Source organism: Oryctolagus cuniculus, chromosome 10, assembly GCF_964237555.1.
Source record: "Oryctolagus cuniculus chromosome 10, mOryCun1.1, whole genome shotgun sequence".
In the NCBI taxonomy this organism is placed as follows: Eukaryota; Metazoa; Chordata; class Mammalia; order Lagomorpha; family Leporidae; genus Oryctolagus; species Oryctolagus cuniculus.
The window spans coordinates 60150050-60222138 of record NC_091441.1 but is presented as its reverse complement, the minus strand read 5'-3'; the positions used below and the strand labels follow the sequence as shown (position 1 = coordinate 60222138).

General features: G+C 43.7%; 1 protein-coding gene and 1 non-coding gene across 7 annotated transcripts; both read right to left on the bottom strand.

Annotated features, from left to right (window-relative positions):
• Positions 1-19837: 19837 nt before the first annotated feature.
• Positions 19838-19939, bottom strand: LOC127492535 (U6 spliceosomal RNA). Its single transcript, XR_007922047.2, has one exon. It is a non-coding gene; the product is annotated as a U6 spliceosomal RNA (small nuclear RNA).
• A 19331-nt stretch (positions 19940-39270) lies between these two features.
• On the bottom strand, positions 39271-68153 carry LOC100345591 (myosin regulatory light chain 12B). 6 transcript variants are annotated; one of them, XM_008261116.4, is made up of 5 exons: positions 67783-67889; positions 56929-56966; positions 53350-53548; positions 40668-40829; positions 39271-39762 (listed from the first exon to the last, which is right to left on the bottom strand). In XM_008261116.4, exons 3-5 carry the CDS (start codon positions 53531-53533, stop codon positions 39590-39592), a joined length of 519 nt encoding a protein of 172 aa, XP_008259338.1. In that variant the 5' UTR covers positions 53534-53548; positions 56929-56966; positions 67783-67889; the 3' UTR covers positions 39271-39589. The 6 variants fall into 6 exon arrangements, with proteins under 6 accessions (XP_008259338.1, XP_002713645.1, XP_069906524.1 ...); XM_002713599.5 differs by lacking the exon at positions 56929-56966 and having other exon boundaries at positions 67783-68153; XM_070050423.1 differs by lacking the exons at positions 56929-56966; positions 67783-67889 and adding an exon at positions 68011-68153.
• Between the last annotated feature and the right edge of the window lie 3936 nt (positions 68154-72089).

The window sequence follows — 72089 nt, the reverse complement described above, 5'->3', positions numbered from 1 at the left end:
CACAGGGTGATGCCTCCCACCATGCTATGGTGCAACAAGAAAGCTCCCACAAGATGCCAGGACCTTGACCTGGACTTCCCAGCCTCCAGACCTGCGGGCCAGCCAACTTCTGATCCTTGTGGATTGCTCTGGGATAACCTGGTTATAACAGCACAAAACAAGCTCAGATACCTCAGGGATTGCGAACCAGTGCAGGGAGGAAGGGCAGTGCAAGGGACTCTCTTTTTCATAATAAACCTTCTAATACATTCCATTCACCAAAGTGATATATGTATATATATATATATAAAATGAATAAAAACAATCACAGAAAATATTTGAAGAATAGAAGCAATAAAAGAAGCATTGTAATGGTATGCCATTCCCAGAACAAGAAGCCTGGGGTTCAATCCAGTTCCTCACCTATAGAATACAAAGAGCCTATGGACCCTAATTTCCTAGATTGACTGCAAGTGACAAATAAGGAAAGGTAAATGTTCTGTGAATTATTTACATATTAATTTTTTAAAGATTTATGCATTTATTTGACAGGCAGAGTTACAGAGAATCAGAGGCAGAGAGAAAGAGAGAGGTCTTCCCATCCACTGGTTCACTCCCCAGCTGGTCACAATGGCCGAAGCTGGGCCGATCTGAAGCCAGGAGCCAGGAGCTTCTTCCGGGTCTCCATGCAGGTGCAGGGGCCCAAGGACTTGGGCCATCTTCTACTGCTTTCCCAGGCCACGGCAGAGAGCTGGATTGGAAGTAGAGCAGAATTTGAACTGGTGCCCATATAGGATGCTGGCACTGCAGGCAGTGGCTTTTTACCCCCGTTCTGTGAATTTAAAACACCATAGAAATGTAAGGAATTGTACTTATTAAGTACACAGGCAAACAGCAGCATAATAAAATGAGTTTAATACAAACAAACAGTGGGCTCTTAGACATTGTTTGCAGCCCCAAGGAAACTTGAGCTGAAAATCGCTGCAATGCACAGGACATGTCCTGGGTAGCTCCTATGGAAAAGGAAACACTGTCACCATCACAGGGCACTACAGAATGTCATTGGACCTTACGGCCATGCTAAACTCTCATGCGTTCTGGGCACATGCCCAGTGTGGATAAGATGCTTCCCGGCCTAGCTCTCACACAAAAGCGGCTGCCTCTGTTCATTGAGTTGCTAGAACAAAATATCTTAGGTGGGATAATTTGCAAAATCAATTTCTCTTACAGTCCATAGGCTAAGAAGTCCAAGATCAAGACCCAACAGATTCTTTGTCTGCTGAGGGCCTGCTCCTCATGGCTGACACCATCTTGCTTCCTGGAGGTGGTGGAGGGGGTGACAAGCTCCCTTGGGCCTCTTGTGTAAGGGCACTAATCCCACCTGTGTGGTCTCCATTCTCATGGTTTGATCAATTCCTAAAGGCCCCACCTCTTAATATTGATGCATTGGAGCTAGGTTCCAGCATATGAAATCTGGGGGGAGGATACAACATTCAAACCATAATATGGCCATATCGTTTGTAGTATAGTCAGCAATATTGCACAAATTTCAAATTCCTGCGCTTGATACTATGCTCTGGTTATGTAAGATGTTATCACCGGGGGAGAGTGGGAGAAGTGTACACAGGAATTCACTGCAATAATTCTGCAACTTTTTGTGAGTCTAAGATGAATCCAAAACAAGTCCAAAAACAAGTGTTCAGATTCAAGCTATACCTTTATTTAAAGGGAATCTAAACTATCTGCACCCAAGAGGGCTCTGAACCCTCCACGAACATCTGATTGTGCCTCAGGCAGTAAAAGGCTGCACAGGACAAGTCCTGTTCTATTCACTACCCACTAGTTCACTCCTCAAATGGCTGCAACATCCAGGTTTGGTCCAGGCTGAAGCCAGGAGTCAGAAACTCCACCCAGGTCTCCCACATGGGTGAGGGTCCCAAGTACTTGAGCCATCGTCCACTCCCTTTCCAGGGACATTAGCAGGAAGCTGGATGGAAGCAGACCCGCTGGGACATGAACAGTATTCGGATATGGAATGCCAACACAGCAAGCAGAGGCTTAGCCTGTTGTGCCACAACACTGGCTCCCATTTTGCTTACTTTTAAGTAACAAAGTAGGAAATCAGAAACCCTGGATAACCTAAAAGACTCAACTTCGTTGTATTTAAGGGCTGCCAAGACTCCTTGTGCCCTTGGCACTGTGGGTGGAGGAATTTCCTGCATGCCAAATCACTAATGTAAGATGCATTAGCCCATAGCTTCAGAAGTTACAGATTTCTTGGCACCAAAGGGTTATGAATAATCCTCTCCACTCCCTTCACTGTTGGAGGCCTTTCCAAATATTTCCCAGCCCTTTCCCCTCCTGCCTGTTGATCTTGTCAGGGAGAATACAAGAGACCAAGTTTATGCCTCGACCAGCTGCAGCGCTTCTCTAATTTTAGTGTGTGCAGCAATCACCTGGCAAAGAGACAGCCTTGGGCCGCACTTCCTGAAATTCTAGAATGGGGAAGGTTATGGCCAATATTGACAAGGCTTCCAGGTGATCTGATGTGAGGTGACTTAGTGACCCTGAAAATTACTGCCAGAGGGAATCGTTTGAAAAGATTAAAAGGAGCAAGTATTTAGTCCGGCAGTTAAGATACCTGCACACACATCGGAGTGCTTGGGTTTGAATCCCAGCCCCACTCTCACATTCAGCCTCCTGCTAACGTACATCCTGGGAGATGGTAGTGGTGGCCACTCCATGGAAGATCTGGATTGAATTCTGGGCTCACAGTGTCAGCCCAACCCAACTCTAGCCATTGCAGACATTTGGGGAACGAACAAGAGGATACGAGTGCTCTCTTTTTCTCTCTCTAAATTTCACCCCCCCCACCTTTCCCCCTCTCCTTCTTAAAGAAATGGCTAAATAAATAAGACAAATATTTTTAAAAAACAGTAGCTTATTCTACACAAGTCTTAATTGAAAGAGGATATGAAAATCAAAGGGTTTGACAAGAGCAGTGGAAGTGTGATCATGGTTCATCAGTTCATGTTTTAGATTAATTTTCTCTTTAGTCAGTCATCATCAAAGGATGAAATATTATAATTATCTAGTTATTTTTACTTGTGAGATTTGATATCCATGTTGCCATAGCCATGTGTCATGAAGCAGTAGAGGCACATTCTGACAACTGAGTCATTAGGGGATTTCTTCATTGAGCAAATGGCAATGTGAGTACTCACACGAACTAAGACAGCATCAATGTCGCCACGCGGTGTGACCTCACAGGACCGCCATCTGTTGTGTGTGTGCTCAGTCACTGGCCAGCACTTCATTATGAGGTGTATAACCATATTCCTGTAAGTGTGAGTGGGAAAAGGGGAAGCAGAACTCTTTAGTGTGTTTTTCCCTAGCGGTAAGTGCTTGCATCTCAGGTGACTGAGATCTCTTTAAAGTGTTAACCAGCAGAAGAATGGAAGTAGCTTAACACACAGACTTGCTGAGTCTACATGGATTATGATCGTTCAGCAAAGTCCACGGAACAAATTGCATTGGAGAGCTGGGCAGCATGATCTTCAAATAGGATTTTTTTTTTTTTCTCTTACCATCTCAAGCCTGCTCATATTTCCCCTTCCCGAACAGCATTCCTGTTAGCATCTCATTTGCCTTCAAACTTGGCCATTTGTCAGTTTTTCAAGTAGAAGACTTTTGTCCTCATCAGGACTGTGAGTTCAGGGCAGAGCAAAATCATATACCCTCCTACAGAGATTGCATACAATAACTGTTCAACAAACATTTGTTGTATGAATCCATGAATAAATAAATTCAGATGAGCAGCCACTCAAACCTCCTTCACTACATAAATTCACTCCAAGGGGGAAGGAATGCAGGCTGGAAAGAACATTGAATTAAAGAACTAGCCTTCGTTTCCTGTTCGTAACTTGTAAAACAGAGCTATCCTGCAGAAATATAGCACAGATCACAAATGCAAGCTCCTATGTACTTTTACATTTTTTTAGTAAAAAAGTTAAACAGTCAAAATTAATTTTACAGTTGGCCCTCTGTATCCATGGGTTCCACATCTGTGGATTTAACCAGCAGCTGATGGAAAATATTCAGTGGGAGGGTTTGGGCACTTTGCATAGCAATTAAAATTAATTAAAAATTAAAATTAAATTAAATTGGGAGGCCCATATTCCATGTTAGAATGACTTTATTTGAGCCCCTAACTCCACTTTGACTCCAGCTTCTTGCTAATGCATACTCTGGGAAGTAGCAGGTGATGATTTCATTATTTAGGCCCATGCTGCCCATGTGGGAGACCAAGATTGATTCCCAGCTCATGGTTTTGGCCTGGCCCAGCAGTGGCTGTTATGAACATTTGGGGAAGTAAGCGAGTTGATGGAAGACATTATCTCTTTCTTTTTGTGTCTCTTTGCCTTTCAAGTAAATGTTTTAAATAAATGAAAACATTTTTAAAAAGATAATATTTAGGGAAAAATTTCCATCTTACTGAATAGATAAATCATCACTAATATATGATGAATACTGTTAAATTATTTTTCTGCTTCTGTGTATAGGATCACTGATTTTTCTTCTTTAGATTAATATAATATATTACATTGATTTTGTTTAACATAATGCTTGCCTTCCATCAGTAGACTAAAGCCTACTTGATCATGGCTTATAATTTTTGTATATGTTGTTGAATTTGACTTGCTAATATTTTGTTAAGGATTTTTGCACCTATATTCATGAGCACTATTGATCTATGGTTTTTTGTTTGGTTGATTGTTTGGTATTGTCTTTGGTTTTCGTATTAAAGTAATATTAGCTTCAAAAAGTGGTTGTGTAGATTTGCTGTTAATTCTTTAAATATTTGGCAGACTTCTCTGAGAACTATTTGTTTCCAGAAATGACTATGTCATGTTTTTAAATGCTCTCTGCCAATCTATCTTTTAATTGATGCATTTAGACTCTTTTTAACATGTAATGTAATAATTGGTACACTAGAGCTTAATTTTTTTGTTTTGGTCAGTTTGGTGTTTCTCAGTATTTTTTTTAAATCTGCTTCCCATTGGATTACTTGTACCTTTTCAAATTCTATTTGACTTATCTGTAGTGTTTTTAGGTGAATTTCTTTGATACATTTTTTTATTTACTAACTTACCTATTTATTTATTTGAGAGACAGAGATAGCCAGCTCCCATCTACTGGGTCACTCTCCCAAATGCCTGCAATGGCCAGGGCTGGAGTCAGGAGAGGTAATGCAATCAAGCACTTGCACATGATGGCAGGGACCCAATCAACTGAGCTGTCATCTATCACTTCCTAGGGTCTGTGCTGACAGGAATCAGAATTTTCCTTTTCTTTTCTTCTTTTTTTTAAGATTTATTTATTTATTTGAATTTTAGGGTTACAAAGAGAGGAGAGATAGGGAGGGAGATCCTCCATTCACTGGTTCACTCTCCAAATGGCTGCAACTCCCAGGGGTGGGCCAGGCTGAAGCCAGGAGCCAGGGGGCTTCATCTGGATTTCCTGAGTAGGAGGCAGGGACCCAACCACTTGGGCCATCTTCAGCTACTTTGCCCAGGCCGTTAGCGGGGGGCTGGATCAGAAGAGGAGCTGCCAGGATGCGAACTGGCGCCCATGTGGGATGCCGGCATATGCCACAATGCCAGCCCTGAGACTGTTTCTAATTACACGAACTACTGCTGCGAAGCAGTGGTGACAGTCCTGGCTCTCCAGTAGGCATTCTTTCACGCTAACCTTAGGGAATTGGAGTGCCCTATTACAGCCTAGCAAGGGGAGAAGTCTCAGCTTCTTAGTTTTCCTGTGTGGGTGGGCATAGCACCACAGACTTGTCCATTATGTTTGTCTGGACTAGAGTGGCAGTGCTTCCAGTGTACATCTTTGTAGGCTGCCCCTTACCTGGTCCTTTGACTAACAAGAACAGGTTTTTGTTGTTGTTTTTTCTCTTTGCCTGTTGCATTTTGGGGTTCTGGCTTCTTCAGTTCCAAGTGTTGGCTATGTGGGGCAAAAAGAAAGCCAAAGAACTTACCACCTTGGTTCTTGAATCTTGAGATCTATAACTGGTTTGCCTATCTGTCTCCAAGTTTTAGAAATTTCTTGTGTATGTTTTGTATTATGACTGGGATTTAGAGTTGTAACTAAAGGGAGGACTGGGGCAAGTGTATCTACTCTATACTTCCTGAACTACATATCCCTCTCCCATATATTTAGCATGTTAGATGGCCTCTGACTTATGATGACTCACCTAATAGGTTTTTTTTTTTAAGATTTTATTTATTTATTTGAGAGCTACAGACAGTGAGAGGGAGAAACAGAAAGAAAAGTCTTCCTTCCGTTGGTTCACTCCCCAGATGGCCGCAACGGCTGGAGCCGTGCCGATCCAAAGCCGGAAGCCAGGAGCTTCTTCCTGGTCTCCCACACTGGTGCAGGGGCCCAAGGACTTGGGCCATCTTCTACTGCTTTCCCAGGCCATAGCAGAGAGCTGGATCGGAAGAGGAGCAGCCAGGACTAGAACCGGTACCCATATGGGAGGCCAGTGCTGCAGGCAGAGGATTAACCTACTGTGCCACGGAACCGGCCCTGTCTCAAAATATTTTCAACACACAGTAAATTTACTGGGATATAACCCCATCATTACTCAAGGAGCATCTTTATTATCAGTATTCTCTTAATTTCTTGGTAGTACAATGAGTTCCATTTTCTAGGTCTAATACTAGTAGGTGACCAAAGAACATTTTAAAAAAATTTTATTCCTTTATTTTTCATTTTATTTGAAAAGTAGAGAAAGAGAAAGATTTCCCATTTACTAGTTCACTCCCCATTGCCTGCAACCCAAGTGCTTCAGCCATCACCACTGCCTCCCAGGGTACACATTAGCAGGAAAGTAGAATTGAAGGTGAAGCTGGGACTCAAACCAAGTACTCCAATATTGAGTGTGGGTGTCCCAAGTGGTGTCTTAATCAGCATGCCAAATGTCTGCCCCTGGAAAGAATTTTTTTAATTGACATATGTGACCTTGTGTAACAGGTGAAATAAGCTAGATTGGACAACACAAATTCAAAAATAATTCTATTCATCCCTCATTGGCCCTTAGCCATCTGTATTCTTTAGCTTGACCTTGCCACTTCCCTTCTTACCTTTCTAGTCTTCTCCATTCTTCCTTCTCTGTCTCATCTCTCCTCCTTTATCTCTTCTTGCCTAAATGGTGGCCAAATTTCCCACTTTTATAACAAAATCCCTGAGGTTTGGTTACTTATAAAGAAAACAAGTTTACTTAGCTCAGTTTTAGTGATTGAAAGTACAGATAGCAAGTGCCACCTCTTCGGAGGGATCCCTGGCTGCATCATTCATGATGGATAGCATCATGGCAGGAGTGTGTGTGTGACAGGAGGCCAGAGAAAAATTGGGGTCCCAAGAGAACTATGTTAATCCCTTCCAGAGTCATGAACTCATGAACGGTTTGGGGCTTAGTCAAACCGTGTTTAAACCATAGTACCAGACTTCATTGAACTTAAAAAAAAAAAAGATACATTTTATTTATTTGAAAAGCAGAGTGACAGAGAGAGAGGAAGAGTCAGAGAGAGGAAGAGGGGCCGGTGCCATGGGCAGTAAGTTAATCCTCTGCCTACAGTACTGGCATCCCATATGGGCGCTGGTTCTAGTCCTGGCTGCTCCTTTTCCGATCCAGCTCTCTGCTATGGCCTGGGAAAGCAGTAGAAGATGGCCCAAGTCCTTGGGGCCCTGCACCCACATGGGAGACTAGAAAGAAGCTCCTGGCTCCTGGCTTCAGATTGGCCCAGCCCCAGCCGTTGTGGCCATTTGGGGAGTGAACCAGTGGACAGAAGACCTTTCTCTCTGTCTCTGTCTCTCACTGTCTGTAACTCTACCTCTCAAATAAATAAATAAAATCTTAAAAAAAAAAAACACACACACAGAGAGAGAGAGAGAGGAAGAGATCTTCCATCTGCTGGTTCACTCCCCAAATGGCCACAATGACCAGGACTTGGTCAGGCTGAAACCAGGAACCTACAACTCCATCCTAGTCTTCCACATGAGTGGCAAGGGCCCAAGCACTTGGGTCATCTTCTGCTACATTCCCAGGCACATCAGCAAGGAGCTAAATTGAAGCAGAGTACCTTGGACTCAAACTGGCCATCCACTATGGAATGGCAGTATTGCAGATGGCAGCTTAACTCACTGTATCACAATACTGGCCCCATCAGTGGACTTGTTTTAAAAGCCAAATCTGGGGGCAGGCATTGAGACATAGCAGATTAAGCCACCACCAGCAATGCCAGCATCCCATGTGTGCACCAGTTTGAGTCAGTGGCTCCACTTCTGATCCAGCATCCCACTAATGTGCCCGGGAAAGCAGTGGAAGATATCCCAAGAACCTGGGTCCCTGCCCTCATGTGGGAGACCCAGATGAAGCTCCTGGTTTTGGTATGGCCCAGCCATGACCATTGCAGCCATTTGTGGAGTAAACCAGCAGATAGAAGATCTGTCTCTCTCTCTCTCTCTCTCACTCTGCCTCTGCTTCTTCCTCTGTCTCTCTGTAACTCTGCCTTTCAAATAAAATAAAATAAATTAAAAATCTGGGGTAAGTATTGTGTTGCAGTAGTTAAGTCACTGTTTGGGACTACCCACATCCCATATCAGAGGAATTGGGATCAAGTCCTGCTTCCAATCCAGCTTCCTTCTAATGCACCTGGGAGGCAGCACCTGATGGCCTGAGTACTTGGTTTCTGCCACACGCACATGGGGAATTTGGATGGAGTTCCTGGCTCTTAGTTTCAACCTGGCCCAGCCCTGGCTTTTGCCGGCATTTGAGGAGAGAACTAGCAAATCGCCCTCTCTCCCCCCACCCACCATTGTCTCTCCCTCTCTCTGTCACTCTTTCAAAAAACAAATAACTGAATATTTACAAAAACTTATCTGTGGCACACACACTCCCATGTACCTTTTAGAGGACTTAAGCGACAATACTTTCACATAAACTGGAAATTTATTTATGGTAGACAGAAGCTTATTTTTGCAGCTTTAAAGAAAGTTGTAAAAAGTTTTAGTAGTTATTATAATTTTCTTGTGGGAATAGCTAAAAGTTGTGCGTGATAATTAAAACACCAAAGATTTGAAAGTCTGAAACTATATTTCAGATGTGCCCCAAACCTGATGACTTTGAATTCAACACTTACCATTGCCCGGTTTCATTTTTCTTCTCTGTAATCGACACATTCCTGCCAGCTGCGATCGTGGTAGTCTGTGGAGCCAGATGCAAATCAGAACCTGCTTGGAACTTCAGCAGTGATGTTTCTGCCTGCAGCAACATCAAAAAGGGGGATTTCGCTCTTCTCCTTCTTGAGGGATTAGCAGGCAAGTGTTAGGATGAAACCTACCCCGGCAGAGAGAAAAACCCACAAGGAGTTCACTGGAGAAAACTGTGTGATCCGTAAAGTGCAATCTGCTTTTTCCTGTTAACCTAGCAGTTCTGGGAGCTGCCCAGCATAGCACAAGACACAAGGCAGCCAGTGACGTGTGCGTTGTGTTCTCCTCCGTATCAGTTCAAGGACAGAGGATGTGTACATCTGGGCACATTTTCTGAAGCAAAATGACGTACTGAAACACAATGTAAGGTAACTCTTGATATTCTTTATTCGCATAAGCAAATCTGGCTAATTGGAGTTTTTGGTACATTTTTGTGGAGTTCAGTGTGATGCTTCATTACATGTACACAATGAGCAATGATCAAAGGAGGTAACTGGCATTTCCATTTCCTTAAACATTCAAAAAGTTTCTTGATTGACACATAATAATGGCCCATGCCTCTGGAGGACAATGCTACACTTAGATACGTGCAAAAGTATACAATGTGCACTGCACTGATCAAATCAGGGCTGGTTAATTGTTAAACTTCCAAAGTTGTCAGAGAGTAAAGTTGACAGACAAATGCAGAACGCTGAATAGTTAAGGATGAAAGAATGCATTTTGTTAAGCCAAATACAAGGAAATACATTAATATTGGTCATCTTGCATCATTTAGTTCTGATCTCAAAATCTACCTCTCACCATATTTTAATCTATGGTTGATTGATAATGCCCAGCAAATGAGTCCATTTTTCATCACTTTAACAATAAGTGATTAAAAGGAGTTCATAAAGAAAAGAGGTTGATTTGTCTCTCAGTTTTGGAGGCTGAAGGTCCAAACGCAGGGTGCAGTAGCTTACAAGGTACCCCCTTAGCTGTATCATCTCATGGCATAGCTGACAGGTAACTGTCCAATCTATCCAAAAAGTTTATAAAATTCTGAAGTTCCACCCTTCTTCACACAACCATTTCCCTTTCTGCTTCTCTATCATGTTGTACTGCAGTTAAGGGGCCTTAGGCAGGGGTGGAATAGCTGGAGTTGATATATCTTTGACTTCATCCTCCAAAATTGTGAGCTAAACACACCTCTTTTCAAACAACAACAACAACAACAACAACAAATAACAACAACAACAGAAAACTTACAGCCCCATAATTTGAAAGTTGAAACTCTTTCATCTCACAGATTGGAAAACTGAGAGCCTGAGCTTTCAGGTAGTGTGAGCAAAGTGATCCAGAAAGTTAGTGATAAAGCCGGAACAATGCATCATATCCTCTGTGTCCTAGTCAAGCAACTGACTACTGTACTTCACTCTCTTGATTTTGTGGTATCTGAGAAATTGTTCCAAGTATACCCAAACTTCCAACCAATTCAAATCTCATTGTTAAATAAACATTACCTGGGCCTGGCATTTTTTTGTGCAGTGGTTTAATCTGTAGCCTGTGACACCAGCATCCTACTTGGGCACTGGTTTGAGTTGCTGGGGCTCCACTTCTGATCCAGCTCCCTGCTAATGTGCCTGGAAAAACAGCAGAAGATGGCCAAGTGCTTGAGTCCCTGTACCCACGTAGGAGACCCAGATGAAGCTCCTGGTTTCAGTCTAGCCCAGCCCTGGCCATTGCAGCCATTTGGGGACTGAGCCAGGAGATGAAAGATATCTCTCCCCACCCCCCTTTTTCTCTCTCTTTCCCTCTCTCTCCCTAACTCTGCCTTTCAAATAAGTAAAATAAATCTTAAAAATATTAAATATTAAAAATAAGTAAGTAAATAAGCATTTCCTGAAGATTACCATACATACACATACAATGGCGAAGGGAGAGGACTTCAGGAAATTCCCATGAACTTTTGGAAGACTCTTTATTAAACAACAGCCCCATAGTTATTCATTGTTTTTCATTTGATAATTGAGAAGTGGTCTAAATGCATTGAAATAACAAATCCTCCAAATTGGAGTCCCTGCTACTGGCCAGGCAGCGCCCTATTCTCTGGCCGCTGCATGTATCTGCAGAGTGCAGCATAGCCTGTTGGTTCACGACTGTGTGCACAAATCACACACACATGGGGGCTGCTGAACAGCTCAGGACGTCCCACCAGGGAAACTGGGAGTGCTCGTTGGACCTCTTAATAATTAAAATGGGTCAAATCATCACCCCAGAAAGAGGGGGAGAGACAGAGAGAGATCTTTCATCTGCTGGCTCATTTCCCAAATGGCTGCAACAGCTGGGGCTGGGCCAGACTGAAGTCAGGAGCCAGAGCTTCTTCTGGTTCTCTTACATGGGTGCAGGGGCCCAAGCACTTGGGTCATCTTCCACTTTTTTCCCAGATTCATTAGCAGGGAGCTAGATCAGAAGTGGAGCAGCTGGGTCTCAAACATCCATATAGGATGCTGGTGTCACAGGTGACAACTTTACCTACTTTGCCATGTGCTGGCCCCTTAAGTTCTTTTTCATTGAGGTATACCTTATATTCAGTAACGTTCCCAAGTTGTAAGTATTCAGCTTTTTTGAATTTGCATACACACACACACACACACACACACACTCTACCACCAGCAGCCGCCGGACAAAGCACCCAGTAGGCCTCTTTGTGCCATCTGCAGTCATAGTCACACAAAGTTAACCACTAATCTGTCCTCTAACATCAAAGGTTCGTTCTCAAGGCTTCAATGTTGAAAACAAAACAAAAACAAGCAGCTGATGATATGAGGTGGTAGGCTGGAAGGGGAAGAGGGGCCGAGAGTGTTTTAATCTACTTTGTTTACAACAGCAGCAACAACAAAACAAAAAAACTCCTCTAACTTGTCTTTGTTTCTCACTGTGTTCTTTAAAAATGTTCTTGTGTACATGATCTTAGATTTAATACATCTCTTTCAAAAGGGAATTCGGTGCTTCTCTTTTTATAATTTATTTGCTTGAACTTCTGACGTGCTCTAGGGATCAAAGAAAACTTAACGCGGAAGGAGGAAAAGAATTAGAGGACACTGATTTTTTTTCTTTTTTTTTTTACTCTTCAGTTCTATTTTTCATACTTGCTTTATTTCTCCTTGATTTCCCTTGGGATCAAAACCTAGCTTCTATATATTCACAGAAACGTGTGTATAATGTCTCAGAATATATGTATTAAAATATTTCTTATTGAACACCTAAGAATAAGTGCAGAAAGATTGTGCGGTTTGAGCACTGAGATTTCAGGAAGAAAGCAGGTCCTGAAATGGTTTTTGCTTAAAGCTTGCGGGTAATTACTCTGGAATCTCAAAACGCCAACTGAAAGGTTGCTGAAATTGAGCTCTTCAGTGGGAGTGTCTGGTATGGCACATGGATGTCCTGGCGCTGGGGGGAGCTCCTAAACCCCTGCAGCCCAGCCCTGAGACCCAGCATCTGGCCCAGAGAGGACCTCCTCCCACCCCACTTATCTGGAGCTTGTGCCCTCTGCTGGTGTCGAAGGGGATTGAGAAAAGCCCAACTTGGCTTTGGGTTGCACTGGGAAAACTGACACAGCCTTCCCAGGGCAGGAGATGGCAGTGGAGCCCTATAGACAGTGGCCCTGTTCCCCAGATACTTAAGGTCAGGTTACTAAGACTTGAACAGAAAAGCTTGTAAAAACACCAGATACAAGCTTCATGTAGTATCACAGTGAGTGGTAAAGATCTAGTGTGAAACGGCAAAAGCCATCTTCAACCTAAGTCCAAAATGTGGAAGCGAAAATGACCGCTGAAATTTATTTAAAATATTGTTTGCCCTGCCTCACCACACACTTGCCCTTGAAACTACTCTTTGACATGATATGACAATAAATACAAACATTTGAGGAACCGTAAAAGAAAACCAGGATGCTCAGAATTGAAGGCAAAAACCTCAGGTGGGCACTATGTGATAGTTCACACTAAAAGTGAGAATTAGGAATCCAGAAGTTGAACTCTGTGCCTCCGAGGATCTGACCCCGGGGAGCTCATTCGCATCAGTCACTGTGCCGTGTGCGTCATTTCCTGAGAACTGGGATTTCTGTGCATGGGGCAACGCAAAGACTACAACTCATCTCTCGTGACCCTGGGAGGCGTGTAAATGGAAACCAGAGTTGCCCATATGTCCCCCTGGACTGCACATTTTTCTGGAAAAAGAAGAAGAGAACAGAATATTGATTACAAGTTGCTAGGAATGGTGGAGGGGCAGGGGGCTGGAAGAGAGATGGATCTGGATACTAAAATACATTCAGACAGAAGGAAGAAGACCTAGTGTCCCACAGCACAGTAGGGGACTATAGTTCACAAGAACTCACTATATATTTTACCAAAGACTGGGAGAAAAGAGATGGAAATGTTAATTAGCCTTGATTTGATCATTATAATTGTGTGCATTAATTTTAACACTGTAACCCACAAATCCAAAGTTACTTCAAAAAGGTTGTGGGAAAATGGAATTAAAACATAAATCTTTTTCTGGTACATAAAACTTTGAAATCCATACATACAAGGGGTCTTCAGAAAGTTCAAAAAGCATTCTGTGACAAATCATGCATGGATTTCAAATATTTTGTGCAAAACTAAATTTACTTTTTAATTCCATTTTTCATAAACTTTTTGCATTGGTGTTATGGGAGTGATTACCTCTGCCTTCCCCAAGCTTTTTGAAGAACACTTGCATGTACAGTTCTTATGTGCCAATTAAACAGACTAATCTGTCTACCTCTATACATCCAAAAGATGGGTATAAAATGAAAGCCTATAAAAAGCCCATAAAATGAAAGCCCCTAAAAAAGAAACGTGAAGCTACTAAATAGGGTTACTGAAAAGTGACATTTCCAAGGTCATCAGTCATATTGTGTACCTCTGAGTGACCCAACAGGGTAGCAGGGGTAAGAGGAAACAAGCACACACAGGGGGCCTCAGTTTCATCTTCCTTGCCAGAAGGCGGGCAAGAAAGTGAGCAGCACAGGACAGCTTTCTGGACCCTGGGCCACTGCTATAATTGAGGGAGGAGATGTCTGCAACATAAATGTTCCATTAAAACCAAGAGGAAGACGAAGGAAGGAAATTTTCACATTGAAGTGGAATAATTTTTATTATTACTGTAATTGTACGTATGAATGGGCACATTGTAATAATTTGATACCTGTGTTCAATGTGTAATGATCAAGTCAGATTACTTGGCATTTATTTAGAGAGAAAGTATATTTTTTAAAATCAATTCCATTTTTATTTGGGTTATTATACTCCTGCACCTTAGTGTTTTGTTCCTTAAGATGTTTTTAATTCAAAGATTTAACATTTTTTTTTTTTTTGACAAGCAGAGTGGACAGTGAGAGAGAGAGACAGAGAGAAAGGTCTTCCTTTGCCATTGGTTCACCCTCCAATGGCCGCCGCAGCCGGCGCGCTGCGGCCGGCGCACCGCGCTGATCCGATGGCAGGAGCCAGGTGCTTCTCCTGGTCTCCCATGGGATGCAGGGTCCAAGCACTTGGGCCATCCTCTACAGCACTCCCTGGCCACAGCAGAGAGCTGGTCTGGAAGAAGGGCAGCCGGGACAGAATCCAGCGCCCTGCCCAGGACTAGAACCCGGTGTGCCAGTGCCGCAGGCGGAGGATTAGCCTAGTGAGCCATGGCGCCGGCCCAAAGATTTAACAATTTTTAACATTTGCCATATTCACTTTATTGGTACATAATATAAATACATGCATATGTACTATTTTTTTCTTTTTTTTTTAAAGATTTATTTTTTATTTATTTGAAAGACAGAGTTACAGAGAGAGGTAGAGACAGAGAGAGAGGTCTTCCATCCGCTGGTTCACTCCCCAGATGGCCACAACAGCTGGAGCTGAGCTGATTTGAAGCCAGGAGCCAGGAGCTTCTTCTGGGTCTCCCACGTGTGTGCAGGGGCCCAAGGACTTGGGCCATCTTCTGCTTTCCCAGGCCATAGCAGAGAGCTGGGTTGGAAGAGGAGCAGCCAAGTCTAGAACCAGCGCGCATATGGGATGCCAGCGCTTCAGGCCGGGGCTTTAATCCACTGCACCACAGCGCTGGCCCCCTATTTTTTCTTAAAAACAGGAATACTAATATCACAAAATGACTGCTTCATGACAATGAACACAGAGTGATCACAGAAGGGTATATTGCCATACAGATGGATAATTCAGGGAAAACAATTCTTATAGCTATATGTGTACATAACGATGCAACATCCATCATGTATAGACAATATGAAAATTTTGACTGGCTTATTTCATTTAGCATAATGATCTCCAATTCCATCTATTTTGTAGCAAATGTCAGGATTTCATTCTATTTTATGGCTGGATAATTCTCCATCGTGTGTGTGTGTTTGTGTGTGTGTGTGCTTGTGAGTGTGTATATGTTTTCTTTACCCAGTCTTCAGTTGAAGGACATCTAGGTTGAGTCCATATTTTGCTATTGTGAATTGGGCTGCAGTAAACATGGGAGTACATCTATCTCTCTCACATGCTGATCTAACTTCCTTGGATATATTCTCAAGGATTCCCACGCAACATAGCCGGGTCATTGATAGAGCTTTTTCAGTTTTGTTCCAGCAATCTCCATACTGTTTTCCATATGGTTATTCAAATTTGCATTCGCACCAACAGTGTATTAGTTTACCCTTTTCTCCACAACTTTACCAGAAATTGCTATTGTTTGATCCTTGGATAATAGTCATTCTAACTGGAATAGATGACACCTCATTGTTATTTTCATTTGCATTTCCTTGATGATAAGTGATCCTGAGGACTTTTTCACGTGTCTCTTGGCCCTTTGTATTTCTTCCTTTGAAAAATGTCTATTCGGGGCCAGCACTGTGGCATAGTGGGTAAAGCTGTCACCTGCAGTGTCAGCATCCCATATGGGCAGTGGTTTGAGTCCTGGCTGCTCCACTTCCAATCCAACTTCCTACTAATGTGCCTGGGAAAGCAGAGGAAGATGGACAAAGTTCTTGAGCCTCTGTGCCCACATGAGAGATCCAGAAGAAGCTCCTGGCTTCTGGATGCAGCCTGGCCCATCCCTAACCATTGTGGGCATTTGGCGAATGAACAGAGGAAGGAATATTCTCTCTCTCTCTCTCTCTCTCTCTCTCCCTCTTTCTCTCTCTCTCTCTCTCCCTACCTCGCTCTGTAACTGCCTTTCCAAGAAGCAAAATAAGTCTCTTAAGAGTGCATACGGAATGCCAATGTTATAGGTGGTGGCTTAACCTGCTGTGCCACAATGCCAGCCTATTTCTTAACTGAATTGTTTGTTTTGTTGTTGTTGAGTTTCTTGAGTTCCTTAAATATTCTGAATATTAACCCTGTATCAGATGCATAGTTTGCAAGTATTTTCTCCCATTCTGTCAATTGTCTCTTTACATTGTTAATTATTTCCTTTGCTGTGCAAAAGCATCTTCCGCTTGATATAATCCTTTTTGTTTTTGTTTTTATTGCCTGTGCTTTTGAGGTATAACCCAAAAAGTATTTGCCTAAGGCCTTGCAGGGTTTCCCCTATGCTTTCTTCTAGTACTTTGATAATTTCTGATCTTAATTTTAGATTCTTGATCCATTTTGAGTTGATTTTTGTGTAAGGTATAAGTAGGGGGTCTGGTTTCAAACTTCTACGTGTGGAAGGAAGAGTATAATTTTGAAAGGTATATCTTAATACCTATGTAGCCTTAAGCTGTGCTCAAGCAAGGATATTATCGGTAAGAGCTCCATAAATGCTAGTTATAATTATTACATTTATAATTATTATTCACACCAACAGGGCTTTTAAATGAGCCAGACTGTCATTATAGGCCAGTCTGAATTAAGAGGCAGTTGTCAAAGGAAGAGAATACAAATGATGATTATCATGCAATAAAATCCATCAGTAAGATAGTTTTCTAAGCTTCCTAGAAGATCTGTTTTGAAGTGTCGTAAATTGTCTTCATTTATTGACTAAAAATATGTTTGGATTATTATAACCACCACTTAGGAGCTAACAAATTAGTAGCACAGAGAGGAAAAATCACTAATTCTTAGCAAAATTTTACTTTTATGAATGATCCAGTAATGAATTTCCCAAGAAAAATATAAGTATATATCTTCAGACAAATCAGCATGAATTATCAGTGTTTCCATCAAAAGACATAGGTTTTGCGCTGGTGCTGTGGCAGAGTGGGTTAAAGCCCCAGCCTGCACCGCCAGCATCCCATATGGCTGCTGGTTCAAGTCCTGGCTGCTCCAGTTCTGATCCAGCTCTCTGCTATGGCCTGGAAGGGCAGCAGAAGATGGCCCAAGTGCTTGGGCCCCTGTACCCACCTGGGGGAACCCCAAGGAAGCTCCTGGCTCCTGGCTTTGGATCAACCCAGCTCTGGCTGTTGCGGCCATCTGGGGAGTGAACCAGTGGATGGAAGACCTCTCTTTCTCTGTCTGGCTCTACCTCTCTATGTAGCTCTGTCTTTCAAATAAATAAAATAGATCTTAAAAATTTTTAAAAATAAAAAAGATAGGTTTTATTTGATTCTGATAAATTTGCAGTTATATATTTTGTCTCTATTTAGGGATGTTTGAAGAGAATAAGATGAAAAACTTATGAAGCTATATTGTAGAATCTTCTCTAAAATTAAATGAAGTAAACAAAACAGAAGACACACAAAGAAAATTATATTTGAAGAACCTCCTCCTCCCATGACAAATTATCAAAAGCCACAGCTTCTCTTATCTTTCCTTTCCTCCAGTTGGAAGGGAGTGGCCTAGATGTTAGCAGAGGCATTGGTGGGTCAGACACGCATGGGGGAAGAGGAGGAAATAAATGCCTACATTTTTCCTTTGTCAGAAACAAAGACTTCATGATTCTGTCCTGAGTTGGAGAGTAGCTAGACTCTAAGAGCAAATCTATTTCAGCAATAAAGTGGGATGGATTTCATGCAGGATCTTCAATTCAAGTACAGCAAAAAGGACACTGGCCAATCCACCACACAGGAGAGCCCACAGCCCCAGCTGAAGTTACTCCTCTGTGCTCACTTCCCCCATCGCCACAGAGACCAGCAGTTGTCCTCACTTACTGTTCATCCTTTCTTCCATAGTAAAAGTATCTTCACATTTTTATTGGGCATAAGACCACTCATGAAAAAAATATAATATATACTTTCTAAGTTAGCTTTGTAGCTAAGTGTGACCCCATAGGTTTCAAGTTCTGGACAAAGCTAAAGTGATGGGTACTACATATGGAGTGGGCATTTCATTCTCATTTCTCTCTTCCTGGCTGTGAAGCAAATGTGTTAATTGGAGCTAAATTGACCATAATGGGTCACATGGTGACCACACAGTGAACTTGAGACTCCGTATCAACAGCAATGGCATACTCATGTTGTAAGACAGCAGGTCCGCCTACTTGCGCACACACTGCTACTATTGCAAAAACACTGAATTCATCTTCTGAGAAAGAGAACATCTAGCATTGTTGTTGTTACCATTATTACAGAGCTATAAGGAGAAAGAGACAGGCCATGTCAAACCCAAATCAATCTCCTTTTTCAGAAAGGGATCCAGGAATTTATGGAGTTAGGGTAAAAGGGGTATAACTAGGTGAAACAAAGTGACAGAAGGTGGTAGATGCAGAAGAAAGGGGTGAGGAGAGTCCCTTGGGCATGTAGCTTGACAACTCATGCCTTTACTTCCATTGCATGTTCAAAGGTGGCTGCTGGGGGCCAGTACTATGGCGTAGCAGGTAAAGGTGCTGGCATCCCATATGGGCACCCGTTTAGTCTCAGCTACTCCACTTCCGATCTAGCTCCCTTCTGATGTGCCTGGGAAAGTAGAGGAGGATGGACCAAGTGCTGGACCCCTTCACCCATGTGGGAGACCTGAATGAAGCTCCTGGCTCGTGGTGTTGGCCTGGCCCAGCCCCAGCCACTGTGACCATTTGGGAAGTAAACCGACAGATGGAAGACCTCTCGCTCTCTAGCTCTGCCTTTCAAATAAAGAAAATAAATCTTTTTTTTTTTTAATGAATGCTGAAATGTCATCAGAGGTGTGTCATTTTTTAAAAAATGTTTATTTATTCATTGGAAAGGCAAAGAGAGAGAAAGAGAAAGAGAGAAAGAGAGAAAGAGAGAGAGAGAGAAAGAGAGAGAGAGAGAGAGAGAGAGAGAGAAAGAGAGAGAGAGAGAGAAAGAGAGAGAGAGAGAGAGAAATCCTCCATCCACTGGTTCACTACTCAAATGGCTGCAATGGCTGGGTCTGGACCAGACCTAAGCCAGGAGCCAGGAGCTTCTTCCAGGTCTCTGATGTGGGTGCAGGGACCCAAGAACTTGGGCCATCTTCTGCTGCTTTCCCAGTTGTATTAGCAGGGAGTTGGATTGGAAGTGGAACAGCAGGGACTCAAATAGACATCCATATAATGAACCATAGTGTTCATTGTTTAGTCTGAGTTGATCTACACAGGCTCCACTTACAAAGTTGACTGTAGCTAGTTCTGTCCAGTTTTATCAGGGACCTTAAAAGACATCTTGGCAGATTTTTTTTTTAATATGGAACGCTTCACAAATCTGTGTGTCATCCTTGACAGGGGCCATGCTAATCTCTATATCATTCCAGTCTTAGTATATGTGCTGCTGAAGTTGTATTTGGCAGATTTTTAGCCAGGACAGTCACTGTGGGACACTGAGTTATGCAATAGGCGGGTGAATGACAATTGTGGGCTTCTTAGTACATTAGACAGTTAAGGGAGCTTGCTGTTAAGCAAAACAAGGGGGGGGGGCCTTTGCTGTCTATGGTTTCAGTCAGCCTTCTAAATGAGAGAGAGGAATAAACTCCTTTGTGATTTAAGCTACCATTACATTGAATTTTCTTTCTAACCATTGAGTCTGAGTCTAATCCTAAAAAATCATTTTCCCCTTCAACTTGTCCCCAGGCAATAAGAGAAAAGAGAGAACACAAAAGACTCAGCCCCAAACTGAATGTCTCAGAGGAAGACTCATTAGTCTCAGAGATATATGAAAATGATGAGAGATTCACCCCCACTGTGTCTGCGAAGCTAGGATCTGGATTCAGATCCACACGTTAGTACAGTAGAAAGGAGGTTTGCATGTAAATGAAAAATACTGTGACAGGAAAAAAAGATTAACAATATATCTGGAAAGAAATACACCTTTAAAACTTGAAGGAAAATTCCTACAACAAATGCTTTGTATTGTAGGAAAAAATTCAAAGTCTATGAATTCGATGAAACAAGAAATCAAAGGTGAGCTAAAGCAACAGAAGGCTGTGATTGCAATGTGTGATGGTTAATTTTGGGTCTCCAAGGGTTCCCAGAGTGTTAGGCATTGTAGCACAGCAGGTTAAGCCACAGCTTGGGACACCCACAATCTCATATGGGAGTGCCTTGTTACTCTGCACTTCTAATTCAACTTCCTGCTAATGGATACCCTGGGAGGCAGCAGATGATAGCCCAAGTACTTGGATCCCAGCTACCCACATGGGAGACCTCAATGGAGTACCTGGCTCATGGCTTCAGCCTGGTCCAGCCACATTTGGGCAGACATGATTCTAGTTGTGTTGGTGAGGATGCTTTAGACTAACATTTCCATCTATATACTAAGCAAAGCAGATTGCGTTCCCCAGTGTGGATCGCCTCATCCAATCAACTGAAGAGTCGAATAGTGCATGAGTAAACAGGAACTCCTGCCTAACTGCTTTGAGCTGAGAACTTGGTGTTTTCTGGCCTTTGCACTCAATCTGCGACATTGGCTTTCCTTGGGTGTTCATGCTGCCAGTTTTTGCCCTAGAATATACACTGTGGCTCTCCTGGTTCTCAGGCCTTTAGACTCAGACTAGAGCCACACATTGTTTCTCCTGGGGCTCCAACTCAACCTTGGGACTTCTCAGCCCCTGCAATCTTCACATGAGGTAATTCCTAATAATAAACTTGTCTCTATCTCCACCACCTCACACACATCTGTTGATTCTATGTCTCTTAAAATCACCAAAACATATAGTATTAAGGGAAAAAATGGACACCAAAATGCACTATTAAGAAAACTAATTAGAACAACAGACATGGCTAAAAACTAAATTAGTACCATGAATAAAAGGCCTCTGATAACAACAGAGAGTGCAAAGGACAAAACCAAAAATATTTAAATTTAAATAGAAATTAAGTGTAGAATGGACAGTAATAATCTGCCATCAGTGCATTCAAGCTTTGAGAATACAGTAAATGGAAAAGAAATGATATTCAAAGATGTAATACAAGAAAAGAAATTGAAACAATTATACAAATGCATCTGTACATTATGTTCAAGGACAAATTGTTTAAGAATGATCAACACTAAACTAACTCCTAGTTGTTACTAAATTTTTAAAAAAATGAATTCTTTAAGCTTCTAGATTTAAAATGAAGGTTACTTTTAATAGAGGACAATGGAACTGGTGTTGATCTTTTCCACATCAGCAGAAGCCTATAAAATACTAAGGATGGAAAGGATTTGATTAAGAACAATAAATCAAATCAAGTTGAATTTCAAGGCAACAGACAACCATTTTCTACACATAAGAACTCAAGGAAGGGACCAACATTATGGTGCAGTGTATTAAGCTGCAGTCTGCAATGCCAGCATCCATATAATCACAGATTTGAATACTGGCTGCTCCACTTCTGATCCAGTTCCTTGCCAATGCACCTCGAAAAGCAACAGAAAATGACACAAGTGACCGGGTCCTGGCTACTCACATGGGAGACCTGGATAGATTCCAGGGTCCTGGATTTGGCCTGGTCCAGCCCATGCCATTGTAGTCATTTGGGGAGTGAATCAGCAGATGGAAGATCATTCTTTCTCTCTGTAACTCTGCCTTTTGAATATTTATTTATTCGAAAGACAGAGTTAGAGAGAGAGAAAGGCAGGTCTTCCATCCGCTGGTTCACTCTTCAAATGGCTGCAACAACTGGAGCTGGGCTAATGCAAAGCTAGGAGCCAGGAGCTTCCTTCGGGTCTCCCACACAGGTGCAGGGGTCCAAGGACTTGGGCCATCTTCTACTGCTTTCCTAGGCCATAGTAGAGAGCTGAATCAGAAGTGGAGCAGTCTGGACTCAAACTGGCACACATATGGGATGCTGGCACTTCAGGCAGCAGCTTTACCGGCTATGCCACAGTGCTGGCGTCTGCTCTACTTCTGATCCAGCTCCCTACTATTGTGCCTGGGAAAACATCAGAAAATGATCCAACTACTTAGGCTCCTGCCACCCACATGGGAGATTCAGATGGAATTCTAGGTTCTCGCCTTCAGCCTGGCCTATCCCTGATCATTGCAGCTGTTTGGAGGATGAACCAGTGGGTAGAGGGTCTTTGTCTGTCTCTCCTTCTCTCTCTCTCTATAATACTGCCTTTTTTTTTTTTTCTTTTACAGGCAGAGGATTAGCCTATTGAGCCGTGGCACCAGCCTAATACTGCCTTTCTTTTTCTTTCTTTATTTTTCTTTTCTTTTCTTTTTTTTACAGGCAGAGTGGACAATGAGAGAGAGAGAGACAGAGAGAAAGGTCTTCCTTTGCCGTTGGTTCACCCTCCAATGGCCGTTGCAGCTGGCGTGCTGCGGCTGGCGCACCGCGCTGATCCGAAGCCGGGAGCCAGGTACTTCTCCTGGTCTCCCATGGGGTGCAGGGCCCAAGCACTTGGGTCATCCTCCACTGCACTCCCTGGCCACAGCAGAGAGCTGGCCTGGAAGAGGGGCAACCGAGACAGAATCCGGCACCCCGACCGGGACTAGAACCTGGTGTGCCGGCGCCGCTAGGTGGAGGATTAGCCTAGTGAGCCGCGGTGCCGGCCCAATACTGCCTTTCAAATCAACCAACAAACCAATCAATCTTTGAAAAATTATGTTATTCAATTTATTTATTTGAGAGACAGGAAGAGACAAATACACACACACACACACACACAGACTCAGGATGGGGAGAGCGATAGAGAAGTAGTGCTGCATCTGGTGGTTCACTCCCCAAATGCTTGCAATAGCTGGTAACAGATCAGAACTGAATCTGGGAGCCAGGAACTCAATCCAGGGCTCCCACATGGGTGGCAAGAACCCAACTAATTGAGCCATCACCACTGCCTCATAGGGTCTGCACCAGCAGGAAACAGGAATAAGGAGCTGGAGCCAGAGATCCAACCTAGGTGAGGAAGTGGGCACGCTAACTGGTATCCTAACTGCTAGACCATATGCCTGTCTGTTCTTCCCCTCTCCTGCGCACCTGTCCTACGAGGCCCACACTGCCAGTACGGTGGGGCGACAGCGTTCTTCGGCAAGAAGCACCGGAGACAAGTTGTAGTGAACATGTCCGTTTACTAGCAATCAAGCACACCTTTTAAAGGGCAGGCCGAGGGGGCATAGCTAGTTCAGAGCAACATTAATTCTATAGGATAAAGCTGATATTGGAGCCGCTATGCCTCTCTAATCAGCTTGAAGGTCACGTAAACTTCTACGTGATCCTTATGGGTCTTGGCCACACCCAGGAGCCGGGTACCTAATTGGCAATTGCAAGGTTCTTCAACAGGGAGTGGAGGTGGGGGAAACGTGCCTGCCAGCAGTCAGGTCATGCATGGGCTAGGCAGGCAGTCTCCCAGCCAGGATCACCCATACTCTCCCAATTTTAAATGAGAGAGAACTTTGAAAAGAGTTGAGAGAACTGTAAAGATACTAGTGGAAAAACTTTAATTGCTTAAATACATATTTTATTTATTAAAACTTTTAAAATTTATTTTCATTTCATTTGAAAGGTGGAGAGATAAAGAGAGAGAGAGATATCTTCCATCTGCTGGTTCACTCCCCACATGTCCACAACAGCCATGGATGGGCCAGGCTGAAGTCAGGAGTCCAGAGCTCAATCCATGTCTCCCACGTGGGTGACAAGAGACCAATCTACTCGAACCATCACCTGCTGCCCCCCAGGGTGCACATTAGCAGGAAATGGGAATTGGAACTGGAGCCAAGACTCAAACCTAGACACTCTAACAGGGATGCCGAGGTCCCAAGTTATTTAATTAAGTTATTAACCAAGTGGTGTCTTAACCACTATGCTAAATGCCCACCCCAAAATACATATTTTAGATATTTTAGAAGGAGCATTACAAGTAACACAAGAGAAGCTTGCTTCCACCCAGTGTGGAAGGTCTCACCAGCAGCTTAAAGGGACAGAGAAGCACGGTAGTGATACCCTGAGGATACAACCATCAGATCCAGACACAAGCTGTAGAGTTTGCTGCTCTAAGTATGGTCCCTGGGCAGCAACATCAGCCTCCAACCGGGAGGTTGCCAGTGACATCACATCTCAGACCTGCTCCAGTTCTACTCCTTAAAGCAGAAATGTTCTTTTTCACAAGATCCCCAGGTGCTTCGTGAGTACTTTCAAGTTGGAAGAGTACCCAAGACACCAAATTTCTTTAGCAAATAAATTGCAAGGAACAAAATGAGCTAAGAACATATAGATTGAAAAAGATTAAAGACCCACCAGTAAGCTGCAATGTGGGCTTTGAATCCTAATTTTAATAAACTATCTGTAAAAAAGCTTGAGACAATAGTGGAAATTGGAAGATGGGATATTATTATGTAATAATATTGAGTCAATGTCCTTTTTTTAAAGGAAATTAGTGACACTGTGGTTATTTTGAAAGGGGGGGCTTGTCTTTTAGAGATATCTGCCCTCATATTTGTAGAGAAAATGATATCATGTCAGGCATTTGCTTCAAAGTAACCAGCAGCACATAGAAACGGTGGTGAGGAATAAGGTTGGAAGGAATATGGGAGCAGTTGTAGCCAAAGCAAGACTGGCCGTGAGTTGATTTCTACTGAAGCTAGGCGACACCTACATGGGGTTAATCATATTATCTTCTCTCTGCAATACAACCCTAACACCAACTACCCCATGATAGGTCAGACTTCACAAGCTGAGGGTACAGCCACCCACAAGACTCCCCTTACTCCAAGTACCAGCTAGAAGCTCCACAATTCCTGAGTCGCTTGTGCTTCTGACCAACTGACTGCAAATTCCAGGGGTTCCTACAGCCCCATCAGGTTCGATAATTCACTAGATGGCTCATGGAATTCAAATAAGCACTCTGCTTAGGATTACAGTTTCTCCACAAAGGATACAAATCAGGGACAGGCGCTTGAAGAATCTGGCAGGTCCCAAACTCCACGCTCCCTGTGCTCAAGACTCAACACCTCTCGGTCTCACTGATGTGTGAGTACCAACAGGAAGCTTCCCCCAGCTTCCTGTCCAGACTTCGTGTTGGGGTTCCATCACATAGACATGATTGGTTGCACGATTTAATTGAATCTCCAGCTCCCCTCCCCTCCCTGGAGGTCAGAGGTCAGGCTGCTGTCACGTGGCTGGAAGCCCCAACCCTCTAATTATGTGACTGGCTTTTCTGGCACGTATTAGCATACATTCAGGTCTGGTTTGAGAGAGTCACTTTATAGAAATCTGGCCTTCCACCATTGTTGGAACTGGCTAAGCAATCTCCACGAGGCCCAAGTCTTCTCATGTGGTACTTGAGCTTGCAGCAGTCCCAAGAGCCAGGAGTTGTGAAGGGAAAATGGATAAGGGAATCACAGCATGAGCTAGAACTGGGAGGCCAGCTGGAAACGTCTGCCAGTTCAGATCGCCTGTGGTGCTGATAGTGGGGCCCTTCCCCACGGAACTAAACACATACAACAGGCCAAGGGGTCAGAGAAGCAGGAGGAGGCACAGCAGGCCTGGCTGCTGCTTCGTGCTGATGGCGGGGAGTCAGCATGATCCTGCCCATCCACCTCCCATATCTCAAGAGAATCTCCCTTGTGGCCCACCCAAACCAGAAACATGAGAAATAAGACTGTGGGAAATGTTGCTCAGTATAGCCAAGTGGATACACACAAGGCCACCACACCACACCACACCTAATAAAAAGTAATCAATCCGTGCCTGGAAATGATTGTGCAAGGGCCCAGCTGCTTCACAAAAGAAGCTAAGATACATGGCAACCCCACTCACCACAGAAAATACATATTCCGTGCCAAGGAGATTCTTTCTTTCGTGAGGATAAGAGGGTGAACTTCCCCACCACTCACCGCCAGATCTGTGTGCTGTCTTTTATGCTCTCCCAAGAATTGTGCCTCCTCAATTAATTTCTCATATCTCTGCTTTAAACATCTTCTGTTTTGACTCTACTTTGCTCATTTTCAACTCTAGCCCCTGCTTCAGACCAGAGAGACACAGAGAGGATACGGACATTGGGTAACAGGATTTAGTTCACGTAGCTTTTTCCACCCAACTTGCATCCTAGCCTTAGTGCCATGGACCATCTCACTCTTTTCTCTTGCTTCTTGGTTTGTGTGTCTTTTAAAAAGATCTATTTGCTTATTTGAAAATCAGAGTTACAGAGAGGCAGAAGCAGAGAAAGAGAGAGAGAAGGAGGGAGAGAGGGAGAGAGAGAGAGAGGTCTTCCATCCACTGATTCACTCTCAGATGGTGCAACAACAGGAGCTGGATTGGAAGTGGAGCAGCCGGGTCCCAAACCGGTGCCTATGGGGTGCCTGCCGGCGCCCGGCGGCTTTACCCACTATGCCACAGTGCCAGCCCCGAGTGGTTTGCATTTTGAGTTTATTCAATAAATCTTTGGTTCAAGTGTCTTCATTTTCTTTTATTTATTTATTATTATTATTATTTTTATTTTTTGACAGGCAGAGTGGACAGTGAGAGAGAGAGACAGAGAGAAAGGTCTTCCTTTGCCATTGGTTCACCCTCCAATGGCCGCCTCGGCTGGTGCACCGCGCTGATCCGAAGCCGGGAGCCAGGTACTTCTCCTGGTCTCCCATGGGGTGCAGGGCCCAAGCACCTGGGCCATCCTCCACTGCACTCCCTGGCCACAGCAGAGAGCTGGCCTGGAAAAGGGGCAACCGGGACAGAATCCGGCGCCCCGACCGGGACTAGAACCTGGTGTGCCGGCACCGCGAGGCGGAGGATTAGCCTAGTGAGCCAGGCCGGCCTCGAGTGTCTTCATTTTCTCCCAGCATGTTTATTTCGCGACTTCTAGGATATCCTGCCAAGTAGTGTTCTTGGAAGTCAGATGAGCAACTTGTCCTGGTTCTTTGGACCTTCTCAGCTTTAGTGCTACACATCCTGAATTCCACAAACCCCCTCATTCCTGGGCACACAGGGACAGTTGGTCACTCCACTTACAGGTAACTGTTGCGTCAAGTTCATTTCATACCAAACACTCTCCTTACTGCTACCTTTGTTCTTCAATGGTTGTATTCTGGTTTCTATTGACACCACTCTATTAGAAATGTTTTTAGGACGATCACAATTTAATTCCATTTTGACAAACAAAGTGGACACTTATTTCACTGAAGCAATGGATGTTTTTATTGCTTTTTCTTTCTTAAGACTCCTGTCCTAGCTTGAAGCACACCATTTGCATTATCTAGACACTTCCTGGATTTCACATGGATCTGATGGACACCAAGCACCAGAAAGTCAAAAACTTCAAAACTGAAATCATTGTTTTTTCTCCAAAACCTTCCTCCCAAGCTCTCTGTCGCTTCTCACTATAGCTCCACTCAGCCAGATACTCACCAGAAAGTGGGTGATCTGGACCCCACCTCACTCCCATGTAGGGTCCACGTTGATTCCTTTAGGGACTCTTAGAACACTCACTGAAGTCACGAGTGTTCCACAAAGTCTGGCCACGGTGACATCCACTTGCCTTGCCTCCTTTCTGCATCCCAGCAGGAATCATCTCACAACCCCCACCACCCACCTGGCTTGGCACTGGCTTTGGACCACTTCGCTAGGCCTAGGTCTGACATTGCTTTGACACTGTCTGGTCATTTTTCCCAAGTTCCTTTCCTGTAGATCTGCAATGACATCCTAATTCCCATCAATCACGGGAGGAAAATCAGAGTAACTCCCACTATTGCCTTCACCTCTATTCTACTGTTTTCTAGCACATGCTGCCCTATCCACATCTCACCCCCTCAAAGCTGGCTCCTCTGTACTATTACATGACCCAGGAGCTGTTTGCCACTCCAATACATTTTCCACTCTGCCTTAGATCATCTCTGCAAAACACAAAGCTTATTAAATCATGTCATTTTTCTGCTAAAGATCCTTGCAAACTCCTTGCTTGGGATTTAAAGCCCTCTATCTTCTCTTTCTGCTTCTTATCCTAGCTCAGATTTTGTGTTTCCACCAGATAACCAATTTAAAGTTCCTGATGTGCAGGCTTGTGATTCATTTCTGAAATGTTCTATACTCTCCTCGACTCCCACCTTGTCCCCACCAGTCCACAGCAGCACACACATTCCCACTGTCCAGGGCTGGCTTGGTTACTTCTTTCCTGGGTCAATCTAGGGTGGATACCCCTCCAGATAGTCCCATATTACCCTGAGTCTAGATTCTGCTAATATTCTTCAGCCTAGTACAACATGTGTTTTCTGAAAAATAATCTGTCTTTCCCATTCAATCACAAACTGTACAGGGTCTTGTAGTTCCAGATCCTAACATAGCTTTTAGCATTTGGTAAGTATTTCTTTTTTTTATTTTTTATTTATTTGACAAGTAGAGTTATAGACAGTGAGAGAGAGAGAGTGAGAGAGACAGAGAGAAAGGTCTTCCCTCCATCGGTTCACTCCCCAAATGGCAGCTATGGCCAGCACTGTGCCAATCCGAAGCCAGGAGCCAGGTGCTTCCTCTTGGTCTCCCATGCGGGTGCAGGGCCCAAGCACTTGGGCCATCCTCCACTGCCTTCCCGGGCCACAGCAGAGATCTGGTCTGGAAGAGGAGCAACCGGGACTAGAACCCGGCACCCTTATGGGATGTTGGCGCTGTAGGCAGAAGATTAACCAAGTGAGCCATAGTGCCGGCCCTTGGTAACTATTTCACGCATGTTTGTTAAGTGAATAAATAAGCAAGAACCAGAGAAGAGCCACCTGTATGAGCAGTCCAGCTAAGGGGCATGCTGTTGGCATCCTGTGCTGGCACCATTTTCTCTGGGATGTGTGCAAAGAGGGAGAAAGGATGATGCTGAAGAGAAGGACTTGTAGATGGGCCAAGATCCATGTCCTGAGAAACTGAACCAGCCAGCCCTCAAGTGATGGCTGCAAGGAATGAACCAAGAGCCACAACCAAAGGGCCTCACGCGACTGGACATTCCATCTGCTCCAGGGAGGAGAGCCTGCAGAGGAGAGAGGGAGGGGCTCCATGGACTGGTGCACCTGCTCCATCTGCTTCTTCAATGTCTTCTCCCAATCCATTCCTTTTCTCAGTCCCTATTATAGCAGCTGTGGTCCAGGTCTTTCCAAGCACATGGGCCTGCAATGACATGCACAGACAGGTGCCATCCAGGCCCCACTGGCACAAACCCCGAAGTCCCCAGCATCTTTTCCAAACTGGTGGTATTCAAGAGCCTGTGTCCACTTGGGGACATCAGCTTGGCCCTTCAGCATCCCTGTAGTGTAAACATGGTGTGAGCTTGCCCCAGGACTCTCCCTTCCAATGGAGGTGACAGGAAGGATTGTATTCCTCTTATGCAAAGGGAGGAATTGCTCTAGGGGACTGTGTTTCGATTTTCTTAGTCTTGTGGAATGTATTCCTTTCTGAGGATGATGATTAAATTTTAACTTTTTTTTTTTTTTTTTTTTTTTTGACAGGCAGAGTGGACAGTGAGAGAGAGAGACAGAGAGAAAGGTCTTCCTTTGCCGTTGGTTCACCCTCCAATGGCCGCCGCGGCCAGCGCGCTGCAGCCGGCACACCGCGCTGATCCGATGGCAGGAGCCAGGAGCCAGGTACTTTTCCTGGTCTCCCATGGGGTGCAGGGCCCAAGCACCTGGGCCATCCTCCACTGCACTCCCGGGCCACAGCAGAGAGCTGGCCTGGAAGAGGGGCAACCGGGACAGAATCCGTTGCCCCGACCGGGACTAGAACCCGGTGTGCCGGCGCCGCTAGGCGGAGGATTAGCCTAGTGAGCCGCGGCGCTGGCCTTAAATTTTAACTTTTAATCAGAAATCTAAGCACAAGGTCCAAAAATCTCAAAAGGAAGTATTTGCAAGGAAATTTTAAGTGTACCTCTCACTTCCTGCCCCAGAGTTACCAAATTCCCACCTCAGTAGTAACTGGTGGCGGTGGCGGCGGCTGCTGCTGCTGCTTCTTCCTTTTAATTTACTCATTTATCTGAGAGGCTGAGCTACAGACATAAAGAGGGAGAGACAGAGAGAGAGGTCTTCTACTTGCTGGTTCACTCCCCAAATGGCCACAGTGGTTGGAGCTGGGCTGATCCAAAGCCAGGAGCCAGGAGCTACAGGTTGGTCTCCCATGCAGGTGCAGGGGCCCAAGGATTTAGGCCATCTTCTACTGTTTTCCCAGGCCATCAACAGGAAGCTGAATCAGAAGAAGAGCAGGCAGAACTCGAACCGGCCCTCACATGGGAGGCTTAACCCACTACGCAACAGTACTGGCCCCAGTAACTGGTTTCTGAATGCCTTTTTTCCACACAATATGTATGAGTAGATTTCTGAACACAGCATGGACTCTGTTAGGAAACTGGCACAGTTTTAGCCAGGTGGCCCCATGGCCCAGCTACCTGAGCCAGGCTCCACCCCCATCCTAATGGGATTTGCTGCTCCTGCTTCCCTGCCCGCCCTCGGGTGAAGTTTTAAAAGGGCCTGTTCCTGAACGTGTGCTCTCTTGGTTCTTGGTTCTTCTCTCTTTGCTCTCTTTCTTGGCTCCTCTCCTCCTCTCATCTCTCGTCTCTCTGCTCTATCTTCTCTCCTCACTAGCTCCTCTCCTCTGGCTCTCCTCTCTTATACTCTTTCTCTCTCTTTTTCCTTCGCCGCCCCTTCACTCCGGTCTGTTGGGTGTTCCCCAATAAACCCTTTCCCTTACTCCGGTGTTCGGTGTGTTTTGCGATGGCTAACATTAATATATAACAGACTCTGTATTCTTTTAAACTAAGGACACAGATTTCTATACCCTCTTGTCATTCCTGGCCTCTATAACACAATGAAACCCAAAGTCTGGAACATGCGATTGGCTCTGGCCTGACTCCACCTACTACCCCAAACCTGTACCTCCAGCCTCCATAGCCAGGCCTACAATTCCCTCAGTCTCCTGGCCTGTGTGAGGTCACCTATTTTGCTGCCTATTTCCAAGTTAGCCCAGCTACAAAGAAAGTAGAGCAATATCTTTATATTTTCTTAATCAAACAGATCTTTCCAAATAAGAAAAAAAGAAAACATGCCACAGGAGAGTTTCAAAACTGAGGTCTGTTTTGATATATTCTAGTAAAAGAAGCAAAGGGCTGAAGGTGACAGACATGTGGAACACAGCTGGTGAAAAGGAAGAGCATCACAACAAAAACCATGCACACATTAAAAAAAAATTGGATACACACGGCAAAGAAAAGACCAGCAAGAACACCACATTTGCATTTGTTTCTTTTTTTAATGATTTGATTGCATCCATTTGCATTGCGCTTTTCATTTATTTTTTTTTTATTTTTATTTTATTATTTTTATTTTTTTTATTTTTTATTTTTTGACAGGCAGAGTGGACAGTGAGAGAGAGAGACAGAGAGAAAGGTCTTCCTTTGCCGCTGGTTCACCCTCCAATGGCTGCCGCGGCCGGTGCGCTGCGGCCGGCGCATCGCGCTGATCCGATGGCAGGAGCCAGGATCCAGGTGCTTTTCCTGGTCTCCCATGGGGTGCAGGGCCCAAGCACCTGGGCCATCCTCCACTGCACTCCCTGGCCACAGCAGAGGGCTGGCCTGGAAGAGGAGCAACCGGGACAGAATCCGGCGCCCCAACCGGGACTAGAACCCGGTGTGCCGGCGCCGCTAGGCGGAGGATTAGCCTAGTGAGCCGCGGCGCCGGCCTGCATTGCGCTTTTCTTTATTTTCTCAGCCCCTGGCCAATAGTGCAGGCTAGTGGGCCAGGCTCCACATGCACCTCGGGGGCTGGCCCTGGGTTTTCCTCCCCCGCTCTCCCCAGCAGCACATGGGGATGGCCCGCCAGCCAACTGAGGTTTCTGGATCAGCCGGTCTGTTAGATAACAGGGTTCCTGCCTTGGTGGGATCATTGACCCTTTTCAAATTTTCACAACAAAAACAGTGGATGCGATAAAGTCCAAGGAATGTGCCACAGAAACCTTAGAGCTGGGAACTAAGACTGGAGTGGGGTAGGGAGAGAGACTCAGACACTAACCTTCTACACTTGGGAAGAGTTCCTCAGAATCACTGATTAAACTTGGCTGGGATGACTGTCTTCCGAGACCACTCTGTATTCCCACAAACATAGGCATTGTTCCCTGGTTGCTTCTCTGTTGACAGTCTTGTCTTTGCATATCGACATCCACAGTTTGGGTCCTAAAGATGTAAAAACTCTTGCTGGCAGGAGGTGGCGATGGTGATGGGGTCAGTGTCAAACTCAAGGGCATTTTAGAAACAAAAGGAAAGCTCTGGATGTGGGGAGAGCAGGCCAGTCCCACTGCCCACCCAACATTCTGGGGGAGGAGGAGACGGCAGAGGCCCGGAAGGAGCCTGGTGAGGCGGCCAGCTCTGCCTCCACGGGGAGATGCTACCACACCGGAGACTCCAGGGATTTGGAACCTTCGTCTTCCCCCATAGCAAATTGTTTTATCTCTAAAACAAGCAAGAAATCTTGGATATTTTCCATGTAAACCCATTAAAATGGAGGATGTTTTCTTTTTTGTGTGTTTGCTTGGGACAGTAGCTGTGTCACTGGCTGGCGCGAAGGCAAACAACAGCAGGGCTGAGAACACAGGCGCCAGCTGCATCGGCAGAGCCAGCATTAGTAAGAAACTGTCTCTGATCTCTTCTGTGAGTTGCGGTCCCAGAACAACTCTGGCTGGGGCTCTGGTTCAGGGAGGGAACTAATATTGAGTCCATGCTTCCCTAGCGCTGGGCATTGCAACACTCTTGGGGAGGATAGACTGCTTTTCATATCACCCTCAACACTCCGCCGTAGTGTCACTTAAGTAGTAAGAATTGAATAAACAGATCTAGCAGGCATTTAAGAAGTGAACCAGCTGATGGAAAAGCTATTTCCCTCCCCCTCCCTCTCAGCTTTACAGATGAATAAAAGTAAATGGTAAACCTTTAAAAAAAAAAAAAAGTCATTACTTCAGTGTTAAAGCACCCAGAGCCTAGATGAGATTCTGGTACTGTCCACTCAGCGGATTTGGAAATGAAGGCTGGATGGGACCAAGGAAGGAAGGGAACGAGGAAGTGAGGGCGATACAGAGTAAGGGAAGGAAGGAGGAAGGGAGGGAAGGCAGGCAGGCCAGTGTAATTTGCCACTGGTATTTGTAAAAAAGATTTCTAGAGATTGCTCCCTAAATGTGGGATCCACAGAATAGTAAGAATTCCACTATTGTAAAATGTTCATTGGTTCTTTCTTTTTAAATTTTTAAAAAATATTTATTTTATTTATTTGAAAGACAGAGTTACAGAGAGAGGAGGGGAGAGATAGAGAGATCTTCCCTCCACTGGTTCACTTCCCAAATGGCTGCAACAGCTTGGGGCAGGGCCAGGCTGAAGCCAGGAGCCAGGGACTTTATCCGGGTCTCACAGGTGGGTGCAGGGGCCCAAACTCTTGGGCCATTCTCCACTGCTTTCCCAGCCACATTAGCAGGGAGCTGGATCAGAAGTGGAGTGGCCAGGACAAGGACCGGCGCCCATATGAGATGTCAGCATCACAGGATGCCAGCGTTGCAGGTGGTGGCTTAACCCACTATGCCACAACACTGGCCCCCATCAGCACTTCAACAAACAACTCTGACAAAGTTGCAGCATTGTTGAGATTAATGTTTGCAAACTCCCAATTTGCCTGCTTTGATCATGGAAGGATTTACTGTAGTTCAAAGGATAATAGTGCCACCTAGTGACCCTTCTAATTCTTGTCTCTAAAATTGCAACTGACAACTTGTGACTAAAAATTTATCGAATAGACCAAGCACTGAATGTAATGTGTGCAATATACCATTGTCACCATTTTCCATTCAAGAAATCCTCAAAATTTCCAAATGCATGATAAACCTTCACATCCTCCTTCAGATTTTCCCAGATGGGGGCTTTTTCATGTCAGACTTCTCAGTAGTGGATGTTTGTATTTCATAAATAGTGCTTCTTCTATACGTTTTGAGACTCAACATGGACATAATAACTGCTTTTCAGGGAGAAGAATATTAAAAATATACACATATGTTAAGATACCACAATCAGACTACTGGGTCCGTTTAATTAGGAAATTATACTTTTACTGAGAAGCATGCTATCTTGGACAGAAAGATGCCGTATACTGGCTAAAGAAGCTGAAGGGGGCCGGCGCTGTGGCTTAGTGGGTAAAGCCGCTGCCTGCAGTGCATGGGCGCCAGTTCGAGTCCCAGCTGCTCCTCTTCTGATCCAGCTCTCTTCTGTGGCCTGGGAAAGCAGTAGAAGATGGCCCAAGTCCTTGGGCCCCTGCACCCGCGTGAGAGATCCAGAAGAAGCTCCTGGCTCCTAGCTTTGCATTAGCCCAGCTCCAGTTGTTGCAGCCATTTGAGGGAGTGAACCAGTAGATGAGACTTAACTCTCTCTAACACTGCCTTTTGAATAAATAAATGCTTAACTAACTAAACAAATAAATAAAGTGGAGGGAGCCAGGTAGCTTCTTAGTCCATTTTCCCTTGCTATGATGACAGTTTTCAAAGGAAAGGAGGCCTTTTTCAACTCATGGCTCTGGAGAACATAGCACTGGCAAGGGCTTCCAGGTGCTTCAACTCATGGTGGAAAGCAAAAGGGCAGGTGTTGAGGAAGACCCGAGGGCTGACCTCACTGTGTGACAGCCTGCAGAGTCCTGACAGAGCGAGCACTCGAGCACTTGCCCACCCCTGTGAGGGCATGAAGGCCTTCCTGAGGGCGGAATCCTTCACCCAGGGCCTCTTATAGGTCCCAGCGCCTCTCACCGCCACTATGTTAGGGACCAAGCCTCAACATGAATTTGGGTAGGGAAAGCCCATAAGCAAACCATAGCACTTTGGGAATTCAGTACTCTCACTTGGTTTTTGGGTTTGTTTTTAAATATTTATCTTATTTAAACAGCAGAGTTACAGAAGCAGAGGCAGAGAGACAGAGAGGTCTTCCATCTGCTGGCTCACTCCCTAACTGGCCACAATAGCCAGAGTTGTGCCGATCAGAAGCCGAGCCTGGAGCTTCTTCCAATCTCCCATGCAGGTGCAGGAGCCCGTGGACTTCGGCCATCTTCCATTGCTTTCCCAGGCCATAGCAGAGAGCTGGATTGGAAGGGGAGAGCTGGGACTCAACCCGGCACTCATATGGGATACCGGAGCTGCAGGCAGTGGCTTTACCCGCTGTACCACAGAACCAGGCCCTCGGTACTCTCACTTGTAAAATGGGACAGCATTGCTGACCTTGGCCAATTCCTAGAGTTCTGAGGGTCAAACAAAATAATGAATGATTTTAAAATTGCTCCACAATGGTTAAAAAAAATAGTGTGTAATCACCATTTGCCTGGGAGAACAGGTTCTGGAGTTAGGCTGCCTGGGTTCAAAATATGATCCACTGCCCACCAGCTGTGTAACCTTGGGAAGTTACTTCTCTGCTCCTCAGTGCTCCATCTGTAGAACAGGGATAACAATAACACCCACCTCAAAGGGCAATAGGGCAACATGCTTAGCACAGAGTAAGTACTCAGTGCATTTTCAACATACACACACCCTCACTGCGACCTCCCTAAGAGATCACTATGCGGTTCTCAGAAAGACATTAAATAGAGGATCTTCATTGCCATCGCTAATGTTTATTGGACACAGAAGAGGAACAAGAACTTGGCCTATGTGCCTTCCGGCACTGTACTCCTACAGGCTCTTTGTAGAGTATCCAGATGAAAAGTGTGTGTCAGGTAAACAGAAGGAATTCAAGGAAAAACTACATATTTTGCTTTTAATTTTAATATCCTCCTCCCTCTCCCCACCTTGCCATTTTTCCCAAGTCTGGCCTTAAGCAAAGCAATAAACTAATGCAGATGCCAAAGACAGTAGCAAGACAGAGCTGGAGGGTAAGAAAGAAGTAGGACATGGAGAGGCATTTGATAAGCTTCTTGCCCATTATGTGAGTCCAAGCTGCCCTCACTGGTGATGGCCTCCTAACAGTTCTTCTCCTGCTTTTCTGAATTTTAAGTTTTGTATATTTACTTCAAAGGGAGTGTGAAAGAGAGGGAGAATCTTCCATCCACTGGTTCATTCCCTAAATGATCACAACAGTCAGGACGGGGCCAGGCTGAGGCCAGGAGTCCAGAGCGCCATCTGGGTCTCCCACATGGTGGCAGGGACCCAACCACTTGGGTTGTCAATTCCTGCCTCCCAGGAACATCAGCAGGAAGCTGGATCCCTGGATGCCAAATGGAAGAAACAGACTCAAATGAGCACTGCATTCCCACATGGGAGTCCAGCATCACAAGGGGTAGCTTAAACCACTGCACCACAACACCAGCCCCTACATTGAGTTTTTAAACCTAATTCACATTTCCTTCTTGCTTAAGCCCTGTGACTTTTGAGTCTCTATGTTAGAATCATCCTTGTATCTCTATGCTCCTGCCCTGAGTGGACAGACTCACCTTGATCTTCCCATGGGATCCCCCTAGTCAGATCCCAGCTTTACCTCTCAGGCCATTCCCGACCACCCTCTGCCTTCCGCCCTCGTTCATCTCCACATTCTCACTTGATACTGCGTATTGTCTAGCTCTTCACTACACAACCCCAGCCCCGTGAGGGCAGTGTCCCTGTCTGTCCTGCCTCCAGGTATCAACTCTCATGACAATGCCTGGCACATCATCAGGCGACTGGTAAATGGTGGTGTAATGATGTTCAAGATTCTCTCACTGCATTTTTCTCCATCCTTAAACAGTTAGTTCAGAAACACTTCATGCTGACTTTAAGCTTCGAAGTTCAAACAGGAGCCACTTGTGATTCTTGTACTTGTGGGGCCTTGGACAGAAAATTCAGCATTTCTAAACTTCAGCTCTACCAAGAAAAAGTAGGAATACCTTATGGACCGTAAGGATTAGGTAATAAATGTAAAAACTCAACTAAATTGCAAAGCACTGTACTAGATAACTGGAATTTAAAGATGATTAAAAGGAAGCCCATATCCAAGTACCTAGGTTCAATGCCCAGCTCTGACTCCTGACTCCAGCTTCCTGCTAATGTGGATCTAAGGAGATAGCTGTGATGGCTCAAGGAGTCAGGTTCCTGCTACCCATGGAAGACCTGCTTTGAGTTCCAGGCTCCTGGCTTTAGCCCTGGCCCAGCCTGGGGCTATTGCAGGCAACAGGGGAATGAACTACAAGATGCGAGCTCCATCTGCCTCTCAAATAAGTAACCAAGAAAAAACTTTTTTAAAAAGGAAGCCTGAAGCCGGCGCCGTGGCTCAATAGGCTAATCCTCCACCTTGCGGCGCCGGCACACCGGGTTCTAGTCCCGGTTGGGGCACCGGATTCTGTCCCGGTTGCCCCTCTTCCAGGCCAGCCCTCTGCTGTGGCCAGGGAGTGCAGTGGAGGATGGCCCAGGTGCTTGGGCCCTGCACCCCATGGGAGACCAGGAAAAGCACCTGGCTCCTGGCTCCTGCCATTGGATCAGCGCGGTGCGCCGGCTGCAGCGGCGGCCATTGGAGGGTGAACCAACGGCAAAGGAAGACCTTTCTCTCTCTGTCTCTCTCTCTCACTGTCCACTCTGTCAAAAAAAAAAAAAAAAAAAAAAAAAAAGGAAGCCTGAATTGATAGCAAGTGAGTACAAATTTGCTTACTATATCAAGCTATAAAGCACAAATATTAAACATAAATATGTTGATTTTAATCAGATAAAATACCAAAGACACTTTTAGGAGGGCTAATAGGTTTTGAACAGTGTTTGGAAATTAAATGGATTTTTAAAAAAAATTTTCTCTTTTCATACTTCTCAGCCTTAAGGATCTTTAAAATTTATTTACTTAAAAGGCAGAGTTACAGAGTGAGAGTGAGGGTGAGGGTGAGAGAGAGACAAAGACGGAGAGAGAGGTCTTCCATCCACTGGTTCACTCCCCAAATTACTAACAGCTGGAGCTGGACCAGGCCAAAGCTAGGAGCCAGGATTTTCTTCTAGGTCTCTCATGTGGATACAGGGGCCCAAGGATTGGGGCCATCCTCTGCTGCTTTCCCAGGTGCATTAGCAGGGAGCTGGACTGGAAGTGGAGCAGCCAAGATTCAAACTGCTGCCCATATGGGATGCTGGCGCTGCAGGTTACGGCTTAACCTGCTAGGCCACAGTGCCAGTTCATAGCCGTGAGATCTTAAATGCACTCACAGCAGCCTTGTCTGCCTTCCCATCCTTCTCCATAGTTTACACCACATATAATAGTCTTGTTTATAACCTTCTGTCTTCCATTTTAACCTGAGACAGAATTTCCTGAAATTACCTTCAATTCTCACTACTGTGACTTTGATCAATGACACAACTATTCTGAGCTCAGTTCCCCACTTGAAATACAGGGCTAAAGACAACCTGTCTCCTGAAGCTACTGGGAGGAGTCAATGAAAATTACATTATTTGCAATGCTCTGCATACAGTGAATGTTCAATAAGTATTCTTCAGAATTTTGCTTCATCTTAGAATTTTAGATCAACAAAATGTTAATGATTCCTCAGATACAGTCTATCACTTTAGAGTTTACACATCTAGTTCTGGAAGTATGAAAAACAAAGGCTTATAGCATACAATGCTAACATGTAATTAAAGGTTCTGAAGAACACTATTCCATATGTGAGAAACCAATTTCACCATGAAATCTGAATTCCATGAAGTTGAAAACCTACAGAAAGGACTACCCCCCCAACTATCACTTATTTAACTTGCCATTATATTCCATTTGAGTCAGCATAATTTTTATTTCAAAATAGCATTTTTATTATATAAAAAGGTAAAAATCCACCAAAATCAGAAATACGGATATATTTCCTAGGCTTTCACATTTGTTGATTTTTATTCGCAATCTCTTTTTCAATACAATTTACAACCTTGTCCCCATTTCCAGTCTGATTATACAAGTGCTAAGTGGCAGAAAGGTCTGGAATAAATACATCAAAAAAGGGCAAAGCTGTGAAACTAAGCTGCATGCAACAGGTTCTATGAGGGTGGGGGAAGTGTCTGAGAAATAGAATAGTGTAAGACAATTAAAGAGAAGATTTTAACTAAAGTTCTCTCAGTCATCCTTGTCTTTCGCTCCATGTTTAAGGATGCGTGTGAACTCAATGTAATTGAAGTTCCCCTTTTTGTCAATGGGAGCTTCTCTGTAGAGCTCGTCCACCTCCTCGTCTGTAAACCGGTCTCCCATGGTTGTCAGCAGCTCTCTCAGGTAGTCCTCCTGAATGGTGCCTGGAGGGCAAGAGAAAGAAGGGAGTCATGCATACTTCCTGGCACGCTAATGGTTCATTTCTGAATTCAGATTAGCAATATAAAAGTAATACTACATAATGTAGTTCATGATCTACATATCTGTGTACTAGCTATTCTTGGTCATCCAGTCTTGTTTTAAGTAACACAGTTGCCTTTTATTCACTTTTTAAAATATCCATATTTTGGGGGCCGGCACTGTAGCATAGTGGGTAAAGCTGCTGCCTGCAGTGCTAGCATTCCATAGGGGCATCGGTTTGAGTCCCAGCTGTTCCACTTCTAATCGAGCTCTCTGATGATGGCTCAAGTCCACACCTGCATGGGAGACCTGAAGAAGCTGGCTTTGGATCTGCCCAGCTCTGGCCGTTGTGGCCATTTAGGGAGTGAACCAGCAACAGAAGACTTCTCTCTCTCTTTCTGCCTCTCTATAACTCTGCCTTTCAAATAAATAATAACTTTTTTAAAAAATACGTATTTTGTTACTTTTTAAAAAATTTTCTAAAGGACTTGGCATCGTGGTATAGCCGGTCAAGCTGCTGCCCGCAATGCCAGCATCCCATATGCATGTTGGTTTGCGTCCTGGCTGTTCAGTTCCAATCCAGCTCCCTGCTAATGGCCTGGGAAAAGCAGTGGAAATGGCCCAAGTGTCTGGGCCCTTGCCACCCACATGGGAGACCTAGAAAAAAACTCCTGGCTCCTGGCTTTGGCCTGGCCCAGCCTTGGTCATTGTAGCTATCTGGGGAGTAAAGCAGGGGATGGAAGATTCTCTCTCTCTAGGTTAATTCTGCCTTTCAAATCAATAAAGCCATCTTAAAGAAAAATTAAATTTTCTAAAAAATGTTTCATAAACTTCATAATGAGGTTGCACAAAAACAAACAGCACTTACCTGTGGCTTCTTCATCGAAGCATGCAAAAGCATTTCTGATGACGTCTTCAGGATCGGTACCATTCAACTTCTCACCAAACATAGTGAGGAACATGGTGAAATTGATAGGGCCTGGAGCCTCATTCATCATGGCATCAAGGTATGCATCTGTGGGATTCTTCCCTATAAGAATACACATTTTTCACATTCAAGGACAAAGAACTAATGTCAATAAATAATTATTTTGCTATTGTTCTGCTCCTCAACATACTTTTAGAAGTTATATCATCATTTAAAACAAACTTTTCAATTAACTTTAAGAGCATTTAAAAATTTTCTGATAACTGAGAAAATGTTGATGTATCACAAAAATATATTCTCGGCTTAGGCTGAATATTGTTCATTCATTGATACTTTATCAACTTCATTATTTTATATTCAAACCAAAACAAAATTAGCACCTGAACTATGAACCAAGCGATGCCACATTATCACATCCTGAATATTAACATTATCATCCATCAAGGATTTCACTTGCCCATGAATTGGTAACCTTCAAAAATTTGGTTTATGAATTGGTCATTTAAGTTAAAACGATTAGACTGGTTTGGAATTGGGAGCTTATTCTGAGTAATGTCAAATACTGTTAGGTTCTCAGATTTCCCTAAGTGTGGCCTGCATGTGTTGCTGACTACACACGCAGCACTCTCACTACTAACTGTAAAGGGGAATCTTAATCTCAGTTCCAGCTGAGAGCCCTTCCTCAGTCCAGTGGCAGAGGAACGTCTCTGATCCTTCCCTAGAAGAGAGAAATCCCCTTGGGATGCCAGGCGTGCTGGGAATATTTGTGAGGCCCCGTGACACAAGGGAAGTAGCACGGAACAAAGGGTCTGGCATGCTTTCCATCAGCTGTATGTTTTTTGGGGTGTGTGTGTGAGGGGTGGAGAGGGGTGGCACACCTGGGATTCAAAACCTATAAATGGACTGGTTGAAGCTGGCATCTCAAAGGTCCCTTCCAGTATGAAGTTTGTATGATTCTATGTCAAAAGAACATCTGGGGCTGGCGCTGTGGTGTAGCGGGGTAAGCTGCCGCCTAAAGCACCAGCGTCCTAGATGGGCACCGGCTCATGTCCTGGCTGCTCCACGTCTGATGTGCCTGGGAAAGCAGGGAGGATGGCCCAAATCCTTGGACCCCTGCATCCACATGGGAGTCCTGGAGAAGCTCCTGGCTTCAGCCTGTTCCAGCCCTGGCTGTGGTGGCCATTTGGAGAGTGAACCAGCAGATGGAAGATCGACCTCTCTCTAACTCTGCCTTTCAAATAATAAATCTTTCAAAAGAAAAAAAGAACACCTAATAGTTACACTTAAAGATGTATCTAAAAATTACACACAACTGAGTACTACTGAGAGTCAAATCTAGAATTAGACCTCATATGTAAGCTTTTTAATCCTAGAAATTTAGGTGAAACTTAATACCATGTTGGCATCTATTTCAGTGAATTATAATCATACCTTGTCACATTTTTAAAAAAATTCAATACAAAATCTTACCCAAAATAAAATTCAAAATTCACTGAATAAGCAAAAGTATCCCCAAATCTACTTTTCTACATGCAGATTTAACCAAACTCTCTTGTAGCTCTTTATTTCTTTTTTTTTTTTTTTGGAGGGGAAAAAAACTGTAACCAAAGGTGTTAAGAAAACTGTTAAAATACCAAAGACAAAGGAATTTAAAATGTGTTGGTTTAGCTAAGCACATAAGGAGCTATTCAAGACATCCAATAAAATTTGTTCATTTGGAAAGTAAATAGAGGTACATATCTTTAAAGGCACAGGTTTCCCCCAAAATGGAGGGCCCAAAGTCAGCCTCTTAGTCTCCCACTATTTACCCATTAAATAAATATTCATTGAGCATCTATTATGAGTCAGGTATGGACTTGAGGGTTCAATCTTTGGAACAAAGTGAAATCCCTCAGTTTTCTTCAGTGGCTTTCACTACTGGCTTTCAGTAGTGATGGACCCCAAAGGATGCACTCAGTTAGCTACTGAGAATGTGAGAAACACTGGGATATAATCTACCTGCAAGTCAACAAGTTAGACCAGTGTCTTGATTCTATTCTTACTCTGGATAAAGGAAATGTTGCAGAATGTTAACAGTTGGTGAGGATTCGTAAAAGATGTATGGGTATTCACGGTACTGTTCTTTCTGTACTTGGACAGGAAAGGGACATCCAAGCATAGGAAGCACACAGAACTCCTAATAGAGATGACCAGAAAACATCCTCACCACAACACATTGTAGTCAAACTCTACACAGTAAAACATAAAGAACAGATTCTAAAATGTACATGAGAGAAACACCAGATTACTTTCAGTGGATCTCATTAGACTCACAGTAGACTTCTCATCAGAAATCCTACAGGCTAGGAGAGAATGGTGATATATTCCAAGTCTTAAAAAAAAAAAAAAAAAAAAAAAACCGTCAGCCCAGAATACTGTACCCTGCAAAGCTTTCATTTATGAATGAAAGTGAAATAAATAAAAACCTTCCATAACAAAAAGAAATTGAAAGAATTTGTCACAACTAGTCCAGCCTTACAAAAGATGTTTAAGGATGTGCCACACACAGAAACATGGTCATCACTACAAAAGAAGGTGAAGGCAGAAAACCTCCCAGTAAAAGTACAGAGGAAATAGAAAGTAAACAATGGAAATATTTATGGAAATCTGCACCTCCATGTTTATTGCAGCTCAATTCACAATAGCTTAGACATGGAAGCAACCTAAATGTCCATCAACCAAAGATTGGATGAAGAAATTGTGGAATATGTACACCATGGAATACTACACAGCAGTAAAAAAGGATGAAATCTGGTGCTTTGCAACAAAATGGAGCAAGCTGGAAAACCTTATACTTAGTGAAATAACCCAGTCCCAAAGAGACAAACACCATATGTTTTCACTGATTTGGGAGAATCAACAGCACAGCTAAAATGAATAAAAGCTATAGAAGTGAAATAGTCACTTTTAGAACCAATGTCTTCAAGAATCCTTGACCTGTTAAGAGACAGTTGAATATTGTTGCCCCCCCCCCTTTTTTTTGGACAGGCAGAGTTAGAGAGAGAGAGAGACAGAGAGAAAGGTCTTCCTTCTATTGGTTCACCCCCTAAATGGCCGCTACGGCTGGCATGCCACACAGATCTGAAGCCAGGAGCCAGGTGCTTCCTCCTGGTCTCCCATGCAGGTGCAGGGTCCAAGCACTTGGGCCATCCTCCACTGCCTTCCCGGGCCACAGCAGAGAGCTGGACTGGAAGAGGAGCAACCGGGACAGAATCCAGCACCCCAACTGGGACTAGAACCCGGGGTACCGGCACCGCAGGCAGAGGATTAGCCAAATGAGCCGCGGTGCCGGCTGACCATTGTTACTTTTTACTGTGTATATTCTTTTTGTTTTGTTTTGTCGGTTTTTTTCTGTTTTCTTTCTCTCTCTCTCTCATCTCTCTACTTCACACTATATACTGAACTCTCTATGTAAGGCAATTGGAAGAAGATCCCAGTTAAAAACAAGGGAGGGAATAAGAGATAGAAGAAGTAGTCTAAAACTGTAAAACAGTATAGTTCTGCATATAGGCATATAGACTTACCTCTTAGGGTACAGACTAAGAACTAATCATGGGGCTCCAAACCCATAAGAATCGGTGCTATAAACACCATCTTCACTGTTACAATGGTCATATTAAATGTTAAAGGCAACAGATAGACCGATCTAAGTTTAAAAGGGATGACATAAATAACATCAAGTACCCCGTAAAAATAACAGAATTAAAAAGGGAAGGAAGGAAGGACCAACATGGGAAGCAGTCCACATAGCAGACTCCTAGAATGACTTTCGCAGTAAAAAACACTCTGACCTCAGAATCAACCCATAAGGCTTCCTGGTCAGGCTGAAAGGCCTGCAAGAGCATCTCTCGCATGGGAAGACAAGACTCTGTGGAAAGAAAGAAAAATCCTGCACAGAGGATCTCTGCGAGACCTCAGAGGAAAGGAAGGGTCATCAAAGAAGGAGACACTCTTCTCTGAAGGGAGAGGAGAACATCCACTTTGCTTATGGCCGTGTCCAAATACCGACGGAGTCTATGGTCACAAAAGGCCTCCATAGCCCTGGCAGCCCACGACAAAGCCTTGGATGATCATTGATGTCATAAAAAAGAGTGCTAATTGTTAAAGGAACAACAGTAGTCACTGTGCACTTGGTCCCCAGGTAGGACCTCTGTCCCTACTGAATTGTAATATGAGAATCAACTGCAAATCCTCTCCCCAAACTGTATTCTATATGTTGTATATGGGCATGGGGGCAAATTGTTGAAATCTATGATTAGCATAGAGCTGGTCTTCTGTATATAAAGTCATACTAAAAATGATCCATAATGGAAGGAGATGGGAGAAGGAACGGAAGGTGGGATGGAAGCGGGGTGGGGAGAATGGGGGAAAGGACCACTGTATTCTAAAGTTGTATCTATGTAAAAATGCATTCAATAAATTAAAAAAATACATATTTATGGAAAAAATGGCAGGGACAAGAGTCCTTATTAATAGTTACCTTGAATGTAAATGGCCTCAACTCTCCAGTTAAAAGATCCATATTGGCAGATGGAAAAAAACAAAAACAAAAACACTCATCCCACCAACAAAGATATACACAGACTGAAAGTGAAAGGATGGAAAGATATTCCATTCTAACAGAAACCAAAACAGAGCTAGTGTAGCCATCCTAATATGAAACAAAATAGACTTTAACACAAAAATTGCTAAGAGACAAATAAGGGAACTATGCAATGATTAAAGGATCAATTCCAACAGGAAGATGTGACTATAATAAATGTATACGTACCTAATTATAGGGCACCTGACTATTTAAAAGAAATGTTAATGCATTTAAAGGGAGACATAGACTCCCATACAATAGTAATGGGGGACTTCAATACCCCACTTTCAACAATGGACAGATTAACCAGACAGATAATCAGCAAGGAAACAGCAGAGTTAATTGAGGCTATAGACCACATGGACCTAACAGATACCTACAGAACTTTTCATCCTAGAGTTGCAGAATACACATTCTTCCTACCAATGGATGGAACTTTCTTTTGGATACAGCACAGGCCAGGCCATAAAGCAAGTCTCAGCAAATTAAAAAAAAAAAAAAAATTGAAATCATACCATGCATCTTCTCTAACCACAATGGAATGAAGCTGGAAATCAACAACTCAAGAATCTCTAGAACATATGCACACACACAGAAACTGAATAACATGCTCCTGAATGAATAGTGGATCACAGAAGAAATCAAAAACTGTTAAGGAACATTCTTTTTTTTATATTATTTTTTGAACTCTTTACTTTGCTATTAGACCCAAAGGGAGATATAGACTCCAATACAGTAATAATGGGTGACTTCAACACCCCACTCTCTTCAATGTACAGATTATCCAGACCAAAAAAAATCAATAAAGATAGACTGGAGTTGAAACATACTATCAAGCAAATGGATCTAACAGACATTTACAGGACAATTAACCCAACAGCTACAGAATATACATTCTTCTCATCAGCACATGGAACATTTTCTAGGCTAGACCACATATTAGGCCATAAATCAAGTCTCAGCAAATTTAAAAATACTGAAATCATACCATGATCTTCTCAGACCATAATGGAGTAAAACTAGAAATCAGCAAGAAGAAAACAGAACACTCATAAATAGAAATTAAACAACATGCTACTCTACGATCCATGGGTCATTGAAGAAATTAAAAAGGAAATCAAATATTTTCTTGAAATAAATGAAAATGAAAACACAACATATCAAAATCTGTAGGGTACAGCAAAAGCAGTATTAACAGGGAAGTTTATAGCATTAAACACTTACATTAAAAAAAGATGTCTCAAATATCTAATGATGCATCTTGAAGACTCAGAAAAATAAGAACCAAACTTAAAATCATCAGGAGGTAAGAAATAAGGATCAGAGCAGAAATAAATGAAATTGAAACTAAAAAAACCATACAAAAGATCAACAAAACAAAAAGTTTGAGAAGATAAACAAAATAGATAAAACTCTAGCCAGACTAACAAAGAGAAAAAACTCAAATAAATAAAATTAGAGATGAAAAAAGAGACATTACAATTGATACCACTGAAATACAAAGGATCGTAAGAAGCTATTATTAAGAACCATATGCCAGTAAACTAGAAAACTTCAAAGAAATGGATAAATTCCTGGATTCACATCAACTACAAAGATTAAATCAAGATGATATAGACAATCTAAACAGATCCATAACATGCAATGAGATTGAAGCAGTAATTAAAAGTCTTCCATTGAGGAAAAGTCCAGGACCTGATGATTTTAAAATGATTTATTCATTTATTTGAAAGGCATAGCTACAAAGAGAGAGGGAGAGACAGAGATCTTTATCTGCTGGTTCACTCCTCAAATGGTCACAATGACCAGGGCTGGACCAGGCTAAAGTCAGGAGCCAGGAGCTTCTTCCTGGTCTCCCAGGTGGGGTCCAATTACTTGAGCTATCTTCTACTGCATCCCCAGGTGCATTAGTAGGGAGCTGGATCAGAAGTGGAGCAGCCAGGGGCCGGCGTTGTGGTGCAGCGGGTTAAAAAGCCCTGGTCTTGGCCGGCGCCGCGGCTCACTTGGCTAATAATCCGCCTGTGGCACCGGCACCCCAGGTTCTAGTCGCGCCGGATTCTGTCCCAGTTGCTCCTCTCCCAGTCCAGCTCCCTGCTGTGGCCTGGGAAGGCAGTGGAGAATGGTCCAAGTGCCTGGGCCCTGCACCCGCGTTGGAGACCAGGAGGAATCACCTGGCTCCTAGCTTCGGATTGGCACAGTGCACCAGGTGTAGTGGCCATCTGGGGGGTGAACCAACAGAAGGAAGACCTTTTTCTCTGTCTCTCTAACTGCCTGTCAAAAAAAAAAAAAAAAAAAAAGCAGCCCTGGTCTTTAAGTGCTGGCATCCCATATGGGCACCAGTTCTAGTCCCTGCTGTTCCTCTTCTGATCCAGCTCTCTGCTATGACCTGGGAAAACAGTAAAAGATGGCCCAAGTCCTTGGACCCCTGCACCCATGTGGGGGACCTGGAAGAAGCTCCTGGCTTTGGATCAGCACAGCTCCGGCCATTGTGGCCATCTGGGGAGTGAAACAGCGGAAGAAAGACCCCTCTCTCTGTCTCTACCTCTCTCTGTAACTCTGTCTTTCAAATAAATAAATAAATAAATAATAAAATATATTAAAAAAAAAAAGAAGTAGAGCAGCCAGGACTCGAACTGGCACCTACACAGGATGCCAGAGCCACAGGCAGCTGCTTTACCTGGTATGCCACAGTGCCAGCCCCAACCTGATGGCTTTACTACTGAATTCTACAAAACATTCAAAGAGGAAGTTAACTCTGAAATTCTTCAAACTATTCCAAAATACTGAACAGGATGGAGATCAGCAAACTCTTTCTATGAGGCTAGCATTACTTTGATACCAAAACCAAAGATACAACATAAAAATAAAACCACAGGGGCCAGCACTGTGGCTTAGTGGGTAAAAGCTGCTACCTGCAGTGCCGGCACCCCATGTGGGTGCTCATTCAAGTCTCAGCTGCTCCACTTCCAACCCAGCTCTCTGCTAATGTGTCTGGGAAAGCAGCAGAGGATGGCCCACGTGGGAGGCCTGGATCCTGGCTTCATTTGGATCAGCCCAGCTCTGGCCGTTGAGGCCATCTGTGGAGTGAATCAGCAGATGGAAGGCTTCTCTCTCTCTGCCTCTCTATAACTCTGCCTTTCAAATAAATCAATCTTTAAAGAAAACTACAGACCTATATACTTAATGAACATAGATTCTCAACAAAATACTAGCAAATCACATCAAAAAAGATCATATATCACAATCAAGTGGGATTTATCCCAGAAGTCCAAGGGTGGCTCAACATTCACAAATCGGTAAATGTTATAAATCACATGAAAAGAATGAAGAACAAAAACCATATGGTCATCTCAATAGATGCAAAGAAAGCATTTGATAAGATTCAATACCCCTTCATGATAAAAACCCTCCACAAATTAGGTATAGAAAGAACAATTCTCAAAATTATAAAGGCTATATATCACAAATCAACAGCTAATATCATACTGAATGGGGAAAAACTGAAAGCATTTCCCCTAAGATCTGGAAAAAGACAAGGACATCCACATTCAACACTTATTCAATAAAGTACTGGAAGTTTTAGCAAGAGCAATTAGGAGAAAGAAATAAAGGGCATCACGGGGCTGGCTCTGTGGTGCAGCGGGTTAATGCCGTGGCCTGAAGCGCTGGCATCCCATATGGGCGCTGGTTGAGACCCGGCTACTCCTTTTCCGATCCAGCTCTCTGCTGTGGCCTGGGAAAGCAGTAGAAGATGGCCCAAGTCCTTGGGCCCCTGCAACCGCATGGGAGACCCAAAGAAGCTCCTGTCTCCTGGCTTCAGATCAGCACAGCTCCGGCCGTTGAGGCCAACTGGGTAGTGAACCATTGGATGGACGACCTCTCTCTTTCTGCCTCTCCTCTCTGTGTAACTCTTTCAAATAAATAAATAAATCTCAAAAAAAAAAAAAAAAAAAAAAGGGCATCAAAATTAGAAAATAGGAAGTCAAATTATCTATGTTTGCAGATGATATGATGTTGCACGTGGAAAAATCTAAACATCCCACCAGAAAGTTGTTAGAATTGATAAACCAGTTCAGTAAAGTTGCAGAATACAAAATAAGCATACAAAAAACAGCTTTTTTGTATGTTAATGATGAACTCACAGAAAGAGAAATCAAGAAAGAAATCCCAAGCACAAAAACCAACCAAAAAATCAAATATTAGGAATAAATTTAATCAAGAAGCGGAAGATTTCTACAGTGAAAATTATCAAACACTAATGAAAGAAATCATAAGGGACATAAAAAAATAGAAAGGTCTTCCTTGCTCATGGATCAGGAGAATCAATATTAAGATGTCTATACTACCCAAAGCAATATTCAGATTCAATGCAATGCCTATCAAAATACCAATGACATTCTTTACAAAATTAGAAAAAGCGATCCTAACATTTATATGGAATCACAAAAAAACCAGAAGAGCCAAAGCAATCCTGAATCCTGTAGAAGAAAAATCAAGCTGGAGGCATCCTAATACCTGACTTCAAAGCACACTACAAAGCTATAGTAATTAAAACAGCATGGTACTGGCATAAAAACCAATACACAGATCAATGGAAGAGCACAGTTACCCCAGAAATTATTCCACATACATACAGCCAAGTGATTTTTTAAAAGATTTATTTATTTGAAAGGTAGTTACAGAGAGGCAGAGGCACAGAGAGGGAGGTCTTCTATCCACTGATTCACTCCCCAGCATGCTGCGCTGATCTGAAGCCAGGAGCCAGGAGCTTCTTCCAGGTCTCCCATGTGGGTACAGGGGCCCAAAGACTTAGGCCATCTTCTACTGCTTTCCCAGGCCATAGCAGAGAGCTGGACTGGAAGTGAAGCAGCAGGGACTAGAAGTGGCACCCATATGGGATGGCAGCACTGCAGGCAGCAGCTTTACCCGCTATACTACAGCGCCAACCCTGCCAGGTAATGTTTGATAAAAGTGCTCAGACCATACAGTAGCATAAGGATAATCTCATCAACAAATAGCGCTGGCAGAACTGTATATGTAGAAGAATGAAATTAGAGCCATACCTCTCACCATATAAAACAATTAACTTAAGATGTATCAAATACTTGAATTTAAGACTTGAGACTATGAAGTTGCTGTAAGAAAATGTAGGGGAAACACTCCAAGACTTAGTGTAGGGGACAACTTCTTGGACAAGACCTCCAAAGCATAGATAACAAAAGCAAAACTAAACAAATGGGACTCCATCAAACTCAAGAGCTTTTGCACAGCAAAGAAATATTAATAGAGTGATGAGACACCCAACAGAATGGGAAAAAATATCTGCAAACCACCTATCTGACAAAGGATTAATAAGCCAACTATATCAGCAATTTAAAATTCAACAACAAAAACACAACCAATCCAGTTGAGAAATGGGCAAAGGACTTCAAAACTTCTTAAAAAAATGGCCAAGAAATATATGAAAAAATGCTCAACACCACTAGCCATCAGGGAAATGCAAACCAAAACCACAGTGAGACAGTACCTCACTCCTGTCAGAATGGCTAAAATCCAAAACACAGAGACTAACAAATGCTGGCGAGGATATTGGTGGGAATGTAAATTAGTGCAGCCAGTGTGGAAAACAGTGCGGAGATTTCTTAAAAAATAGAAATAGACTTGTCATAGGATCCAGCAATCCCACTACTGGGCATATACACAAAAGGCATGAAGACGTTGTATCAAAGAGATACCTGCACACCATGCTTCTAGCAGCACCATTCACAGTAGCCAAAATTTGGAATCAACCAAAGTACACATCATCAGATGAATGAATATAGAAAAAATGGTGTATATATACACAATGGAATATTATTCAGCTATGAAAGAGAATGAAATTCTACCATGTGTAGCAAAATGGGCACAACTAGAGGACATCATGCTGAGTGAAATAAGCTGGACACAGAAAGAAAAGCACTGCCATGTTCTCTCTTGTATGTGGGAGCTAAAATTTGAAAAACAAACAAAACATCTATGTGTATCAACATTGCTGCAAATATAGTTTTGCAAAACTTTTATTCCCTTGTCAAACCAATGGTTAAGAATGTTATACCAGAGGGACAACACTGTGGTATAGTCGGTTAAGCTTCCACCTGTGAAGTTAGTTACCCATATGGGTGCCAGTTCAAGTCTTAGCTGCTCCACTTTCAAACCAGCTCTCTGCTATGGCCTGCGAAAGCAGCAGAAGATGGCCCAAGTCCCTGGGCCCCTGAAACTCAGTGGGAGACCTGGAAGAAGCTCCTGGCTCCTGGCTTTGGCCTGGACCAGGCCTTCTGCTGTGGCCATTTAGGGAGTGAAACAGTGGATGGAAGATTCTCTCTCTCTCTCTGTAACTCTGCCTTTCAAATAAAATAAATAATTTTTTTTAAAAAATGTTATATTATTATAGTTTTAACCATCTCTGAGTACTTTAAAATTTACTGTATATGGGTTAATGGTCATTATTGCATTCAATTATTGTTTAGAGCTGTTGTCTATATTCCCATCAAACTAAGGTCTTTTTGTTTTTTACTTGTTAAACTTCTTACTTGGTGAAGTATTAAACCTTTTTACTGTAATGCAGATTTAAATATGCTACCTCAAAAACTTAAAAAAAAAAAAGAAGAAGAAAGGGGGAGAGGGAGAGGGAGGGAAGGAGAGAGGGAAGAAGGGAATATCATACGTTCCCAGAATTCTAACTACAAATCCCACTAAGTCTATTGTAAACTCATTAAAAATTAAAAGAAAACAAAAGAGCTCAATAAAAAAAAATCATGAGGGCTGGCACTGTGGTGTAGTAGGTTAAGCCTCTACCTGTGGTACCAGCATCCCACATGGGCGCTGGTTTGTGTCTGGCTGCTTCTCTTCTGATCTAGCTCTCTCTTTATGGTCTGAGAAACAAGTGGAAGATGGCTCAAATGCTTGGGCCCCTGCACCTACACGGGAAACCGGGAAGAAACTCCTGGCTCCTGGCTTTAGATCAGCCCAGCTCCGGCCACTGTGGTCATCTAGGGAGTGAACCGGCAGATAGAAGACTTCTCTCTCTGCTTCTCAAATAAATAAACCTTTTTTAAAAATTACGTTAAAGATTTATCCATAATTTGTGTTATGTTGTCAGTAGTGATAGGAGGAATTAAGAAACAAAATAAAATTGCATTCATTGTATACAAAATTTATTCTTCAGAAATGTAATAAAAATTTCAATTATTTCCTTAAAATATTGTCAAAGTCCCTACTGCCCTCCCTCAGTCATTACCACTTGTTCCCATCACCTCTTTACAACTTGCCCTCCACCTTTACTAACTCTTCTGTATTACTAACTGTATTTGTCATTTGAAATTCTGCTTTCTTGCCACCTACCCATCACCAGGCTTTCCCCAACAGACCTAAAGTAACAAGCTAACAAGAACATAAACCCACCTGGCCAGACTAGCTGCCACATTCCCAACCCATGAGCTTATCCCCTCATGTCTGGACAAGTCTCAGTACAGCACTTCTCACACACTTCTCTCAAGAGGACTTTTGAGACAAGGAAAGAAATATTTGTGCATCATTTAAAAATGATTCACAAAGAATTAGATTATTTTTGTGGGGAAAAGGCATATAAAGAGTATGTCTGGGGCCGGTGCCATGGCGTAGCCTATGGTGCCAGCATCCCATATGGGCGCTGGTTCAAGTCCCGGCTGCTCCTCTTCTAGTGCAGCTCTCTGCTATGGCCTGGGAAAGCAGCAGAAGATAGCTCAAGTCCTTGGGCCCCTGTACCCACAAGGGAGACCCAGAAGGAAATCTTAGCTTTGGACTCGCCCTGCTCCAGCCATTGTGGCCAACTGGGGAGTGAACCAGCAGATAGAAGACACCCCCCCCCCCCCACCTCTCTCGCTATCTGTGTAACTCTTTCAAATAAATAAATAAATCTTTAAAAAAAAAAAAAGATCAGCTGTCATTAAAAAAAAAAAAAAAAAAAAAGAGTATGTCTACCCAGTGAAGCAAGCATATCGTGCAAATCCTCCTTGTCAATGAAACCGTCTCGGTTCTGATCAATCATGTTGAAGGCCTCTTTGAACTCCTGAATCTGTGACTGGTCAAACATGGCAAACACATTGGACGTGGCGCGCTGAGGGCGCTTCTTGGTGGTCTTGGTCTTGGCCTTTTTGCTCGACATGGTGGCTGTTTAATTCTGCAGTTAAAAAGAACATAAAACAAAAAATAATGCATAAATATAAAGGCTAGTGAATAAAAATTACATTATAGAATTATTACTTCAACTGTGTAATAATAAGCACACATTTAAACTTTATTTTCAATGTGACAATAGCTGAAAAATGTGTACAGTTTTGAAATAGGCCCCATCCCCAAATTAATTCCAATGGGAATTAATTTAAAATACATAATAATAGCCAGCATTTACTGAATATGTGTCAAGCACTGTGATGCAGGTACACAGCTATCGCTAAGAAAAAGACTCCAAAGGTGACCTCTTTCTCAGTGCTGTGGAGTAGCAGGTAAAGCCACCACCAGTGATACCAGCATCTTATATGGATGCCAGTTTCAGGCCCGGTTGCTCCGCTTCTGATCTGGGTCCCTGCTAATGTGCCTGGGAAAGCCGTGGGGGATGGCCCAAGTACTTGAGCTCCTACACCCACACACAGGAGACTCAGAAGCTCCTGGCTCAGGTCTGGCCCAGGTCTGGCCTTTGCAGCCATTCAGGGAGTGACCCAGTGGATGGAAGATCTCTCCAACTCTGCCTTTCAAATAAATAAAATAAATCTTAAAAAAACAAACAAGGATTGTTCTGTTTCATCCTAACAAAAAATCAGTGCAGTAGTCTTCTTGTATTTCCATTCTACTAGCAATATAACATGCCCTCTCCCAGCCTGTTTTTCAGCACATCATGGTATCTACTTCAACGCAAAGTGAGAATTAAATATCACATTTAGACAAGTGTAGTCAGCATACAGTATGTGTCCAAAGGCTCTCATCTTTAATGAATACTAAAACCTGCTCTTCATTCTTGCATCTCTTCTAGCTCCCCCCAGACTTCCCCTTCTCCCTGACAAACTTTTAGAACAGCAGTCTAGTATATAATCTGTCTCCACTTTTTCATGTTTCCAACACTCCTGGTGGCAGCCTGCAATCTCTAGTGAAAGCCATCAATAATCAAAATAAAAAACAGACATTTTTCATCCCCTTTCTTAACTACAGCTTTAAATAATTTAAATAAATAAAACACAAAGACACCATCAGCTTTTGAGTTAGGAAGACTCAAGTTAAAATCTCAGCTCCACTGTTACTAGTCTGACATATAACCTCCAAAAGCTTACGAACACTATCAGAATTAGCATCATTTTTAAAAAAAGATTTATTTGTATATTTGAAAGTCACAGTTACAGAGAGACAGAGATCTTCCATCTGCTGGTTCACTCCCCAAATGGCTACAATGGCCAGGGCGGGGCCAGGCTGAAGCTGGAGCCAGGAGCTTCTTCCAGGTCCTCCACATGGGTGCAGGGGCCCAAGTACTTGGGCCATCCTCCGCTGCTTTCCCAGGCTCACCAGCAGGGAGCTGATCAGAAGTAGAGCAGCTGGGTTATGAATTGGCAATCATATGGGATGCAGGCATCGCAGGCAGCAGCTTTACCTGCCATGCCACAGTACCAGCCCCAACTTTTTGATGCAGTGTCTTATTCCACCTTCACAATTGCCCTATGAAACACGTACTACTTATGTTGAAGAAAATAAAAAGTCAGTGTACCTGTGTAACAAAGAATTTAAGGTCGCCAAAGAGGACTGGCTTTGCCCCTGGCTCTTGGGAGGTGACTGTGAATGCCTGGATTGTCCTGATACCTGGGGTCTTGCACCAGAGTCCGACAAAGTGATTTACTGTGAGATTTGGTCACATGGCATCACCTTGCTCTCTAGAGGGGTTAGAGACTGATGTCAGCTATTGGGCAGTCGGCTCTATGTGATGGAGCTATAATAAAATGCTAGATATCAAGGATCAGGTGTACTTCCCTTGTGGGCAATACACTACACATCATCACACATTATGCTGCAAGGAACACTGTCCACACTTCACTGGAAGAGATGACTAGAAGCTCTGTCTCATGTGGCTCTTCTCTTAACTGATGTTTCTTCTGTTTATTTATTTGAGAGGCAGAGAGGCCAAGAGAGAGAGAGAGAACAGACAAAGAGTGCTCCCCCATCTACAGGTTCTTTCCCCAAACATTTACAATGCATGGGGCTGAAGCCAGGAGCTGGGAACTCAATCCCTATCCCCCACGTGGGTGGTAGGAACCCAGTCACTTGAGCCATCACCAGGAAGCTTGAATCAGGAGCTAGAGCTGAGTATTGAAACCAGATATTTTGATATGGGATGTGGGCATCTTAACTACTAGGTTCTATGCCTGCTCCCCTACACTGACTGGTTTTCATCTGTACCCTTTCACTCAATAAACCACATCTGTGAGTATGAAAGCTTTCCCTCAGTTCTATGAATCCTGGGAACTTGTCCGACCTGAGGCGGGTCTTGAGGACATGAAAACTTGCTATTAGTGTTAGAACTGGGGGCATTTTTGAGGATGGTGCCTTGCCTCTGCAGCACCATAGTGTGAAAGCCATAGATAGCTGCCCCAGTGGCCAGGTAAGCAGATTTGGGGCCTGAGTCTCCAGGACTTCTGGACTTAAGACTTTTATATCATTCACATCTCCTTCTATCTGAAGGACACTCCACAGGCTATCATGAAGCACACCACACTGAGTCCTAACTCTCAACATTCCAACTCCTCCCCCACCCCAGTACTCTTCCTGAATAAATGTTAATTTTCTTCTCCTTCTTACCGCTTGGCTTGACATTACACTTTAGTTTCACTCAAAGTTAAATCAGAGACAGAATGGGGTCCACTAGCAAGGCATTTGACTGTGCTTTCATTCTCTTCATATACTGAAACTTGATTCTTGCTCAGGCCTGGCATTGTGGCCCAGCAGGTTAAGCCTCTGCCTGTGAAGCTGGCATCCCATCTGGGTACCAGTTGGATTCCTGGTTGTTCCAATTCTGATCCATCTCCCAGCTAATGTGCTAGGAAAGCAGAAGACAGCCCAGCTGCTTGGACCCCAGTATTCACGGGGGAGACCTGATGGAGTTTCAGCCTTTGACTTCAGCCACTTGGGTAAATGAATCAGCAGATGTTAGATCTCTTCTCCTCTCCTCTCCTCCCCGCCCCCCAATTCTCTCAAATAAATAAATGAAACTTATAAAAAAAAGATTCTTGCTCATGCTAAAAAGTCCATGATTCTACTTCTTTAAGGTATGATAGGTATTATGTCTGTAGGCAAGCACTGGTACTCTCACACTCAGTACCAGCCAATTACTTTTACAATTGAGTCATATAAAAAAAAATCTTTGTTTAAAAATGATCAATTATATCATGCTGCCTCTACAGACTAATGCAAAAATATATTAAGTGAGCTGAGTTTGAATTCTCTAAGCTGATGTCAAGGTGGGATTAAACATGTAAGCATTTTATTAGGGGAAATGCTTATGTGAAAGAATAGGGAAGTCACCTGATATGGCGAGAAGAGACATCGGGGGTGAAGCAAGTCTGACCTCCACATGAAGGATCCAGGGAAGGAAGGTGGATGGAAAAGAATGAACAGCAAGTCACTAATCGGCCCTTGCCAAAATATGTTACAGAGTGAATAGAACTCAAAGTAATAACGCTTTGCTTTCTCTTTTTTAAAAATCTTCTCTTCTCACATTTGACTGAGAAACAGTGACATGGGGTCAGCATTGTGGTGCAAGTTAAACTGCTGTTTGCCAACACCAGCATCCCATATTGGAGTGCTGTTTTAAGTCTCCACTGCTCAGCTTCTAACTAAGCTCTTTGCTAATGTGCCTGGGAAGACAGTGGAAGGCAGCCCTAGTGCTTGAGTTCCTGCCACCCACGTGCAAGACCAGGATGGAGTTTTTGGATCCTGTCCTCAGCCTAGCTCATCCCTGGCCATTATGGCTATTTGGGGAGTGAACCAGCAGATGAAATATTTCTCTCCACAGACCCCACCTATCCACCCAACCCATTGCTCTTTCAAAGAAAAAAAATCTTTCAAAAATAAAAACAGGACATATTTGTGTATATGTATAGTACCTATGAAAACTACACATGGGATAGGAGTTTGTCTCAGCCCTGAAGACATTGTTTCAGATGCCCACATCCTTTATCAGAGTGCCTAGTTTAAGTCTGGGCTCCAGGGCCGGTGCTGTGGTGTAGTAGGCCAAGCCTCCGCCCATGGCACTGGCATCCCATAATGGGTGCTAGTCCATGTCACTGCTATTCCACTTCCGATCCAGCTCCCTGCTTATGGCCTGGGAAAGTAGCAGAATATGGCCTAAGTGCTTAGGCTCCTGCACCCACATGAGGGACCTGGAAGAAGTTCCTGGATCCTGGCTTCAGATCAGCCCAGCTCCAGCTGTTGCAGCCATTTGAGGTGTGAACCAGTAGATGGAAGATCTCTGTCTCTCCTTTTGTCTATAATTCTGCCTCCCAAATAAACAAAGTCTTAATATAAAAAATCCTGACTCCACTTTTTGATACAGCTTCCTAGTGAGCACCACGGGAAGCAGTGGTTGATAGCTCAAGTAGTTGTGTCTCTGCCACCCACATGGGAGACCCCAGCTGAGTTCCTGGGCTCGTGGCTTCAAGCCTGGCCCAGCCTGAGCTGTTGTGGGCATTTGGGGAGTGAGTCTGTAGCCTGGAAATCTTCTCTTTCTGCTTTTCAAATAAATTTAATATATTTGAAAAAACAAACAAACAAACAAACAAAAAAACCTAGGCACACACAGCTGAAAAGTGAGACAAAGCTGTAAAACAATCTGAAGAGAAGGAAACTACAATCTTCTCTTTTCTCACTTTCTGAGATAAGGATCTGGGCTTTTTCTTTCTCACTTCCCACTTATTTTTCAACCCACCACAATCTGGTTTTCTCTTCTCCATTGCAACTGCTTTTGATTTACCAAATGCAGTTTAAACTTCTTGGACAACTTTACTGTATTTGACACTATTTTACCCCTCTTCTCTTTGGGAGCTCAGCAAGCAACTCTTGGTCTGGTGCCCAGTAACAGAAAAGAACTGTCCTGGACAGAATGAGAGCACAGGGTCCCAACCTTAAAGACCTAACAAGAAAGACTACTAAACACCACACTGGAAAGACTGGCTTATGTAAAATTCTGCATTCAACTTATTGGTGCTATCTAAGTTCTCCTATTTCTATGACTGGTCCCCTCCATTTTCTCTAGGACCTCTATCCCTACTCAGATAGCCATGTTTCCCAGTATTCTGGCAGCACATGGCTTATAGTTCTTTTCACTCTTTGTCTTCCTTGGAGGGTGTCATCAGCTCTCACTATTCCTATAATACCTCTCCCTCCAGGCCTGACCTTTTCCTAGTGCTTTGGATTCAAACACCCAACTGCCTGTTTTTTGTTTTGTTTTGTTTTAAAGATTTTATTTATTTATTTGAGAGGTAGAATTACAGAGTGAGAGACAGAAAGAAAGGCCCTCCCTCCATTGCTTCACTCCCCAAATGGCCACAACGACCGGTGCTGCGCTGATCTGAAGCCAGGAGCCAGGTGGTCTCTCCCATGTGGGTACAGGGGCCCAAGCACTTGGGCCATCCTCTACCGCTTTCCCAGGACATAGCAGAGAGCTGGATTGGAAGAGCAGCAGCTAGGACTAGAACCGGCGCCCACATGAGATGCTGGTGCCAAAGGTGGAGGATTAACCCACTGTGCCATAGCGCCGGCCCCCCAACTGCCTGTTAAAGGCACCCATCTGTTTAGCTTTAAACACCTCATAATAATCGACATGTTGAAAACTGCATTATCTTCCCCCTCCCAATCTTTCCCACCCTTCTGTTTTCTCTGTCTACCCACTCACCATCATCTGCCCATACACCAAGCCAGAAACCTAGGAGTCACCCTCCACAAATCCCTTCCTGATGAATCAACCCCTACCTCTTTAATAATTTTCAGATTTGCTCATCTTCCTCCTCCTCCCTCTGCTACCACTCTAAACTGGACCCTCATTACCTCTTGTGTAGAATGTTTCTATGGCCTGCTAACAAGTATCTTTGCCACATGGCTCCCTTAAAACCACCCCTCATATTCTAGCCACAGATGTCCAACACATGAATATGAGTTCATGTATCACTTTCTAAAACCTTCTTTGGCTTCCCATTTTCTAAAGGATGAAATACAAATTTGTCAGCATGACACATGGTCTTCCTTTCTCTACTCAGGAATCACTCTTTTGGTTTTATCTCTTGTCATTCTCCACTTTGTATCTTCCCTTCAGCAACACCAAACTGTTGGCTTGTCCTCAAGGCACACTGTAGTTTCTTACTGTGTCTGTGTTCTTGCTATTTTTCTAGCCCCAAATGCCCTGGTCCACTTCTCTGCTTGATGCGGTGAGAGAGAATTAAAGGTCTACACAACTTATAGCTACTACCATTTAGTGAGTAGCTCATTTGCTATGCCACATTACATGCATTCAAAGAAATATGTCCATTTAGAAAAAGTCACAGAAGACCAAAGACATTAACAATAATTTGTCGAGTTACCAGGTGGTAGAGCTAGGATTCAAGCTTCATTTGTTATTTTCTACCTCATACTAATCCTCTTCTAGTTATTTTGAATTTCTACAAAAATCTGTGTAACTTTCAACATTACCAATATAATCCAACAATGATTTCTGAGTATTTTCTTTCTTCTAAATTCAAATTGTAGGTAAATTGAGTTTCCAAACTATCCAAGAGAACTGCACAGCAATAACTAAGCTGTGAATGGCATTCCCTGGAACTGTGCAATGCAGGGCAGCCCTCGTTGGGTTTGATCAAGTAGCAATATTTCCTATAAGTTATGGCTTTAGTTTGAGACCTTTACCTAGAATTGTCACTCACACTTATCCTGTAAGTGTTACAACACACACATGGGGCCAGTGCTGTGGCATAGCAGGTAAAGCTGCTGTCTGCAGTGCCAGAATCCCATATGGGCACCAGTTTGAGTCCTGGCTCCTCTACTTTGCATCCAGCTCTCTGCTATGGCCTGGGAAAGCAGTGGAAGACGGCCCAGACACTTGGGCCCCTGCACCCGTGTGGAAGATCCAAAAAGCTCCTGGCTCCTGGCTTTGGATCAGTGCAGCTCCGACCATTTAGGCCACCTGGGGGAATGAACCAGCAGATGGAAGACCTCTCTCTCTCTGCCTTTTAAATAAACAAATAAATCTTAAACACACACACACACATACATACACACAAAACCACCACCTAACGCTATCCTTACACTACAGGTAAAGACAGATAACATTCATATATAGTCGAGGTGGGCAACATTTGACCTGAGGGCCGTATGAAGCCCATGAAATCTTTTGGTCTGGTCCTGCCAAGGCAGCCACAGGCAGGACTTGAAATTCAATAAATTTATAGCAGGCTTATATTTAAGTTGATAACTTGGTATGGCTCGCTAATGATGTTATATATTTTTTATTTTTATTTTTTAAAGGTTCATTTATCTATTTGAAAGTCAGAGTTATACAGAGAAGGAGAGGTTTATTTATTTATTTGAAAGTCAGAGTTACACAGAGAGAGAAGGAGAGGTTTACTCTTCATTGGCCACAATGGCCAGAGCTGCGCCAATCCAAAGCCAGGAGCTTCTTCTGGGTCTCCCATGTAGGTACACCGGCCCACATGGGCCCAAGGACTTGGGCCATCCTCTACTGCTTTCTCAGGCCATAGCAGAGAACTGGATTGGAAGTGGAGCAGCCAGGTCTTGAACTGGCGCCCATATAGGATGCCAGCACTGCAGGTGACGGCTTTACCTGCTACACCACAGTGCAGGCCCCTAATGATGTTATATATACCCAAGTTGCCCTTGGCAGGAAAAAGGTTCCCTATCCCTGATATAGAGTATGACACATAATATAACAAATAACTCTCAATTGCAATAAAAACACTTCCTTCGTCCTCCTCAAAATGTTTTATAATTATTGTAAACTTCTAATGTAAAGTAAACTAAAGGTTTTATGTTGCACTCATACATGGTACATGAAGAGCAAGGATACAGGAATACTGGTATTATAGCTAGCTTGCGATAACAACATATTTAGTTGATAATCTAAATGTTTACAGTCACCTGCAATACTGATACGCAAATCAAAACATTGACCAGGAATCTGGGCCCTGCTTTGTGCAGCCCCTCCTTGCAACAATAAAGTCTATTTAAACCTTAAAAAAAAATCAAAACATGGACATCATTACCATTAGTAGGCAGAAATTGTGAACTTTGTCCAGCCTATATAGCCTGAAGCTAGGAAAGATGCTCATAAACCATATTCTGTCAGCTACTCATGACTCCTTTGACATTGCTTTGGGACATCTTCCTTTAAATATCTGAAGTTGGCTGTTGTCACCATATGGCAAGTAAGTGTAAATATGGCTATCACAGCAGTTGGTCTCCTGGTTTCAATCTTGACTACATATTAGAACCACCTCAGAAGTTTAAATAACCTGATTGTCTGGGTCCCAGCCTAGCCTAACTGAAAAAGAATTCCTAAGAGCAGGGTCAGGCATCTATATATTTTAAAATGCGCCAAATGATTACAAGGCAATGAAGGTTGAATACGACTTAAAACAGTGGTTGCTCATGCATCTGGTTCCCAGTTTTTCAATAACGGTCATTACAGTTTATTGGTAGTATAGGAGACCTTTTTTTTTTTTTTTTTTAAAAAGATTTATTTATTTTAAAGTCAGAGCTAGAGAGGCAGAGACAGAGAGAGATCTTCCATCTGCTAGTTCGCTCCCCAGATGGCTGCAACAGCCAGGGCTGAGCCAGGCCAAAGCCAAGAGCTTCATCAGGGTCTCCCAAGTGGGTGGCAGGGACCCAAACACTTGGGCCCTCTTCTGCTGCTTTTCCCAGGCCATCAGCAAGGATCTGAATTGGAAGTTGAGCAGACAGGACACAAACCAGCACCCAAATGGGATGTCAGCGTCACAGGCAGCAGTTTTACCCACTACTCCATAACGAATGCTGGTCCCAAGACCTGGATTTTAATTCCAGTTCTGTCACACAAGTTTTATGCTCTTTGGTAATTTTAGCTTTCCTGGGTTGATTGTCCTCATCCATAAAATAAAGTAGGTTGATCAGAAGTCATAATCTGGCAGATACGAAACTACATGTAGCCTGCAGGATGGTTCATTCAGTCACCACAGGGAGGTCCTTCAAAATCGCTTTTAAAAAGTGAATTCGTTTACCAACATTTAATAAAACTGAATACTTCATACAAAAACCTAAGTTTCAGACATTATGAATAACTGTATAAGGAATTATTTGACTAACATCTCCAAATTCCATGGATTTTAAGTATTCAATGAGCTATCCCTACTACTACTCCCCACATCTTCTGTCCCAGCTGGAGTTAAGTTTGTCACCTGCCTGGCTCCTGAGAGCATATGATTTGCTCCTTTGGCCACAGAGGCTCTAAGACTGCCCTCAATGATTCTCAACACTGAACCGGGCTGATCTGTCTTAAGTAATCATATATTGTGAAATGATGGTCTAGGACTTAGGTATAATACAGACGGCAGCTTCTGTTTTGCTCCTGCATGGATCACTCAATCAGCTAACAGCAGTTCATAAAGACACTTACAGAGCCCTATGGAGAGGGCCGTGGGGCGGGGCCTCCTGCCATCAGACAGCACCAACCTGCCAGCCATGAGTCAGTTGTCTTAGAGACTGGTCCTCTTTTGGATGATGGCAGCCCCAGCCGACATCCCTGACAACATCAGGAGAGGCCAAACCACGCAGCTAAGCTGCCGCTGAACTCCTGATCCTCAAAAACCATTTATTGCTTTTGGGCTAAATTTTGGAGTATTTTGCTATATCCCAATAGAAAATGAGTAAGGCCACAGTTTCTTTGACCTCTTTAATGTTAAACTAGGGCAATGCCTTTATTTCAGATTTACAGCCACAGAATTTTAGAAAGCTCAAAGGAGCCACATTCAAGTTGACATTGGGTAGGAAATTTTCTATTTTTGGTTAGAAAATTTTAACTCCTTCTGTTCAATTTCTGTCTAAGTTCTGCAGAATCCTCTTTTAATGTAAGCAAGCGACCCTTTCCTCAACACTCTCATCACCACTATCTTATTCTTCTGGCTGATATTCCTCTGCTGACTTGAGACTTCTGTTTTGTAACGGGAATTTTCTTCAAAGCTCTGTCCTTGAATGTACTTTTTAAAAATACTGCTTGGAAAACTGGCAGCACAAAGGTGTATCACTCAGGAATGAGGTAACTGGGGAGGTATGGAAGGTGGAGCTGGATTTGTCAGCAAAGAGATGATAAAGAATTCAAGTTTCAGCCAACCTAGAGTAGAATGATAACTGGTATGTCCAGAGGCCAGGATGCTTAGGGGGTCTTGTTTAGCAAGGCTGATTCATGGGGGCCATGAGAGCAGATGAACTCACCTGCAGGAAAGCAGTCGTTCTTGGACTAAAATCTAAGGTCATTTATTTGATAGGCAAAAAGACAGATTGCGGAAGAAGGCTCCCAGTTGCTGACTCATTCCCCAAAACGGTCAGGACAGGTCAGACCAAAGCTGGGAACTTAATCAAGGTCTCTGATGTGGGTGACAGGAACCTAATTATTTTGGGCCAGTGCTGCTTCCCAGGGTCTGCAATGTCTGGAAGCTGGAGTCAGGATTCAGAACCGGTATCAAACAAGGACTCTAATATGGGTCACAGGCTTCTTAACTGGGTCTTAACCACTAGACTAAATGCCCATTCTTAAGGTCATTTTTATTCAATATCATTTTCCTCAAAATCCATGAGAATCTTTAGAAATTTCTCACCAATTCTCATGGTCATTACTAGAGTCAAGAATAATGTTTGTTCTAACTGGAAAAATCAAATGACTGCGTAACAGTCTGAAAACAGAAATCATAAAAAAAATTTAGTATATAATTAAATTAAAATACTTCACAAAATTAACCTCATATACTTAATGACATATAATCATTTCTATGTTGCATATTTAGGGAAAAACTATTAGTCAGTTCCATAAATTATAGCTATTACTTTTAGAGAACCAAACTCAATTTTTACAACTTTTCTTAACACCAGGTATGCTTCCTCCCTAGTATGTGTATATTAACACTTGGTATAAACGTTATAGTACTGTCATTTCTTTCTGTATTACAGGCTTTATGATTCTCCCAATTGGCAATAAACTTTCTACCTTCTGAACTCCTTTATCATTTTGTGTTAATACAAATTTATATACAGTTGAAATGTACAAATCTTTTTTTTTTATTTGACAGGTAGAGTTACAGACAGTAAGAGAGACAGAGAGAAAGGTCTTCCTTCCATTGGTTCGCCCCCCAAATGGCCACCACGGGCCGGCACTGCGCCGATCCGAAGCTATGAACCAGGTGCTTCTTCCCGGTCTCCCCTTCGGGTGCAGGGGCCTAAGCACTTGGACCATCCTCCACTGCCTTCCCAGGCCACAGCAGAGAGCTGGACTGGAAGAGGAGAAACTGGGGCTAGAACCCGGCACCCATATGGGATACCAACGTCGCAGGCAGAGGATTAACCTAGTGAGCCCTGGCACCGGCCCCAAAATGTACAAATCTTAACAGTAAGTTTTTCTAAATGTGTATACCTACATAATCATCATGACAATCAAGTTACAAATGTTACCATTCCAGAAAGTTTCCTGCAAATCAATTAGCCTTTTCCATGAGCAACCACTGTTTAGATTTCTATATTTTTTGTTTTTGAACTTCTCAAAAAATGGAATTTGACACTGTACATTCTTTTATACCTAACTTCATTTATTCCAGATACTGTTTCTGAGATTTAGCTATTTTATTGAGCTTATGGGTGGTTCATTCTTTTTACTGAGTACAATTTTATTGCCATGTAATCTACTTGCACATGACAGGTACTCAGTAAATACTAAACAAATATTTACGTATGCTTGCTTCCTGTCACAAACAGAACTACATACACCTATATTTATCATAAGGTAGTACCTAGATCCGCATTACAAACTTTTTCTCTACGGTCTCCCTATGCAGTTCACCACAAATGCCACTGTTCTTTTACCCAAGAGGACATTATCAAAACTTACCAGCTGTTCCCTGCTCCACTCTGAGGGGAAGAGTACTAACAAGGACAATAACTGAGTGCTGAAGTTGTGCCAGCACTAGTCTAAGAATTTCACACGTACTAACACATTTAATCCTGACAACAACGTATGATGTGGGTACTGTTATCCCTGTTTCTCAGATAAGAAAATTAGGTAAAGGATAAACAACTTGCCATACAGGTAGGAAACGGTCGAGCTCAGCCAGCATCTGGATTCAGGAAACCTAGCTCCAGAGCTTGGACCCCAGCCCCTGACATACAAGCAGCTGACTGGGAGGAACAAGCAACGCCATCACACAGCTCAAGTGTGTGGGCTCAGAAAACAACACTCCCAAGCATGGCGCCTTCCCTCCCCCGTCTCTCCATCCTGCTTCTCTCCTCAGCAGAGGGTCTTCCTCTGAAGTTCCCTTATAAGGGAAGTTCCTCCAGAGGAAATGCGGTTGTCTCTGGTCCCCTCCCTATAATAATCTCATTAAACTGAGTAGTCAACTCCCAGGAAAGGAGACGCCACACCCAAAGCCCAGACAGCACTTTGTCCCAGGCTGTCTGCTCTTGGGGCTCATTCATCTCCCCTAAAACTCAGTTGTTTTCCAACATTGCATACACCCCTCACCACCTTCTCCCCCATGAAGAAGGTACTTGGTGTCCAACCTCATCCGGATATCAGGTACTCGCTCTCCTGTGATGCCCCCATACAGGTAACAAACTCGCGTACCTTTTGTAAAGCTGTCTACTGTCCGTAGACACTTCAGCATGCTCAATTACCAAACCTTCAGAGGGTAGAAGGCACCCCCGGCACCGCTAATTGCGGCACGAGGAAGGAAGGAAGACCCCAACTAAGACTGCTGGCAAACAGGGGATGATGAACTCATCCTAGCTGTCTGATGTCTTTTAGTCTTAGGAGAGAGGGCAAACTAGCCCTTGGAGGGGCTCTACACCTTCTTACCTTCTCTACCATTAGCTACCCTCACTTGGGAATCTGTCCCTTAAAGCTGCAGGACATCTTGTGCGAACTCAGTCTCATTAAAGCACACAGGAACAGCAGCCAGTCATCACAGAAGCTGCTTATTCAACAGAGCCTGTACAAACAAAAAAAGCTAGAGGTTTTGTTGTGAAGTCTAGGGAGGTGCACCAGAGGCTGAGAGAGAAAATGGGTGGCACCAGATGAATCCCTCTGGGTTTCAAACACCTCATGGAAAAAGGTTTCTATTTGTTTTATAATAAACAATCTATAAGGTCATACTGAATTCTCTAGTGCTATGATTCTCCACTTACCAAACCCATCTTACACAAAAGCTGCCAGACTGAACCTCGCAACACCCCCTTCCTACTGTTATTCCCTTCCTTAGTGAAGAATCCAAAATGACTCCCTGAAATGCCTTACATAATATTTTACTTCCCTTCCAGCTTTCAGGACCGGGCCTCGCTTACTTGCCCACCCTTACTTCCGGCTAGTATGCATGTGGCTCTGCTCCAACCAGGCTGGTGCCCCCCTGCGCCCTCTCCCATCTTGTTACCTCTCACCACAGTTCCTCCTTCTTAAGGCAGAATCCGGGGCCTCCAAGGAGGTCTCAGTTCTCTTCCCAGGAAGCCTTTCCTGATTCCTGTTATTTGTCCTTTTCTTCAATTAACACAAATGAACTACATCTTACCAAGGTGCCAGGTATAGCGGGCGTTACGACTCCTGGGACATCACTTTAGCCGATACCCTGGTATCAGTTTTCTAATAGCTTTCTTGGACACATTACTTTAGGCAAAACCATGCACTAATAGCTCCTGCCCTCCCCCCAATCATCAAGCACAGGGAGGGCCACGGGGCAGGTGCTCCACGCGAATAAGCCCGCACCGACGCTGGGAAGCGACCCGAGGCGCTATCAGCGGGGCACCAGGTGTGTGAAGTCATCCAGGTGACGCAGAGCCGGCCCACGCGCTGCCCCGGGGACCCGGCCGCCACCTCCAGCAGGGCGTCTCCCCAGCCTGGCTTCATCCGATCTGGAGCCTCCAGACACCCTCGACTTCTAGGCCAGTGGCGCCGCCAGAGCCCCACAACGGACCCCCCCCTAATTTCATCCTGGCCCTGCGCTCACAGCTCCTCCGCCAACCTGACAGGTCCCGCGCCGCCCTGCAGTGCTGGGGCTGGGACCCGCCACAGGAGCGCGGCAGCAGGGAGACGGCGGCACGGACAAAGCCCGAAAGAGGATGTGCGTGGGGCCAAACGCCACTCACCGGGCGACAGACACCTGAACCGGGGCTGCCCTGCGCGAGTCGACGAGCGACGGGCACGAGCTCTGGGCTGTGGCCGGTCAGCGGCGGCGCCGGCACTTCCTGCCTGGAGAGGCGGTGCGGAAGGCGCACCGGAAGGCGCGGCCGATCCACTCGGAACGGGGGTGCAGTCAGTGTTCTCGCCAGCTACGGAGCGGATCCCGGGGGTGAGGGGAGCGGGGCTGCGCCGACCTGACGTGCACAGCCTAGGCCTTGGTTGTCGGTTCCGAGCCGAGGAGGCCTGCCCGCCCGCGGCCGCGGCGTTCGTCTGCAGTTCGCCCTCTATCCCCCTCTAAGTCCCGCGGCGGATCCCCGGCCCTTCCGCATTCCTGGGCGGCGGGGCGGGGCCGAGGGGCCCGAGCTGGAATTTGACCCGGGAGGGCTGTAACCGCCCGGGTTTCTGGGGGTCCCCTGAGCCGGAAGCCGCCCACCCACGGTTGCCAGATTTAGCAAATCTGCAAGAACAGTTGGCTTGGTTCAATCCGAGTTTCGGGTAAACAAGCATTTTATTTTTAAGAATGTCCGGTGTAAAACCGAAAAGAGGGCGGCGGCCGGGCGCACTCCCGCCAGCTGTGGAAATCCTCACTTCCCAGCCCGAGATAAATCCGGAAAGCCGAATCCCCTTAACTATTAGACCAGAGCTACAGCCTCTGGCTCTCATTCCCCTTTCAGCCACAAAGTTTTATTCAAACTGAAATCCAACACGCTTAGACTGGGGAAGCTGACAAAATGACACACACACAGAGATACATGCACACACGCAAACACCGTGCCCGGGCGCAACAAAGGAAAACACGGAGCTGCCTTATTTGCCTTTTGTGGATATTGTTTTGTAGCTATACTCTTCAGGATGAATTAGCACTAATTCCAAGTGAGGGAGAGTCAGCCTAATAGCAAATCTTTATTGAGCACCGATTGCCTGCACATGTGTTGGCTGCTGGAGCGACGAATGAATAATTCAAATTCTCTTCCCTCTGGGAGTTTATATTCTAGAAATCTCTGATCTGAAATTCCTAGAAAGTAGACCGTGTTCAGCACTCTACAGCAGTTCTTAAATAGTAGCCAGCATAAAACTAACTTCGTAGGTCTGCTAAAACAGGTTGTTGAACCTCAAACTCAGTAAGCAGGGGATGGAGGCTAATTTTCATTTCTAGGTAGCATGCAGATGATGCTGATGTGGGCCTCAGCCAAAATCACACCTTGGTCTAAATTATTTACCTTAACCCTGACTGCCCTTTGGTTCGAAGGCTTTGTTTAAGCTTCCCATTCACCAGAAAGAGCGATTTGGTCTTGGTCTCAGAGCTCTTCCAAGCATGATCTTACCACCCCAGAAACCTTCACCTTGGTTCCCCCTTCAGAGCATAGCTGGACTCACTCTTGACTATTCAAGGATACTTCATAAATTTGGAGAAAAACCAGAATTAAAAGATGTTTATTTTGGAGCAAAAATAATTTTGAAATCCCTGTTTTTTCATAATAGACTTCACAACTTTTTAAAGACCCTCATATGCATGGATTTCAATTTTTTGCACCAAAATAAACTTAATTCCATTTTCTGTTAACTTCTTGAAGTACCCTTGCCCTTTAACTGTGATCTCTGTATCTAAGTTTCTAGAAGTGTGCTATCCAATACAATAGGCACTAACTGCATGTGGCTTAATTTTAAAACTTCAGTTCCTCGGGTTGGGTTAGATAGTCTCATATGCTCAGTGCCACATGTGGTTAATGTCATTACTGGACAGCACAGTGCACTTCCATCGTCACGGAAAGCTCTACTGGAGAGCACAATTCTAAAGAAATAATTTTAAGGTATATTGTTTTCTCTGTACTCAAAAGCTATAAAATGCTGGATATCTAAATATCCAATGTTTGGAATTGAAATTATGGTATATCTATGTCAAAGATAACTGTGGTCATTAAAAAGAATGGCTGAAAAAGTAATATACTCAAAAGTAGCTATGCTAAAACATGAAAAAATGGTTTAAGAAATATTAAAAAATACTATGAATTCATTATAACTAAAATGTATATAGTTAAGTATTAGAAAAAAGGCATGACTTACTATTTGAGCAGGCATAGAGATATTAAGTATAAAAGGGTACGGGTACTTGGAAGTAGGAGGAGCTAATGGAAATGGGATAAACAGCATGGGGAAAATCAAACTTTCTTCAACATGAGATTAAGCTCCAACAATCCCTTAAGAGCAGGAAAGATAACCAGGCTGCAGAATTGTACACTTAAGGGAGAATTAATGAGACACACATTGGAGCTGCTCAGAAAATTGGAAGTCAACTATTTGAGCATCTGCTAGGTACTAGGTAAACTGACAGGCATTTCTATGGACCTTTCTCCCAACCCGAGCCTTTTATTTAACCACCTACCGCAAAACTATTTCCATGTATCCTTCGGGTAGTATGCGTCTTTATTTTTTTTAAGGATAACCCTAAATGGGCTCTAAGTTCTATCCAACCTTCCTATCTCCTAGATATGATCCATTTTGTTTCATTTTCCTTCTAGTTTGTCTTGTCCCCCTTTTAAAGATAGGCCTTTGACCTTGCCTTCCCTTCAGGATTCTTTTCATTAGCCTCCTGGTAAGCAGAATAACTACTATTTGTACACCTAACACGTGTTGTACCATTTTGCTATTGTCCCTGCCTGCCCAAAGACACAAAGGTACTCAAGGTGGAATTCTCTCAACCAAATCTTACTGCAAACCCATGCTTCTCTTAATCATGAAAATGCTGCTTAATACATTAGCATGTTTCTGGGGTACGTATTTGGCATACAGTTAAGATGCCGCTTGGGACGTCCACATCCCATATTACAGTGCCTGGTTTTGTGTCTTTGCTCCCAATTCCAGGTTCCTGCTTATATACACCCTGGGAGGCAGCAGGTGATGGCTCAAGTAGTTAGATCAGAGCCACCCATGTGGGAGGCCTGGACTGAATTCCTGGCTCCTGGCTCCTGGCTCTGGCCCTGGCCCTGGCCCAGCCTGGGCCACTGTGGACATTTGGGAGAGTGAACTCTGCATCTCTAATAAAATACTCCTTAAAAACTATGTTTCGGGGCCGGCGCCGTGGCGCACTGGGTTAATCCTTTGCCGGCGGCGCCAGCATCTCATATGGGCACCGGTTCTAATCCCTGTTGCTCCTCTTTCAGTCCAGCTCTCTGCTGTGGCCCTGGAAAGCAGTGGAGGATGGCCCAGGTGCTTGGACCCCTGCACCCGAGTGGGAGACCAGGAAGAGGCAACTGGCTCCTGGCTTTGGATTGGCGCAGCTCCGTCCGTTGCGGCCATTTGGGGAGTGAACCAGCGAAGAGAAGACCTCTCTCTCTCTCTGTCTATAACTCTACCTCTCAAATAAATAAAAATCTTAAAAAAAGTTTTGTTTCTATTATGAACCAGCATTACATTCATTTTATAAATAGGTCAAGGGACATTAAGCAAACCTAAGCATTATACACTATGCTGTTTTACACTGTGGCTTCTGCAATCAAAATTCTACCTAATAGCTCAACCAGAAGCCCAAGGACTTGCCAAATCTAGTGGCCTCATAAACATTACCAGATTTGACTTTTCTGTGGCTGACAATATTGATAACCTCTTCACTCTCAAAGTTAACTTGATTTCATTAATACTGTTTTGGAGGCTCTACTTAACTTTCCAAACCTTTATCTTCTGATTGTTAATGTAGGTTTTAGGCCTTGTGCTGTCCTTCCTCTCTCCGTGTAACCTTTCCCTTCTCCGATTTTGCTTTTACTTGTCTCTAACAGTCCATCATTCCTTCTTTTGTTCCCTGGTAGCACTGAATTCCTGCTCTCTGATATTAGGTCCTTTGATAAAATAAAAGGTGGGCCCTGAAATCCAAATAAATACAATCATAAGCAAGCAGATTTGGTGCTGCCTCACTGGGCTGGTTTCATCAGAACTTTTGAAACAGTTTGTTTCAAATATGACTTTCACCATGGAAACTTTTAGAGACCAGCTTTTCAATCAAACTCACTGTCTGAGCAAAGGGACTTCAGCTGTTTATTGGTAATCAACCTTGCTGAAACAAAGCCCAGTTACTAAGCTGAGAATTCTATTACTAAATTAAGGGGACTTATATTTCATTTATGGTAGACCATCCACTGTTCTTAATGCAGGGTGGTTCTTTAAGCAGTTACTTAAAATGGAAATAGGGGTATGGCAGAATTAATTTCAGTAGTACATTTTTTTTCTGTAGTGGAAACAATGCTGTTATTCGTTCCTCATGGGATTTCTTAATAAAACA

What these genes read in the sequence shown, in the direction of transcription:
- LOC100345591 (XM_002713599.5), bottom strand. Translation starts at nt 53,533, where the DNA reads ATGTCGAGCAAAAAGGCCAAGACCAAGACCACCAAGAAGCGCCCTCAG. An exon ending in CGATATGCTTGCTTCACTGG is followed by an intron (nt 40,830 to 53,349) that starts GTAGACATACTC and finishes GTATTCTTATAG; the next exon opens with GGAAGAATCCCACAGATGCA. An exon ending in CTTCGATGAAGAAGCCACAG is followed by an intron (nt 39,763 to 40,667) that starts GTAAGTGCTGTT and finishes CTTGCCCTCCAG; the next exon opens with GCACCATTCAGGAGGACTAC.